General features: G+C 34.4%; 5 protein-coding genes across 5 annotated transcripts; 3 read left to right on the top strand and 2 right to left on the bottom strand.

The window, feature by feature from the left end:
* Window positions 1-13633: 13633 nt before the first annotated feature.
* LOC132551254 (molybdopterin synthase catalytic subunit-like) lies at window positions 13634-19398 on the top strand. The gene is made up of 10 exons (XM_060215372.1): window positions 13634-13756; window positions 13955-14068; window positions 14701-14995; window positions 15446-15528; window positions 16429-16522; window positions 16810-16881; window positions 17105-17260; window positions 18630-18727; window positions 18906-18971; window positions 19297-19398. Exons 1-10 carry the CDS (start codon window positions 13634-13636, stop codon window positions 19396-19398), a joined length of 1203 nt encoding a protein of 400 aa, XP_060071355.1.
* A 475-nt stretch (window positions 19399-19873) lies between these two features.
* Window positions 19874-27964, bottom strand: LOC132551542 (E3 ubiquitin-protein ligase RNF8-like). Its single transcript, XM_060215697.1, has 7 exons — window positions 27875-27964; window positions 26161-26277; window positions 25194-25850; window positions 23660-24040; window positions 23109-23313; window positions 22504-22815; window positions 19874-21964 (listed from the first exon to the last, which is right to left on the bottom strand). The coding sequence occupies exons 1-7, from the start codon at window positions 27962-27964 to the stop codon at window positions 21924-21926; spliced, it is 1803 nt and encodes a 600-aa protein (XP_060071680.1). The 3' UTR covers window positions 19874-21923.
* Window positions 27965-28150: 186 nt separating this feature from the next.
* On the top strand, window positions 28151-31359 carry LOC132551531 (ubiquitin-like FUBI-ribosomal protein eS30 fusion protein). Its single transcript, XM_060215686.1, has 5 exons — window positions 28151-28212; window positions 29217-29297; window positions 29676-29814; window positions 30698-30753; window positions 31075-31359. Exons 2-5 carry the CDS (start codon window positions 29223-29225, stop codon window positions 31198-31200), a joined length of 396 nt encoding a protein of 131 aa, XP_060071669.1. The 5' UTR covers window positions 28151-28212; window positions 29217-29222; the 3' UTR covers window positions 31201-31359.
* A 1498-nt stretch (window positions 31360-32857) lies between these two features.
* LOC132551563 (uncharacterized) lies at window positions 32858-39829 on the bottom strand. Its single transcript, XM_060215719.1, has 11 exons — window positions 39761-39829; window positions 38602-38721; window positions 37453-37537; window positions 36949-37002; window positions 36596-36641; window positions 36035-36268; window positions 35597-35719; window positions 35137-35175; window positions 34406-34504; window positions 33927-34034; window positions 32858-33243 (listed from the first exon to the last, which is right to left on the bottom strand). Exons 2-11 carry the CDS (start codon window positions 38705-38707, stop codon window positions 33223-33225), a joined length of 915 nt encoding a protein of 304 aa, XP_060071702.1. The 5' UTR covers window positions 38708-38721; window positions 39761-39829; the 3' UTR covers window positions 32858-33222.
* Window positions 39830-39998: 169 nt separating this feature from the next.
* On the top strand, window positions 39999-42965 carry LOC132551757 (uncharacterized). Its single transcript, XM_060215896.1, has 5 exons — window positions 39999-40075; window positions 41105-41405; window positions 41816-41840; window positions 42172-42270; window positions 42488-42965. The coding sequence occupies exons 2-5, from the start codon at window positions 41130-41132 to the stop codon at window positions 42724-42726; spliced, it is 639 nt and encodes a 212-aa protein (XP_060071879.1). The 5' UTR covers window positions 39999-40075; window positions 41105-41129; the 3' UTR covers window positions 42727-42965.
* Window positions 42966-72089: the final 29124 nt, after the last annotated feature.

The raw sequence follows: 72089 nt of genomic DNA, 5'->3' as shown, positions 1-72089 counted from the left end.
CAAGAGACCTAGTGGCCTGGATGATCACCTGAGATAAGCAATATTGAAATGAAAGGTTACAGAATAGTTATCAAGCATCATGAAATAGAAATTGTGACACTGAATATAAACAATGTCAAAACAAACATTCCATCAAAACTGTCATCCTATACTGAAAATTCTTATAAAGCTATTTTCAGTGGGAAAAAACGTTATGCTAAAGAAAAAAAAATTTCTATGAAAATTACAGAAAAGCCTTAAAAAAATTGTCTTTCTCAGGAAGAAACATGAGACTCATTTTGGTTCTTGAAGAGTGTTTGATTCTACCATATCTAGGTCTTGAGAAGAAGGCTTAAAATTTAAGTCAGCTTCGCCAATCAGCCTCTGGGGGTCAGTCAGGATCAAAATGGGCATACCATGAAGTTGTCATCCTTCACTCATAATTCTAAGCAAGTCTGGAATATTTCCAATGGAAAGTCAACAAGTTATGCTCAAAAATCTAGTTTTCCTATATTAACTATGGTAAACCTTATCCACTCCCCACGGGGAAATATTGGACCCTGGGGTCATGGAATTCACAATTTTGGTAAAGCACCTAAAGATGCTTCCCTTTCATGAATAGTATTAGTATTTGATTCTACCATATCTGGGTCTTGAGAAGAAGATTTTTGAAATTTGAGTCAATTTGACCCCTGTTGGTTCACCCCTCAGGCCCCAGGGGGGGGGCGGGGGAAAAAGCATAATTCACAATGTTGTTAGATAAAACAATGATGGGCACCAAGATCCCTTTGGAATCTCTTGTTAACACTGAAAGACGCTGTGCATTATGACAAGGTTTCAAGGTCAGAGATTAAATAAGTACTAAATTTCTGATCTCTGATCAAATACTGTCTCCAGAATACCGGTATCAAATAAAGACTGGTTAAGAAAGAAATGTATGAACTAGGAGATATTTTTTATATATTTTATCAACATCAACTGTAATGATGTTAGGTCAACAATATCATTATAACAAATCTATCACAGATATTTCCTTTTGGAACATACTTGTATTCAATGATTGAGATTTATCTATTTTGGTTTTAGTTCTTGAACTAAAATTCGTCCAGCCATTGTTGTACATTTACCAGCACGTCGTCAAAGGAATTGCCTGCGCTATTTTCATGATCAAGTCCACCATAGTCATTCCCCTGTTAGAAAGAAATTGGTGATACATGGCAACATTACAAGGGATACCAGTTATGATTAAAGCACAGCAATCAATAATTTCCACTTCCAGGTGGGACAGTTACCATATAACTGCTTAAACACAATGTTTAAATTCATACCTTTTGGCATTCTAAACAACAAAAAAATCTTTCAGAATAATATTTAGTGAAATCCAATTCTAGTCCAAATAGCACACATGTATATTTGCCACCGGATGACAAAATGTCTTTTAGATTCGAATGTCCGAAACATGATATAAGATGGTCATTTCTGAACAAGATCTTGTCCTATCAGGTCATACTGATGATCTGTCGAAAACAGTGACCACATTCGCTTATGATTTCAGTATCTCCTACAGCTGAAATACCTAGCGTGATCACAGAAATTAGCTTATTTGACAAGTTTTTTCATCAAAATTTTTAAAGACTTGACAAAATAATACAAGTACTTACCTTGATAGAATAATTTTTACCATCCTGACATGTAAGATTGTTTAAATGATCTAATACTTCTGTCTTGCCACTATCATGTACAGGTAAATAATCTGTGTCTGCTGCAGACTGGTTTTGAGATGCCACTCCAGTGTTACAACTGTTATTTATGTTGTATGAATGATAATTGTAATAGTTAAATACATCTCCAGCTGGCCCAATACCAGTATAAGGGACAGGAGACACCACAGATTTCTGCCTGCTCTTGTCGTTACAACAGCTCCAGTAATCATCATATACCCTTCCTGGTGTACTTCTTGTAGAGACTTGACTGGAAGGGAGAAGAGGATAGTTCAAGCTGTTACAAGTGTTTGCCTGTTGAATGGATTCTCCAGTGATTTCTGTCCATGACGAGTTGTCTGATGGGTGTAAACACAGCTGTTATTAAAAGTAAATAGAAAGTATTTCAAACATTGATATACAGGCTAACATTAAAATTCCTGCTTCATGTTGTGCAACTCTTACGGATGTGGTTACTTTTAATATCACACAGGAATTGCATGAATTATCTCCATAGCACCAAAAGACCTTGAAAGCAGGATATCACACAGAAGGTACTTTATATAAGTAAATTAAAAGTTTCCTAGAAACATCTCGAAGGCAAATTGAATATTAAAGTAATCTAATTCTGGGCTATTATCTGGTATTGCTACACCAGGCAAAGAGTTAAAAAACAGATGTGATTTCTACTAGAAGTTTTACGTAAATCACTTCTTTCATCAGAATTAGCAATACGTACTGACTGAGTTATAAAATCACTCTCTGTAGTGCTGCTGAATTCTGGTAAAACACTATCTGCTGAGTTTTCTTCTGGGCCTTCAATACAGCTCCCTGCAGGAGCGACTAGCTTTTGATCAACAGTGAAATCATATCCAGCAGTTATGTCAAATGTATTCTTTCTAGATCCACACTCAGTAGGATGACCTTGACCTATGACTGTGAATCCACTACAATTGATGTTTTCCACAAAAGAGTCCTGCTCTCTACAAGTGTCGACGTCTTGTCTTCTGTTTGTGAAATCACTCACTATACAGACTTTATTTTCAAAGTCTGCAAAACTGCTCATCGAAATAGTTTCTTGTTCTTTATCTGGGAACTTTAGCTCTGTAGAGGATGACTTCTGATCTTGTGCCATGAAATGACTTTTAAACAATTCTTCCCCAAGGTCCTTATAACTACTTCTTGTAATCGTTTCATGCTGAGTCTCAGCGAAACTCTCCATATCATGCCTTTCTTCCGTGAAACAAGCATCGTCAATAAAAGTTTCCTCCATTTTAATGTCTGTTGATTCTGAAGAAGTTTGTTTTCCTAGGTCTGTTAAACTGATTCCTGTTGAGACTTTATGGTTGGATGGGTTCGTCTCTCCATAGGGCCCTCCTGCTTCGGTATGACCCCTGACTCCACACTTCTTGCTGGCTATGTCCCACAACCTGTTGGTGACCTCTGACTCCACAATTTGACTGTTGTTGATCTTAGAAAATAAAACTGTCATTTTCAATTCCTTTCACAATAACAAGCAAAAACATAATGACCTTAAGCCTTATTACATCCCCTTTTTATTCAGTCTAATTATCTCATTAATCTGAATTGCAATGGACCGCAAAAGTCCTACAGCTAGGGACCACATTCCTTTTCATGATTCAAACTCGCACAATCACCTGACAAATAATTTACTTTATGAAAGATTCATTTAGAACTTTGTAACAAAAACAGGGGCTGACATAGACATACCTCTCTAGTCCCTAATTTTTTGTTTGTGTCAAAAGTTGTGAAGTTTGACATTGGTGTGACATTTGAACTTTTAACCGTGAATGAGGACCACCAAAATCAAATCTGGTGTAGATCTTGGTGTATTGATACAATGATTTGAATACCAGATAATTCTGTTAGGGGGTTCATAATATTACACAATTTAAGCTCTGTGATGCAAGGACATATGTATTAAGCGATTACTACTGCAAATCATGTAATGTAATGGGTCACTTTCTTTCATGGTTTAAACCTAGCTATAGCTATGACTTCATTTAAAGGGTAAAAATTTTTGGTGGTACTCCGTAATTATACACATCATAAGAAGTTATTTCATGAATTTAAAGAAGAACAAAAGTTTCTACACCAAAAATGTTTTGTGTTGTACAGTGTATACAACTGTACCTATCCACCCCTTTACTAAGTGGGTGTTCTACCTATTCGTAGTAACAGAAATGATTTGGTTGTAGGTTTCATTTTAATATACACTTTTTCGAATTAGATATGCTTTTTTCAGTTTACCGAGAGAAGGCTGAGGCAGTGTTGACGGAACCTCTCATTGCTGCTGTGGGACAGGATATAGCCTATGGACTTGACCATGTACGGGATTGCCTTGGTGTAACAGTCCGACTATGGTAACAGAAAACGCAATATATACCTTATATCTTATATAGTTTAGTTAGCTGTTCACTGTGTATAAAATAACAGTATAGAAATCAAAACTACATTTTAAAACTAAAATTGCTTCTAGTGGTATTTGAGTAACTCACTGTTTTCAGATATCGCCCTGACATGTCGCTATAACATTTCTGGATTAGTCAGGTGTCATTACGACATTCTTTGTTTAGTCAGGTGCCGTAATGACATTTCTGGTTTTCTCAGGCATTGCTAGGTCATTCCAGGTCTAGTCAGTTGTAGCTGTAACATTTCAGGTTTTGTCAGGTGTCTCTATGACATTCTTTATGTAATCACATGTAACTATAACATTCCTGGTTCAACCAGGAGTTGATATGACATTCCTATTTAATCAGGTGTCAGTATGACATTCCTAGTTAATCAGGTGTCAGTATGACATTCCTAGTTAATCAGGTATCAGTATGACATTCCTAGTTAATCAGGTGTCAGTATGACATTCCTAGTTAATCAGGTATCAGTATGACATTCCTAGTTAATCAGGTGTCAGTATGACATTCCTAGTTAATCAGGTGTCAGTATGACATTCCTAGTTAATCAGGTGTCAGTATGACATTCCTAGTTAATCAGGTGTCAGTATGACATTCTTAGGTAATCTGGTGTCAGTATGACATTCCTATTTTAATCAGGTGTCAGTATGACATTCTTAGGTAATCTGGTGTCAGTATGACATTCCTATTTTAATCAGGTGTCAGTATGACATTCCTATTTAATCAGGTGTCAGTATGACATTCCTAGTTAATCAGGTGTCAGTATGACATTCCTAGGTAATCTGGTGTCAGTATGACATTCCTAGGTAATCTGGTATCAGTATGACATTCCTAGGTAATCTGGTGTCAGTATGACATTCCTAGGTAATCTGGTGTCAGTATGACATTCCTAGGTAATCTGGTGTCAGTATGACATTCCTAGTTAATCAGGTGTCAGTATGACATTCTTAGGTAATCTGGTGTCAGTATGACATTCCTATTTTAATCAGGTGTCAGTATGACATTCCTATTTTAATCAGGTGTCAGTATGACATTCCTAGTTAATCTGGTGTCTGTATGACATTCCTAGTTAATCTGGTGTCAGTATGACATTCCTAGTTAATCAGGTGTCAGTATGACATTCCTAGTTAATCTGGTGTCAGTATGACATTCCTAGTTAATCAGGTATCAGTATGACATTCCTAGTTCATCTGGTATCAGTATGACATTCCTAGTTAATCAGGTGTCAGTATGACATTCCTAGTTCATCTGGTATCAGTATGACATTCCTAGTTAATCAGGTGTCAGTATGACATTCCTAGTTAATCAGGTATCAGTATGACATTCCTAGTTAATCAGGTGTCAGTATGACATTCCTAGGTAATCTGGTATCAGTATGACATTCCTAGTAAATCAGGTGTCAGTATGACATTCCTAGTTCATCTGGTGTCAGTATGCCATTCTTGGATTAGTAAGGTGTCAGATTACATTGGTGGATTAGTCAAATGTCACTATATGTTCCTGGTTTAGTTAGGTCCCTATTACATTCCTATTTTAAATCTGGTCACCAGGACACATATATAGAACCCTACATGAGAAAAAGATATTTCTACGTCAAACTTGAAGTCATGTCTGCTTTACAACTATGGTCTCCATTGCTACGTCACAATGCCATCTGTGAATGTGTGTTGTCATTTGAGTATCTAAGGTGATGTCACAATAAGCTTTATTACACATGTAATACGCAAGCATATGACATAGGTATATTTACTGAATGACAAGTCATGTGATAAAAATGTTCACATTTATCATCTTTATCTAATCAATGGTAATCAAAGTAGAAAGAAATCGGTCTTTAGATAAGTTTCAGTATTGAAAATATATAGCCTGAAAATAGCATTATTAGTATGTTGTACCTTTTTGTCTGTTTCCCTGGTTGGTTTTAGAAGGCAGGCCATTACTTGTGAAATACATTTCTCTAGTTCCATTTGATGGTCTTTTAAAATACTGGGATACTTCTTGCGCAACCATGCACACAATTCTGGAATTTTAATTGCATACATACAGCACAAAAGTTGTTATTAAAATTTACATGCAATATCTTGTTTCATTTTACTGTTTTTCCTAAGCCAATGGTTCAGGTTTTATACTTACTTAACTTTATCTCTGTTGTCTGACTTTTAGCACCAAAATGTACATGGATGAAGAGAATAAACTTGCTGCCCTCCCTTTGTTGTTGAGTCACAGTAGATTCCAGCAGTGCAGAATAATGGCTTGAAAACCTGTCTGGTATCAATCAGAGTTAAATAATCTTCATGAACATAGCTACTAATGAAGTCAAGACCTACTGTTTATACAAAATTGTGTCCCCTTACCTAAGAATGCTTGAGACCAAATCTACTGAACAAGAAGGATTTTCAAAATTTGCTAAACTTCCCCTTTTTAGTTCTGTCCCTCAGTTTTCAGGGGGTCAGATTTAACATTAATGCCACACTGAGCTCCCTTTTCTAAAGTATGCCTCTGACCAGATTTGATCTAAATCCTCTCAGCCATTCATGATGAGTAGTGTTCCAAAGAAATTGTTGATGGATGACAAATGACAGACACCAAGGTACATAATAATTTGGACCAGGTGAGCTAAAAATTGGTCAAAACACATTTACCTAAACAGAAGAAGGGTTTAAAAATTTCAGTACAATACAACTATATGTATACTCTTGACCAAATTTAGTAAAAACTAATATGCAAAATATCCAAACCACATGTATATATATATGTCTACTATTGACCTCTTCCTGCCTAATAGTGAGCTTGATGCTCAATTCATATAAAATTTAACCTCCTTGTAAAAATTCACACGTACTGGCAAGAGACAGATGAATGCTGTGTCAGGATCTAAGTTAATAGTAAACTAATCATAATTAATGGATCATATTTAATTGCTATTTATTTCATTTTCCAATAGTAATAAATTTATTTTCCATTTTCCATTTTTGTGACTTGACTGTCTTAGAACAAGCACTGCTGAGGGGATTTTACAATGAAGTATGCATGTTCAAAGGAATTTAAAAAAATATGCTAATTAAGTGACAAACATGAACAGAATCCAGAATGTCGTAAATGTATTCATGTTCAAGGAATAAACAAATACCCACAAATTCTAACAAATTAAGATATGTACACCTACTGTCAATAGAAGTACTACTGGGATGAAATTTCAGGCCATAGATGTTCCATGGAATTTGTTCCAGAGGATTATACTGAACATCTGTATCTTCTATCACAGGGAATACAGGGACAGCTCCTGGGCCAAATAGGTACAGCTGTGAAGAAAAAAAAATCTTCCAATGTATAATTGTGCTCAAGGTGAACCAATCTAAGAATTTGTGATTTTATCCTGTCAAATAATCTTGTTCATAATATTTGACCATGATCAACAAAACTTGTATAACTTTGACCATCACCAGTAACCTTATCTAACCTTTGACCATGGCCACTTACCATCAGTAAATATTAACCATTACCAATAGTCTTGTTAGTTTTCACCATGATCAATACAATAACCTTGTTTAACTTTTGACCATGGCAGTAATCTTGTGTAAGCTTTGACCTTGGTCAGTAACCTTGTGTAAGCTTTGACCTTAGCCAGTAATCTTGTGTAAGCTTTGACCTTGGTCAGTAGTCTTGTGTAAGCTTTGACCTTAGCCAGTAGTCTTGTGTAAGCTTTGACCTTGGCCAGTAGTCTTGTGTAAGCTTTGACCTTAGCCAGTAATCTTGTGTAAGTTTGACCTTGGCCAGTTATCTTAAACAACATTTTACTACTGCCAGTATTCTTTGGTAGTATTAAACTATGACCAATAACCTTATGTAACCTTTGACCTTTGGTCAATAACCTTGAATAACACTCGATCACTGCCAATAATATTGTGTAACCTTTGACTTTATCAAATTATCAATGTGATCTTTGAATCAAACGTAAGACCATGTGAAATGAAAGCTATTCAATAGTAAATAAAAAAGGTTTTGCTTGAAAATGACTGACTTTTATTAGTCCCTGTGTGGTGGAATTTCTACACTTGCCACCTCCTCCTCTTTGTATGAAATCCATATGAGCTACAACTTGAAGTGAGACAGAGGTAGGGTAGGAGGAATCACCTGTCCTCTCACACAGAGGTAGTAGTGCTATCTCACTACAGACAGGTGCCAAACATGGAGCAGTGCATTCATAGGATGTGTTTCTGAAATTAAGAAAAACAGCCAGACACTTACTAAAATGAAAAGTTCTAGGACATGTTTTATAAATACCTTTCAAAATGAAACGGAACTCATTATATGTCTTTTCTTTTTAATAAACAAAAACAATACACACATGTGCAGATTTTTTATTAACTTACAGGGACTAAATGAATACTTAAAATTAGACTACTCACAAAATCATACCACCTTTTGAGAAAAACTGACAAAGATTATCAGATTCAGACTATTGCTGGTTTTACCTATCACCATTCATTGTTTTGATCAGAGACATCAGAGACATCACATCACATGATGGAACTTGAAATATTTTTTTCTGTGTATAGCAAAAACTATCAGGACAATGTGTCTATGTACACATAATGATATGGATATGGATTTTGAAAGCCGTTCCTGCCTGCATTTATTGTTAAATGCTGTATACTTATTTAATCTGACACAATCAAATTTTAGTATATGATAATTTTTCTGGTTAATTAGTGCAGCGATAAAATTGCACAGCCAAACCATTTACCACATAATCAGCATAAGGAATCTGCAATTACCACTTAAATAGAATTACTGCTTAAATGTGAAAATGGTAAAAGTATTTCTTCTAATATTCTTCATTAAATGCAAATTTACCTTAGAAAGTAGGAGGTGTCTCCACACATTTCTAAAGAAACGCCTGTTAAATCAATGGGTCTGCAACTGTAATAAAATCACGTCAATTATAATCCTTCTTAGATTTTACTTAGTTCAATGTTTCTTTTCAGATGTTCGGCATCCTTTTTAAGATTTTGAAAATGTTCAACGATCAGATAATAAATAACAATATACTTTGTTGCTGTACATAAAACGTTAAAACAATATTACTTTTATCCTAACATTTATTTGATTACAAAATGAAAACAAAAAGAAACAACATATTTGATTTGGTTTTACTTGACAACCTATAAATAAATCAAAATGATTATAAAAATTTAAATTCCTTATTGGAAATCAAATGCATAAAACTAGAAGTTTTTCCAATTAAACACCTGTACATATGTGATTATTTCTAACATACCTCAAAACATCTATGTTATATGCTTTACATAAACTGAACAAACCATTTACAAACCTAAAATCAGATTCACATAAATTCTCAAATATTTTCATGTTAAACTCCACTTGTACCTAAATGCAGAAACAAAAAAACATTTGTTAATCGAAAGAATTCAATCATATATTTCTGATTATGATCTTTCTTGTTTTTGTTTTAATCATATGCTTATCATCATTGGTTTTATAAAGAGGAAAACAAGAATGATTTAAACAGTTCACACAATCTTCAGATGAGAAGTGCTGTTAAATATGAAGTTGTGTCTTTGTTATTTACCTTTGGGTTGAATATCTTGAATAACCAAAGATACCTGTACATTTTCTGACATTCAAGCATCATCCTGTGTTTTGGATTGAGTATCTGTAATGTAATGAACAGAAACAGGAAATATCTGTGACAACAATTTAAATTGTCATTAAACATTTTCATCCGGCAATAAGCCAGGGCATAGAAATAAGCTTGCCATATTTATATATGTATATTGCAGTTCAATAGAATTATTAAAAAATTGTTTTTACATCATTGAGTAATAAGCCCATCCCCCGTCTTTGTGTCAGAGGTAATGTGTTAAACCCCTGGGCTTATTGTCCTGTAATTATAGATAATAATATATACTGACGTTGGTTGTTGATTCTGAACATTGTATAAGGTCAAGGAAGAAATCGAACATCAATGATAATTATTATTGTAATATTTTCACCTGGTGTTGTATACAGTGAGTGGTTCTCAGTGGTTTGTGTAATGAGCTAGTGTAACCTGACCATCTGATTTATAAATTGACTTACACGAAGATGTAGAGTGACTCCCCTTGTCTTTTTTGACGATTTTGTGGATGTGCTGATGCATTGGAGGATAAGTTGAGACTGATCTTCACTATGTTGGACCTGGAAACTTTGCTGTGTGATCACACCAGGGGACATGATGTACTGGATACTCAAATGACTCTCATCCTCAGTGACCTGCATGGCACTCAGAACACAGAGCAATGCACTATCTTGTGTCTGTGTCACTGGTGTTTAGAAAATCAAGGTGAACAATTTATTGTGTTGACAGATAAACCAACAGATGACTTCAGTAGGAGGCTTGTACATCAGTGTATACTGAGCTTCATCAAGATTTTGTATTGCTTTACCTCATAAAGGTAATTGCCATTGTTGATACAATTTAGAATATTATCATATTCACTGCACAATCAATTATACGATATTTATTTTTTCTTGTATGGGAAGAAAATAAACAAATGGTTAAATTTGCCTTTTAGTGTCAAAGTCAGAATACTTTATGCCAAGTCATATTTTTGCCATTGAAGAGCAAGAAGTAAAAGTATATTATGCAGCTGTTTCTTGATTAAAATGTGTTATTTCAATATTCACCTTGCAATCTTATAGCAAAAATTGTGAAATTAAACATATACGAAAATATCCTACATATAAGCAGCACAGACTTAGATATATCCAAGACCAAGAGTGATCATGGTAATATAATTCAACTCGCCTGTCACCTGTAGGAGTGAATGATACCAGAAACATATAAAACAGATTATGTTATACTCACAGTAAGGCAGGAATTCTTCTGGACTGGTTAAACTGGAGTGTACTAAAAATAGAAACAATTTTGTTTTCTGTAAATTATTTTATTTTGCAAAGTACTTTTCAGAGCACCTAGGATTAAATAAAATTTATACTGTCAGTAACATATATAGTGTTTTGAAACCTTGTGATAAACTGACTCAGAAAAAATGATTTTATTCATACATTCTTTCGATCACAAGTAGTTTACTAAAGAATCTTGATCAAGTTAGGTGTTCTAAACATCATGACTGACTACTCAAAACCAATATAAAAACTACAGGTGCAGAAGGGTCACCAATGAGTATAATTAATATTTGTTTAAAACTACAATCACCAACATTTTAAATGAAATAAACATTTTTCATTTTCCTCCTCAATTCCAACGGTTTTGATATGTAGTTTCAGACTACTGTAGGTGGTATCCATTTCTTTGTCTGAGGCAAAATGCAACATTTCAATTATCTGAAATATAAAAGGAAAAACATTAACACTATTACCAAATGATAAAGTATAAAGTTCTTACAGTTATTTTACATGAGAGGGCAAATACAACTGAACATGATTTGTCACCAACAGTCCAAAGCTTATTTTTTGGTTTGTTTTGTTTTTTATCCAGCATTTTCAAACTGATTTTTAAAACGTTTATCTGTTCCGGAAGTGTACAGCATGCATTTGACCTTTATATTGACACATTTCTTAGCTACTCGTTAGATAGAAGTGCATTTCGTTATCCATTACTATTCGGAATTTGCGCAGAATTATATAAAAGATAAAATTATGACACAATGTACTATACTCTATACAAAGAAACCACGTATGTGCTACATAGCTCCTGCTTTGTTATACTTGATATGGAGTGGTAGAGAGCATTTATACATAATTTGAAAAGTCATTTGTCATTAAATTTCGTATTATCCTACCTCTTGCACAGCTCTGTGAATGTCTAGGTCTGCATTGGCAGTCATTGCTAAAGGTTGTAAACTAGATATAAAATTTGTAAAAAGACCTCTATTTTTGATTTCTTTGTTCTAATACAGTATGTATACATGCATTAAATCGTAAAGTATGAATAATGCTAGTTTTATAAATAAACATTTTGTGATAAACTCATACTTCCATCCTGACCAACTTTATAAACACACTAGCAGCGCGCAAACGTTTGAGTGTCTCGTACAACTTAAGCTTATTGATGATCAAGATTATTCAAAACAAATGGCTGCCCCCATGACTTGAACGAAGCGGGATAAACATTCATTTTGCTTTGAGGAAAATTCTTACTTTTGAGAAATATCTATTGTTTTATCAAAATGGCCCACGCGCAGTCTTTCATTTCGTGGTTGAATATGACATTGTCAAAGGCAAGATTTCTTTTGTTAATTTGTTGATACCGAATTAGTTTAATATCGACTGTGTTGTCTGATGGTCTTTCGTTGAATGGTCAATGGCTATTTTCGTCTCTATGTAATTCTTAAAGAAGTAATATCGATTATTAATCAGATAATTATGTGTATTTCATCATACGTTTGGGCTCCTAGGTGTTTGATATGTTATGATTACTATCATGTTGGGCACAACCCTGCATTTGGAGAATACTACTTGAGTAAGTTTTCTCAAATGTTGGATCATTTGAACAAAAGAACTCCTTTACAACAAAAAAAGCGTCGTTTTTATAACTAGACCAAATAATCTATATAATGTTGTATGTATCAGCATTAGAAATATTAATTTCTGTTCTCTATCTTCGTGCTAAACTGGCAGTTTATTTCGCCGACTTAATCCTCCATTGACTAGTGTTTAGCCGTTGAGAGCCTTTATTGCAAATGTCATAGGTGAGCGTGAGTTTACCTGTGTTCTATATTTAACCACACTATAAGCAATTGAGGTGATATAGTTTGACTTTTATGAAAAGCGAAACAACTTGTCAAGAATATGACACTTTTGTTGTAAACGCTTCTAAAAACTTTTATGAGTTTCTATTTCAAATGATCCTACATTTGATCAACTGATTACTACTATTATTCAATTGTAGGACTATTACTCATATGCAGAGTTGTGCCTATTCTGTTTATTCCAACTATCATATAGCTTACATTTTATTTTTGTTGGCAGTAGCTTCATCTGTCAATACATCCAAATTATCAATAATGAAAAGATGAATTAAGTCTATATGATTAATAACTGTTGTTTGTACAAATGATTTATTCTTACCAGATGTTTTGAAATATATTTAACACCCTCCTCTTAAGGAGAAGAATGAATGCATGTCATCAGTCAAAAGAAAACATACCTCTAGTTGATTGTTATATTTATACAGGACCAGGCTCCTGCAAAGTTCATGTGTTACACTGGCAGCTTATACACAAACAGAATTATGTGTTTTTGACTTTGACAATAGAGTCAATTACTGAAGGGAAACAAATCTTTTTACGTTACGTGAAGCTATTTTGCATAAAACCTTTATCTATTTGACATTCATTATGATTGTTAACTTTTTCCCCCACCATTTGGTATGACGAGCCATCCTGTGTATAAATCAGATCTTATTGGCTTTAGTTGTAGTTCCACTAGATAGCATGTACAAGAGAGTTATAATCCAATTAAGATCCATCAGCATTGCAGAATATAATTAAAACAATGGGAAACTCTGCTGAACTACAGATCTGCTATGAGGACAAACTGGAGATCTTGAATTTAATAGAAATGATGTTCACAAAAATGCAATGTGCAACTGCTAATTTGATCAGAAAACCTGTTGTTGTTTGTTTTATGTTGTGTTTGTAAAGGACAAACAAACCAGGAAAACATCCTTATATGAATTGGTTTTTCTAACTGAAAGCTTCTTACACTTTAAATCAGGCCATAGACCTTCAGCCAGATATAGGTAGTTGGGTCAGTTCTAGTTGGAGTTCAAATATGGAAATTGTAAGGTAATGAATTATTAATAACAATTTTCAGATATTTTCAACAAGAGAAGAAAGAAATTTTTTGGATGAAGATATGCTTAAGGTTGATGATATAGAGGCATCAAAACTACTTGAACTGCTGGGACTTCTCATCACCAACCTCCAGGTATTACAAAAATATGTATATCTTTGTCCCCTTATAATGTGATGTGATGAGAAAAGGTTATATTTGCCTGGTAATAAGAATTTTCATAAACGAAACTTGAACATCCCCCACACCCCCTTCCAATTGAAATAAATGATTCACAAACTGAGTATATTGATTTCCAGTTAATCCATTTTGAAGTTGACACAAGTTTTCCAAACTGAAAGTTCTTGCTTTGGTTGATTCTCAGTTCTGAAGATCAAATGTTAAGGTCTTTGTTTCTAAGAACAGAATTTCAGCTGAAACCTTTTATGGAAGAAACTATTGCTTATTTTGTTGAAAGGAACCTTGGGCGAAGAACGTAATTTACACTTGTTCCAATAAGTAAAACAAATTGCTGCATGTCGTTTTTCAAAAGGGATCTGCTGAAAGAACATACCAATAAAAGTGTGTTTTTCAAGCTTATTTTGATATTGTATTCTTATAAGAACATTTCTATACATTTCATTATTGATTAATAAAAGACCAGGATATTTTGTTTTTGGTGAAAGTAAACCAAACAAAGAAATCCCAAAAAACCAAAACTAAAAAAAAAAAAATATATATATATATATATATATATATATATATATAGATCTGTATTTGTATTGCAGGTATATCAAGAAAACTTGAAGGAATCTTTGGAAGAAAGTCAGATTGATGTTGAAACAGTTGATGGTAACAGTGTTGATACAGGGATGGATATATCTGGGAAGGATACTGTTAGCATTACTAAAACAGATATTGGTGAACAAATGCAGACTGAACTAGCAAGTGTCTGTCAGGATGCCAGTGTTCAGACAGAAGATATACTTTCTAACTTAACTGAAAGTTTGTGTAAAAATGAAAATTCTGAGAACATAGGGATTTTTCCAGGAACTAGTAGCAGTAGTTTTCCAGTATGTAATGGTAAGTGTTCTTGTTTCCTTGACCAGTAAAATGTTGTTAATTCTTGTTGATTACATATGAGCTGAAGGGGTTGGATTGGAAAATGTGAACTTTGTCCTCAGTAGACAGACTGGTTTGGGTAGTAAAACAATCAGATTAGTGGTTGCTGCATAAAACTTGATATGAGAGATATGTAAAAAATGCTTTTAACTGTTGAAAATTTAATATTTGAGAGAGAAAAAAAAAGAGGAAAAATCAAAATTTTTCCAGGAAAATAAATATTTCAGTTTCCTCTTTTAATTTCAATATGCATCAAATGAAATTTTAAAAAGCTTTAAATATATATATATATATATTATCTCTTCCTTACATATGCATATATCTTATTATTACCACAGATATTTTTGTAAAGGATTGTTTAAATGTATGTGGCTGTGTGAAAAAGTCATCTGATGAGGATTTTTTATTAAGAAGCAGGTGATGTTATAAACAGGGGAGATAACTGCAGAGAGCTAGAAGAAAACCTGGTGCAGATACGAGCATCAAAGTGTGAGGTAAATCATTTTAGTTCCATATATACTTTAAGGGCAGACATATCGATGAATTACGTCATTGCAGATTATGTTGCTAGAGTGTGTCAAACAACACAGAGCAAAATCATTTGATTTAAATTAAAAACCTTCATCATGTATATGTGTAAGGAGGCCAAGATCAGGTGGTAGAGTGGTGGCCTATCCACCTCCAGGTGAAGATCTGTGGTACGTAGATCAATGCTCACTATATGTCAACAGTTTGTTTTTCTCATGATGGTTAGAAATGGACTGGTCTGTGCTGTTGTGGTTTTTTCCTTGACCTAGATACTTTACTCAAATTGCTCTGTAAGGCATGCAACAGACATCTTTTATGTTGAACAAGTGAAGTGGTCACCAACTGTGATAAGGAGACCAATGCTGTTTACAGGACAATAAACACAGCAATCAAATAAACAAAGTGTACATATGTAGGTACTGTATGACAGACATGGAAATTCTAACTGTGAACTCCTGATATCCTTAATAAAAATTCTGAGTAATTTTGACTCAAGATTTTTCTTCCATATTTATTAGGGTGTTTGGTTAATGTTTTGAGTAGGATAAACATACCATAGTAGTTTTTCTTGAAAAAATGCAAAGTAACATAATGCGTTTTTTTTTAAACTTAAGATGCTATAATAACAGTATATGATCAAAATCAGTGGAATATAATAATGACTGTATATTATTTTGAAAAATGTTTTTTTAAAGGACATTTGATAAATAAATAAATGAGTGTCTTAATCTGGACATGTGGGATACTCCACACAGAGCTGAAGTGATTTTGTCTCCACCAGAATTTTTCGCTGTTCAGTTTTACAGAAAAATGTCAATTTTATTTTCACTTTAAATTATGGCGGCAAAGGCGTTCCCTTTTTTCAGATTGATAGAAGAATTGCAGCATTTGTAGAAAAAAAACAATTGGAGGTTAATGAATTGAACAGACGTGAGTTCTGCAGTGCACAGGGCCCAGAAGGTTTGTTTTAATCATTTCTATAATCAGTCATTACAATAATCGGTATGTTATCAAATGATATGCATGCTTCAAAATATACATTGTTTTTTAAAACAATTTACTACAATTTTGTATAATTAATTCTTAGACCTGATAGATATTGAAGAAGCTGATACAGGTAAAAGCTCTCTTTGTATTATTGTAGTTATAAATTTCATTTTTTGTTTCAAATATGTTTCAAATAATCAGGTAAACAGATTCGGAACACCACTAACATATAACCCATCCTAAATTGTTCTCTTTGACAGAGGCAGAAAACAGCTGTGCTCGTGTTGACTCCTTATTTTTCACAAGAGCGGATGGGAAAAGTCACATCAAAGGTAAGATTTACTCTGCTGTCTGTTAGATCATAATGCTAGTACAGTATTATTTCTCTGACATGATAGTTTAACCACATTTCTTTGTACGTGTAATTCCTTTGGATTTCTTGAATACTCTATCTTGATGCGCTATTTGATCCAAGATTATTAAAGACAATTATTCATTTAAAGGCACAAACCATTATAGGAACAAGTCACTTGGTATTTTTCTGTTGCATTGAAGTGAGTCGGGTGGTGAACTTACAAGGTCCACAAACCCAGATCCCAGTCCAGACAGAGGGCACCGCAGAGCCAAAGGAAGTTGTACAGAAAAACAAGCTTCCCGAAGGGATGGAGGAACGGCTCGCAAACATGGAGAATCATCTCAACGTCAACAAAGGTACATCACAAATCCTTAATGTCCCAAGTGTCCAATTATATTGAAATCAAAGAAACATAGTTTCTTAATGAAGTTATTTGCTTCCCTACAGGAACCTTTAGATAATGACTACAAATGGTAAGTTGAAAGAGCATTATTGACAATCTGTTTTAAAGATATACAAAGAAATTATGTGAATATTATCATAATCCAGATTCAAATTCAATAAAACTAGGGCAAAATTTGAACAAAAAGAATTATTTACACACAAATTCCAGGAAAATAAGAATATAAGGGCTTGTGTTCCTGAAGAGCAAGTGTGTTCTGCTTCACTGACAAAGCCAGCCAGGTAAATCTTTGTCAATCCAAGTTAGTAATTTCATGTTCTCAAGTGAGAACAAGGTATACAACAACGGAACCAACAGGCAAATTAATGAACACCAAACATGCCCAGCTTCATATCGCACCAAGAAATAGAAGATTTCTAAATGAGATCACTATGATCACCATGTAATTTCCATATAATTTATATCAACCTACATTTTTGAAACCCTGTGTTAATCAACTCTGGACAGTGTTATCTTGTTATAGTTTTGCGGAGATCTGCAAAAAACATTACAGTTCTAAGACTTTTCTATTGATGTCTGTTCTTTATATATTCCTCAGATCTACTTCAAATAAGCATGCATAAGCTTCCAGTGCCAGCAATATGTTTGTGGCTAAGGAAAAGTAAATTTAATAAATACTAGTATGTATAGTACAGTAGTGCGGGAACAAGTAACCAAACTTTCGTTGCAGCTATCCAGATTTATTATCAGCTATCAGTAATTTTAAGGAGAAGTCCATTAAGTCATGCTGCCATACATCATATGTAAACAAAAAAGTGCTGATTTGAAAAAGCCTGAAAACTGTTTTGTTAACAGTGAAATGTTTCAAGATTTATCATGATAGCAAGACCATTATAAAATTATCTGTTGCTGAAAATACTATACCTTTGATATTTTCATGTGTATTGAATTTGAATGTATCAATGTTCATCAAACAAATGTTGTTTGTGCAGTATTTTCCTTGTTTCTATCATAACCTCCACCTGAAAACTAGAAACCTTGATTGGACATCAACTAGGTGTAACTCTACACGTGCTATTTTTAAGTACCATCATTATCAATTATACAGGTCAGATGTGTGATGCCTTTACCTACTGATAATTGTTGCTGCAGCTTTCTTCATTAAACATGGTCAAAATAAAAACACATTAGCACTATTTGTGTTAGAGGTGTATTTCCCAATTGTCTTTGTGCTTTTTCCCCGTTGTCAAAACTTCTTAATTAATTTTGATATGTAGTGCAAGTGTTAAGTTATAAGTAAGCAGCTGATTATTATGTTTCAGGTAAGATGGCTTGCAGTGATGTGTACACCAGACTAAAATACCTAGAAGAGCGCATCTTGTTTTTGGAGAGCTTGTCTCCGGAATATTTTACATTTCAGGTCAGTATTTACCAGTACTCATAAAGATTTAGACTAAAATTTTTAATTTTTGGATGAAACTTTTCTAAATACAATTTTTTTTTCTTTTTTACTGAAGTAGCAGTTTTAACATTATGACAATGTTTGTGAATAACAGTGTAGTGACTAAAACAGTTGCCTTTTTGTTATTAACTGACAGCCTCCACATCACAAACGACCAAGAAAAGAGAAACAAGATACCATTTACAGGGCACCTGAGGAAGAGGTAAATTGTACAGAAGCTGTTACAAACCCCAGAAATGGTGTTAATACTCAAATCTGATGTAATTAAATGTCAAAGATTTTGTAATATCATAATGAGTATATGTGTGTACTGGTTTCTGCATAATTCACAGTGCATTGTGAAACATTTCCTTTATCAAGAGACATTTCGTATGCAGAGTGAATGACCCTCGTCTCTTAACAAATGACAACTCCTTATACACACAAATGACTTATATCTAGCCTCTTTTTCACTAATCAAAAGATTAATACTTACATGTTGGTATTTATTTCTCATGTTTATCATAGTTTTTTTTTCTGCTTTACAGGGTATGAGTGTATCAGAAATTGACATGAAGATCAAACAGCTGAAGGAGTCACTGTCAAAGAAAGCATCCTCAAAAGCACAGACTTCATTATCCAATACATAATAAACATTTTCAAATTTACCTACATTTGTCTGTATTTATGGGCAGTCATAAAGCGAAGCTGGATAGCATTATTCTGAGCAGTTTACAACAATCACTCCAAAATACAGGATAAAAACGAGAGTTTAAGATCAGAGAATATTTTGAAATGACCTTTTCGAATATTATGACCAAAGTACAAAGGACAGTATATGATTTTGACTTTTCTTTGCCTCAAAATGTATTTACATTCAAATTTCTAATTCAAACATTTAATTTTAATTTTTTCCGATACTAGTTGGTTATCATTACTGGGTATTTTAACATTAGATTGTCAAAAAGAAAAGACAAGCCCAATTGCCATTACAAACATATTACTGTTGGACATACTTTACTGTATCCACTAGCGTGAAATGTTCAAAGTTGTTTACATTTCTTGTCTGTTATGCTGAAAATACTTAAATAACAACAGAGAGAATGAATGACAAAACACATCAACTTGATAACATTAAATATTTATTATAGTCACACAGTAAATTTCTGAATTTCAAGTTGTTACGTTTCAAACTTTTATTTAAGTAGAGAGTACTAATAATTCACTTTTAAATCTTGAGCATTAATATCATGTGGAAAGAGAACGAACACTGGGTATCAGATGTATATGTTGGCACAATCTTGTATTGAATGAAAATTTAAAAAGTCAAACTAACTTATACTAAATCATTTTCAACTCTTGTTTTTCCCAAAGTCACAAGATGCTATAAGTGCAAAGTTATAACCAGAATCTTTATTTCCCATAGGAAGCTTGATGGAAGGAAATTAGGAATATAGGGAAGAAAATTAAAAAAAAAAAACCCCAAAAAAACAAAAAAAAAAACATAGCAATGAAATACAGAAAACAAATGTGAGCCAAGAATAACAAGACGATGAAACAAATGGGATAAATTTCAAATCCCACATATTGTAACATCTTAACAATAAATCTAGCTAGAGTTATAAATTAAGAACCTTGTATTCTACAATGATGGTATGAGAACAGGAGCTCCCAGAACTTTGACTGCCTCTTAGGGATATTTCACAACAATAGTTTGAACTGGTTCAATACCAATACATGTATATTTTCAGAAAGACATTTAACGATATTTGCATGACGATATCACACAGCTATCATAAATAGATTGAAGTTCATTTTGAAGTAAATTTCAGTAGTATTCAAAAGAAAGTGTTTTGCTATTTTCTACTGAAATTTACCCATAATCCTATACGGACTATTGTACACTGCAATTTTATGATAGGATTGAACAATTACCTTAAGTTAGGTAAATTGAGATCTTGTATGTTTGTATGTTGTCAACCAATGTGGACGATACCAATGACACAGGCAAGTGTTTGTAAACAGGTGATGTAGGTAAAGAAACATGGTACCCTGCATTATTCTCAATACCCACAATAAATATGATTTGACTTCGAAGTAATGATAAATGAATACTCTGTCCTGCTCTCATTGTTGGCATTTTTGTTGGATGTTGATCAGAGAAAGATTTTTAATCATAATTTTTCTTAAATACAAGAAAATTTTACATCTATATGAAATGTATATATATTAATCACAATTTTTCCGGTCAACTTTGATATCAATGAAAGTTCATCAATTACTCGTCATGCCAGAGTTTAAAGTTTAGAGTCAAGTTTACATCTGATCAGCCTGAAACATGACTTGAATAAAAGTCTTGAGCACATCTTTGATTTCCTTGGGTACGTATCCTAAACTGAGTATGAAACACTTTCTTTTGGTACACACCTTTGTGCTTGGTATGCAACTTCCTAATGATGTGTAAGAATGCCTAATTAACAAACAGTCTGCCAAGACATAATGAGTAGACCCGTGTGTGTAACCCTAATATGTCTCAGCAGGTGGTTCATCTAGCTGCCATTAACTATACATACATCAATCATTGGGTGAAGACAACCATAAGCCAAGAGTAGACACCCATCTGTCCCATGGTACAATGTTCTGACAGTTAGAGAACAGATACATCCTTAACTGAGAGTAGACATCCATCTGTCCATTGGTACACTGTTCTGACAGAGAACAGATACATCCTTCACTGAGAGTAGACAGCCATCTGTCCCATGGTACACTGTTCTGACAGTTAGAGAACAGATACATTCTTCACTGAGAGTAGATACACACCTGTCCCATGGTACAATATTCTGACAGTTAGAAAACAGATACATTCTTCACTGAGAGTAGATACACACCTGTCCCATGTTACAACGTTCTGACAGTTAGAGAACAGATACATTCTTCACTGAGAGTAGATACACACCTGTCCCATGGTACAATGTTCGGGCAGTTAGAGAACAGATACATCCTTCACTGAGAGTAGACACCCATCTGTCCCATGGTACAATGATCGGACTGATACAGAACAGACACATCCTTCACTAACAGTAGACACCTATCTGACTCATTGTACAATGTTTGGACTGTTACAGAACAGAAACATCTGTAACTGAGAGTACACATTGACACTGTCCTACAGGTGCTATAATAATGGACAGCCATTTGCCCAATGTCCTCTAGATCCTGTAAAACATCAAAGAGAAATGAAAATTAATTACATGATTGTAAAAAGTGATACACATTATCATTACATATTAACTAGATAATATATATGCCTTTAAAAGTATTTTTTCAAATGACTTGATTGGATAGCCGTCATACCAGATTTAATATATTTGATGATCTTCAACAATGATAATGTTAAGTTAAGTTTGCTGGTTTGGAGGCATAGGTGAACACAACTGGAAGTCTTTTTAAAGTTTTAACTGATTTTGTATTGAAATTTTGATGGTATGTTACATAAATATTAAAATCACACTGTTCTGATGCATCTGTATTAATCACTTGATATGAAGAGCCAACTCAATTCTTTTATACTGGTTGATAATTCTTGAGAAGTTAATGACTTAAATGTATGCATTATGAAAAAAGATCAAAAGAAATCACAACTAAATCTTTCTACTTGCTCATTCTATATTTCCAATACAATACCACTAGACCATTGCTTATATTCTGCATAACATAAAAATTTGCTATACAAATTATGGATTTGATGTATTTACCACATCTAAAACATCTGCCATAACCACCAAAGTAGGCCCCTGGTTCGCCCCGGATATAATCAGTGCCATCATCAGAATCACTGCTGGAGAGATCGCTTGCACTTTCATAGGGATCACTATCACTGCTGCTTGAGACCACTCCTCCATCAATATCATCACTTAGTATTTCAATGGGCGGGGCTTCAGGAAGGGGTGGATCTGGATTTGCCCTGTTCCTGCCTCTGCCTCTACCTCGGCCACGCCCTCTCCCCCTCCCCCTCCCATTCCCTGATGTCCCTTGATTTTCCTGTTCTGCCTTTCTTGAAGCCTCAGCTGTAAAGTAATACAAGTTTGCACTGTAAAGTCATAATTCATTTCATTGTGATGTCCTTTTTTACCCACAAGATTTAATTATAGGAACTATACACTTCCAAAGACTGCTGTCTGAAGACCTATGAATCAAATCTTGGTTCGGCTGTTCTACCTTGATAAGACATTGACAATCCTTGTTCAATCCTGGAATTCAGCTTTTCTGAATAAATTTCTACATCTAAGAAATAGTTATTTTAATCAAAAGTCAAAATAATATAAATTTTAAGTGTCCTTCTATCAGTACAAATTCTTACCTTTGCGAGAAGCCACTAATTGTACACGTTGCTGTTTGAGTTCGTCACTGAGATGTTCCACCATTTTGTCTATATAGCTGTCTAGAACGATAGAACGCACACTGGATGTGATGGCTGTCCGACAGTTGGGGCATTCCTTCTTCACCTTCATCCACTCTTCTATACAGTAAGCACAGAATGCATGGGAACAGTTCAAAGACGTGGCCTGTAGGTAAAAATTGTACAGTGTTCACAATTTCTCATAGCTGATACTCAGCAGTGTAAACATGTACAGAGAGTGCGCATTAATATTAGGTACTTGAGGCACCTCAAATAGAGATATGTTAAATAACTTAATTTTTATCAAACTGCTTCATTCTGTGCTTTATGGTGATATATCAATTATTTTTCCTTCAACCAAGTTTGATCAAGTTTATAGTAACATGGTACAGTAGATAAAACGGACTATTTCAACAATGTGACTCCTCAAAATGGGATACCCGTATTAATGTCAATCAAAGTTGATAAAACAAAATTGGGTCTTTATCAAATAGATGTATTTCTCATGTTACCTGTACAAACAATTCATTACAGATGCTACATTGCAATTCTGTCTCCATGAGGTCAGCGAAGTTTGACAAAATGTCCTCCCTAGCCTGTAACACGGCATCCTTCTGCTGGTCCTTTTCTGCCCTAGTGTCATTCAATTGACTTTCCAGCATCCGTTGCTCTACTTCCTTCTTATTTATAATACTATCAAGTTTTTCTTTTTGTTTGACAAGTTCTTCCTGCAATTGACGATCTTTTTCCTCTATGGTCAACTTCAAATTTTCTTCAATTTTTTGTTTTTCTTTTAGCAGACGATCTTTCTCAGACTGAAGTTGTTCCAGCATCTGTGCTTCTCTATTAAGTAACTGGTTCTCAAGTTCTTCTTTCATTTTCTCTTCCTCCTCCTGAAATGTTTTTTTCCCTTTTAACATATACTGTAACAATCATCTTATCAATATACTATAAGCTGGGCTGACATCCAAAGTTTTCCCAACATTATATCAAATTTTTACAAAAGACAATGGGTATTTCGTCAGAACTAAGCCTCCTAAAGCTGAAGTGTAATTCAATGATGAAAAACAACATTGTTTGTTTTCAAGCATTCATGAAACATGTTTTCCAATATTTTTCTGAAATTAATTAAAATGAAATTTATAAACTAAGAGGCTCACAGGCCTTAACAGTCATCTGACCACAAAACCTTTCAAAAGGGAGAAGGGTTTTTTCCCTACTTTGAATGAAATCTTACTAAGAAGCTGTTTTCTATGATGCAGATGGTAGTTTTGGTGTGCAGCAGGTAACTGTAACAAGAGTTACCTATTTCTTGACAGTAAAGTTTTCAGACAAAATTCAACCCTAAATCTGTAGTCAGTTTCCATTTTGAAGGCACAGCCCTTGTGTCAATAGGGTTAATATAAGAAATGTGTCCTCCCCCTATGATATTTCAGGAGGAGTAACATTTGGGGCCCCAGCCTTCTGTCCACCTCAATTAATTCAGAAATAATTGTGTTCTCTCAATGATGTTTACAACAGTCTGTGGTCTGAACTTTGTCACTTCATTATCTGTTTAATTTTGGTTCTTCAATAACAACACTTGGTCAGGATCATTTCAGACAAGTTGGAGCTAAATTCCACTGGCGAAACTTGAGAATATGTATTGCACTGGAAAAATAGCCTCCCTGGCTGCCATATCTCAGTTTCAACATGGTCAAAAAAGAACATTTGGTTGGCTACCTTTCTTTAACATTCCCACAAATCTTTAGCTCAATGGCACCAGTGGAACTGGAGAAGTTGAATTATGTTTTTCAAGATGGTGGCCATCTTGGATTTCAGACCGAACTGAAAAATTTCAACATTTGGTCAGGACCATCACAGGATCATTTCATGCAAGTTTGAGCTCAATCCCACTGGTGGAACTTTAGACAAAGTTTAAAATGTCAAAATTTTATGCACAGCACATGACGACTGACAAAGCACAATGTCATCATGACCCTTCCTGTCAGATGACCTTAAAAGCCTACATGTAATGATTTGGTCTATACTTTATACTATACTTACTTTTTTCTTTGTTAATGCAACTTGCATTTCTTCTTCTTTCTTTTTTAGCATTACATTTAATTCTTTTTCCTGATGTTCTCGTCTCTTCTTTTCTTCTTCAAGTTCACTCTTTATCTCATTTTGTGCTGCTTCTTTTTCCTGTAAAAGTTTTTGCATTTCTGCCATCTTTGCCTCATATTCTTTTAATTTCAACTGAGCTTCACTCTCCTGTTGTTTAAGTTTTTCTTTGTAGTCCAGAAATGGTGACCAATCTTTGTCCCTGTTCACTCTGTCGTTTTTTCCAGGTGTGCCGTTGGCATCAGCTTCTTCATCAGAACATCCAAGGTCAGGCTGAGAACTTGACACTTGTGAATCACTTTCTGGTCTTTCTGTAACAGTCCTTTTAAGAATTGATCTCACTGGCTTACTTTCAGTGTCTAACTTAATTCTTTTCATTGGATATTTTCCAACACAATTTCCCTCTTGATTTTGCAAATTATCCTGTGAGGAATTCTGACGGACACGTTTCACTCTGAGATTTTTGTGGAATTTGAATATGAACTCTGCCTTTTCCTGTGATGTTTTTGGGATGCCTAGTTGTACAATGTCTCCCTCCTCAAGTGTATGTGGTTGGTTAGCCACTAGTCGTACATCATTAACATAAACCCCGTTCAGACTCTGCCAAGGAAACATTAAAAATTATAGCTATTTCATTGATGGATTGAAGCTTTTAATTTTCAAAATGAAATTGAAAGCTTTTAGCAGATTAGTAGTAAGAAAAATAATAACAAACTTCAAGTTATATCTAAAAGTTAAAACTTTCATAGAATTTAAGCTAGAAACAAACAAACAAATATAACTCTGTTTGTATGTTCCCTCTGACAAGAAAATTATGGTGTTATTTTCTTATTGAAAATAAAGAAATGATTTTTTCTATTCTTTAATTGAATTAGACATACATTGTAGCAGACTTCCTTTCTATATATACCTTATTGTCCTTGATAGACCAGGTCCCAGATTCAGACTTCTTAAGGGTTGCATGGCATCGGGAGATCATGTTGGATAACAGGCATACAGAAACATCTGGAGACCGTCCAATTGTTACCTTGAATTAACAATAGAAGAAAATGTACAAATGTACTATAGTTAGTAATGTAGACTAATAGATTAATCTAGCAAGAAAGAAAGCTCTTATATAGTGCCAGCACAAGTTCTGTAGTTTACCATACATCAGACATTCTCACAACTAGATGACTGTTATAGGATCAAAGCTTTCCAAGAAGTGATGACATGGAGTGGAAGTCACCATCAGTGTTTCTTGTCTAAAAATATACATTCACATGTACATAGAATGACAGGTCAATAGAATATATATCCCACCTATTCCAGTCTCAATGTTGTATATTTCACAGTAATTGAACCTTTCGTAAAGGTCATATGCCTAAAAAGAGACACTTTTTTTTAAATGTTCCTTTGCATGGTCTTTATAGACAGGTGACAACTACAACATCTTGACTACTAAAGCATTAGAAGAATTGCCAAGTTTAAAGCCTTGTTTTGATCATGATGACTTGGGATGCAGTCAGACTTTCTAAAGAAAGGCATCCTTGGTACTCCTGGAACATATTATCATAGCCTCTAGAATATTGAGGATGAAAGCAAGACTGTGTAATGTGTAATGCAACATAGTAGACCAAGCCTTTATATTTGCCAGGAGGATGGTAGTTTTGGAAAAGCAGACACTCAGGAGGGCTATGGAGATTTCAAAGCCAAAATTTTTACTGGCTTTTGATAACATTGATAAGATTGAGAGTATCCAACTATGAGTGTTATACACTCCTGGCACAATGCTGATGACAAACAAAGACGACACTGACAATAAACACACTTGTTTATGTGTAGATGGCAAAAATAAATTCTGTCACAGCTCGATTTTACCAGCCAAGATCATTCCTATTGAGGGGTTTGGGTATTTTAAGGAATTCTATTTGTTAAAGTTCTTTTGGTTCTTGCAAATCAAGATACTACTGTTTCATTTTTATTTTGTACATTTTTGAGGTCTTGTTTCAGGTATCTATGAAGATCTTAATATTACCTAAATTCTCACTCAGGTTCATGTGTTTCTAGATTAAAATCCACAAAATCACGTAGACCAATCATATGAGAAACACATATTTCACATCAATAACCTAAAAGTGCCAACCAACATGCCATATTGAAGTCACATAACAATAATAACTTGGTACAGGGTCATGCTAAAGCCATGCATATAGACTTTGGATATAAAACTCTTAACTACTCTTAACAACCATTTTCATTTTATCCCACGCTTTTTTTAATGTATACTTCAATTACATTTGAAGTTTTCCAGAAAGTGAGGCAAATAAACATGTTTTGTTTTGAAATGAACTGAAGAATTCTGGATACGTTGCGGGAACAATTGTTTAATTCACCGCATCCATGGTACACGCGTTTCTACCACTTTTATGAACAGCTTCTGACTGTCTCTAAAATTTAGTTGTATATCATTTAATTTTGTATTTTAACATTTTATTCGTGTAACGTCTTATGTATCAAAAACACTTCTGAAGAATTAATGTAAACAGATACGTCCCTGATGTAAACAATGAGTGCGTATTAGAATTACCAAAAGTACTTATTACTGCATAAACACAGATACCAGTCAGGTTATCAACGCATACCTCATCCTTATCTGATAACGATATTAGTCTATGTTTCTTGACATTGTCTCCCAACCGATGTAAACAAGTTTGCCCTATAGTATCTGCCATTCTGAAAAGCTCTATCGCGCGTTTCGGAGGAACTTTGTGCCTTGTTTAAAACGTCATCAAAACTGTGAACTTTATTTGGGATATCTTGGCAGTTTTCTTTGAAGAGGGATGTTTAATCGATAAAGTCAGAGGTGTTACAAATTGATGTCAAGCGCCAATTAACCAAACATTTTCAAGACCTATATAGTTTGAGACATGCGCTGTCGCTTTCTTTTTCCTTGCTGCCATTTTAGATTGCACAAGCACGTGTAAGTTGTGGATATTTAATCAAGCTATTTCAGATGATTATGATACCATATGATGTTTTGTGCACGTTGAAGTATTTGTGTATGTTATGCGTTAATATTTAGTGAAGTGACTTTTTTTCTGGACGACATTATCATTGTTTACGAAGGTCGATAAGGTAGGCTCACTGCATTTGTTCAGATTCCGGAGTGGTAACGTTTACAATTTGTGATCACTATTTACGAATGTGAATGGTAACAGTGTGTTGTTGCTGTAAATATTGGCATCTAATTTTTCAACATTGAGTATGTTTATTGTGCTAGGATACATGATCTGAAATAAGGCTGTAGTAAATTGACGGGATTTCCCAAATCAATGAAAATGTTATACACCAGTTGCTGTCAGATGAACCTGCTTCGGCCTGGTGATCCCACAATCTCGCAAAATGTCACCATATCAAACTGTCAAAACTGGGATTACTAAAATACTGACATTAATGTAGACCTAGGAAATATGACAGTTTATCGGAATTGAGATAACAAATGAGACGAAGAGAATCATCACGTATCTGTTAGCGATGGCGAATTTAAATGACAAAGCAAAAATGAAAGTTGACATTTTGAGGAATTTGCTCAGTTCCATATTGACTTTGTCAGACTTTCATCATTGAATGATGTTAAAGTATCTGTTGTTTAAGTTGACATAAAAAGGATGAAAAACTCTTGATACAGGTCTACACCTCAGGTCATGGGTTTGAGGGCTATATGAGGTACTCACTGTGTACTAGGCCAGGCTTGGAAAATTTTTATTTAAAGTGACATTTAAAATCAACTCACCCGAAGCAACTTTCTACTAGCCCAAAAATTATTTTTAGTTTAATGTTCTTATGACAGATTTTGCCTTGAACTGTTTATTTGAAATAATATGTAGTGTATCAGCAACTGCCTCTAATTCTCTCATCCGTTTAGGGGAATAGTAATACATTTTTTTCATGTGTTCAATATTTCAATTCTTTTATTTACTGTAGGTAAAAATGCAGTTGTTTGTTCGTGGAACCAAGACACACACCTTGCAAATTGCAGGTGATGAAACTGTGCAGGATGTCAAGGTAAGACAATAAAGCTAAAAAGTAATGCTATTAATCATAATAGGACAACTGGCACTTTCAGTCATATTTCACCGACAGAACATGTAACAACATCAGATGATCAATAAACTCAAAAGTAAGTTTGAACTATATTCAACAATAATACAAATACCAGTTCATACCAGTTGGTATCCTATCCATGAATTGTGTTTTTACTTGCCAAAAATTCAATATTTTGATGAACAATTTTTGTGACAATTATTCCTATATTCAAACATGTAGAGAAGCTCGGAGAGATTTTTCCAAATAAATATACACTATTGTAGTCAAAAAATTTTCAGATTTTATGAGTATTCTGAAGTAGAATTTGTCAAATTGGTGTTCAATCTTAAATTTCAGACATTTCTTAATGGTACTGAAGGATTTCCCTGTGAGGAGCAAGTCATCCTGTATGCTGGCAAGCCTCTAAGTGACAATGTCAAACTCATCAGCTTTGATGACCTTGCCACCTTGGAATGTGATGTTCGAATGCTGGGAGGTCAGTTAATTGAAAAAAATCAGCTTAGATTACCTCTTTTTTTCTGTATTTTGAGACATTTTTAATGAATAATTATGATTAATATTTAGCTCATCTGCACAAAGAAATTATCATGACCCATATTCAAGGTCACTGGTCAAATTTATAAAATCATTTCAACAACTTCTTATGAAGCCTGATATCTGACAGGTTCATGGGATGATTCCCAACAAAGTTTTTGATCAATATTCATGGCTACAGGGGTCAAATTTGTCAAAAAACTTTGATTGACTTCTTCTGATTGACCAAAATGCTTGGAAGCAGGATATTTGGTGGAAAAGTGTCAATGCCTGATAAATTTCAGAAAATAAAGAAATGACATTTACCTATAAGTTAGGTCATAACTGTCATGTTTTGAGTTGAGTGTTGGAAGTCTTTTTTGGAAATTGATGAAAATTGATTTGCTCTGCCCAGTTTGAATGTCAAGTGTGTACAAGATAAAATATTTGTAATGGACATTGATTAACGGGTTTGCAATGCAGGCCTATTGGGCATCTTTGTTATTTGATTTTTTTTCTGGTCATTAATCGATTTTTATTCATTATTAAACTGAAGGCTGATATAGCAGTAAATCAAACATTATTTTGGCAATAAAACATTTATAGTTCTGACATGAAATGCAGTAACCCAGGCATTGGATAAGATAATCATTACACCCGTTGACCACTTTTAAAATGTGTGTTGAATTAAAAAATGATCAATTTTTCTGTCAAGTCATGGAAACAATATACCTATTTGAAATCTAATCTCATCAGGAACAGTCCATTATGTAATTTTTCTATCTGATTAAGAATTCTCAAGAAATTTTGAGAATCTTTTTATCACCATGTACCTTTTTTGACAGGTAAAGTCCACGGTTCTCTGGCTCGTGCTGGTAAAGTAAAGGGACAGACACCAAAGGTAATACTAGATATTTTTCGATTATTTGTTGCTTTCCAGTAAAGCATCCCAAATCTCTTTCATAATTTCGACTCCTTGAGGTTTTTTTATGTGTAAACATAAGTATGACTGGGAATGTGTATAATCTACGAAAAGCTAATGGTTTGTCCATTCCAAGATTTAAGGCTACATTGACTTCAATTCAATCTAAAGAGCAAGGAAACATTCATATTTGAAAGATACATTTGAATGAATGATATTCCTATAAAATACAAGACTTGAATTGTGACGTACAGCAATTACAAACCATCTGTCATATTGTTCATTATTCTTGTTTTATAGGTAGACAAACAGGAGAAGAAGAAGGCCAAGACTGGCCGTGCTAAGAGAAGGATGCAATACAACAGAAGGTTTGGTGTGACCGTGGCCACATTCGGCCGAAGGAAGGGCCCCAATGCCAACTCCTAATTTATATGTCTTGACATTGAGTGGAGTCTAGTTCTATATGCAGGATGTGACATGTGGCAGCGAACATTTTGTGTGGAAACTGTGTCAACATTTATCCAGCAATCATTTTGATCCTCTTCAGCTTGTATTTCTGTAAATAAAACTAGATTCTAAAATGAATCTCTGATTTATTCTTCTTTTACTCTAATGACACAAGTAAAGGTTTATGAACTCACTTCATATTGTTTATATGATTTAGAGAGTGAGCTTTTGAAATATTTTTGGACCAATTTGAAAAATAAAATTACTGACTGTGACCATTTAGAATTTGGATACATGCAGATTAAATCCATTTCTCTATATGTACTGAAAGGAGAATTTTTCATTTACAAGTGTTTAAGTTTACCTTATTTATTTCATCTGTTATATGTGATGATCAAATATTGATAAGAGGTCAAACATACAAAAGAACCTATAAAGATCCAAACTAAAAAAAAGAACAATTCCTCAAGTCAGGTATGCCAGTACTGTATACTACTGTCTTCTGCTGGTTGCAAAGATAAAGGTCTATGTTAGCATAGAGCAAACTTAATATTACCCATAGAAATGATTTGATATTATTGAAAGTATTACAAAAATACAAGGCTCATAATGCTTAAGGAAATAGTTATCTTTTCCCTCGGAGAAAGAGATGCTTTTCGACCCATTTACCATGTTACTGGGGTTATATAGATGAAATTTGAAGTAATGATCCTTGTAGTAGCGGGAGTAAAGGACTGTTAGTTTGAACTATACCTACCCATTGATATTAATAAAATCTCCACTGATATTTCGTTTTCTTAATAGACCTGTACACATTCACTGCAACTCAACATACTGCCAACTCGAGATACATTTTTTAGCTCACTTGGCTCTGGTTTGTTGTGACCTGGCATGAATCATATGCTTTTCATCTTTTAAAATCAATATTTGTGGTCATTCATTCATTTCACTATTCTGGTTATCTTAAAATGTATTGGATGGATCTGATCAAAATTTCATAGTTAGGTTTCCCTTGGTACCAAACTGTGCATTTTTCCATCAAAAGAAATGAGACATATTGCATTTGTACGAGTTTTTTTTTGTTTGTTTACTTTCTTTTTAATATTTGAACCATAATAAGTTTTGAACCATTTGAGATGTTTCACCAAACTTGGAACATAAGGTCAATGATTTTCATTACAATGATATTCAACCTATCACTTAGGACCAGTATAGAAATATTGTGCTGGATGTTCTTCATTGCATAATTTGGTAAATGTGACCATTTGTGAACTGTGACAAAAAGAATATTCTGCAGCTGATTACTTTAAATCATAACTAAAAATCTTATGACAAACCAGTAGTGAAATGTCTGAAGGTCACAGTGATCAAATGCATTGAAAACTTCAAACCTCAGTGTTTCCATAAGTAATTTACTCTGGGTGTTTATGTAGTAGTACTTTGGAACTAGAGTTTTGCAAGATATGTATTGAAGTTAATTATCTTTTTTTCAGTACTACTGAACTGGTAAACCCAATTTGCACTGTTTTAGATAATCCTTATAAGTCCTAATTACAAATTCATGTGAAGACGTCAGATTTACTGTCAATGCAAAATTGCATTATAAACAAACACAAGTCTGAAGATGATACAATATTTAATTATTTATGCGAGCCAATGATACATGTCAATGTATCTGGTATGCATAATGAATACAGAAATGATAAATATAGGTTTATATCACAAGTATCACAGAATGCTGCAATTATTGGTATTTAACTTTTGTAACTTTATACATGTTTTTACATAAAATCACTGATAGTTGATTAAAACTGATCAGAGTACCAGCTTATAGGGGGGGTTTTCACTATGTCAAGGATCAAGTAACCGGTATTATAATATGAACACTTTTAAATACATGCTGCTGGTGTTTCCAACTCTAAAGAATTCCATCTAATCACAGGCAACGACGCAAATCGCTTTTAACTGTAATCTTCATCAATTTTTAGGTTGAATGACCAGTTATTGTGTAATCTTGTCACCCTGGAATATAAAACATAATTAAATTGTCATTTTAATTTCATATACTTTATTATGCAGAAATTACATCTTCTCCAACTTTGATCTGCGGATAAGGAAAGTACTAGATAACCTAGGTAGACTTGGTTTCATATTCTCATGCATGTCCATTAATTTGTTGTTAAGACACATCTACGATATTATCTTATGTAGAGTCTTACTCATCCGTCTCTTTCTAAAAATAGTTTAGTTAGACTGATCTTTGACCTTCATATCTATGATGTAGAATCTTTAAACTTTGTAGATACACAAGTGTATAGTTTTATCTTTCACAGTTAACATATTGCACATTAAATGTAGTCACTGTGAAATGCCATTATAATTAAAAATCTATACAAAACAAAATACTATATACAGAATACATTAGTATCTTCAAGATTTGTATATGAGTATATTTTGTCTACAAAAAGTAGGCTACTGTGACCTATGTTTTGACCTATGACCTTCATAAGGCAAAATTATGGTGTTTCTGGCATACTGGTGTATCATTTCACATAGAATCTTGAAACATTGCAGGTTTTGGTACCTCTTTGAACCACCGTGTCAAATGCCTGAAATAGGTCACTAGGGCCTTATTTGTGACGTAAGAATTTAAAAGGCCCATGTTGGTTTGTATTGCATATGTTTGTCGATGTATCAGTAATTACCTTAAGGGTCTGCAGAAGGAGGTCCACAGAAGGTCTGTCCCATGATTGCTGGCTACAGTACACAAACTGCACTTTACCCTCCTTGTCTAATATAAAGTCTCCTCCCATCTGAAAATTGTTTTTTGACAGAATCTCCTATTACTTTTCAATTTAAGAGAGTCAATATATTTTACAAAAGACAGTTGTATATTTAAACTACTGTATATACAATGAAAACATCATTTCAGGTTTTATCTCAAACATGTATGAACTTTAAAATATGTTTTTGTTTAAATTAAATTATCAGGTTTTTAAACTTTCTATAAACTCATAGATCCAACTAACAATGCATTTAGATCCCATTGCATTTTATTATTAAAAAAACAAAAACATTTTTATATTGACATTTTATGCCTATGAGCTATGGATTTTAAAATTTTAAATGAAATTATAAATAAATTAAATTGCTATAGTGATGTAGTGTTGATGTTACATCATACCTGTTGAGTGTCATCATGGACATTTTCATATGGCTTTGGTAGAGGTACACCTTGGGTCATTTTCTCTGCATAAAATAACATTGCACTGACACTCCACACCTATTACACATGGTTAGAAAAAATAAAATGGTCAAAGATTTTGCAAAACACATTTAACAAGACAGATACGAAGGAAAAAGTGCAAACTTTGTCATGTTTGTGTTTGGAATGATGATATTTTTTGTATTTGTCAAGAGTATATAAAGAGTGATAAATAAGATCTGTTGATATCATGAACACTAATAAGCTGCACAATTTTATGTCAATGGATGACATTTACAGCCCATCACATTCTATATTTTACAGGTATAAGTCGATCCATCATCATTAACCCATGTTTGATCGTACTGTTGCTGATTGTAGTAAGTGAAGAAATGCAACAAGATGTGTGTAACCACAATGAGCTGATCATGCTAGTGCGCTTATAAATGGCAAAAAGTGAGAGTGGGCATATTTCGGACTCAGCTTATATGTTAACATGGAAATTAACTATTTTGAAGTCTTTAAAAGTAAAATGTACACTTATTTTTTTGAGTTGATGAGTTGAAAGTCTTTACTCTCAAGGCTTGAAATGTATTAAAACATGAATGTAGAGTCAAAATTATTGACCATGAAAATTTCCCTTAAAATTATACTAATTACTTACTGAAAATATAATGTACGTTCTCAGAGCATAGACATCTTGTACATACCTTATAAACAGATCTTTTGAGACCAAAAGCTGAATAAATCTGAAAACATGTTTTTTGGAAAAATGAAAATTTGTGATCTGATGACGATACCATGTATCAATCTACATGCATGTAGAGAAACTAAGAAAACCAAACTTTTGTACAATGTATTGTAGTACGAATTTCAATTTCTTGTTTCTTTTATTTTTCCCCAAAGTAATTCAAGACACCTATTACCGAGTGACAACATTTCAATGATTTGTGTAACATATATTATAAAACCACTGTAGCAAGTGTTGTGTGTTAAAACTGACTGTTCTGTTATGAGATACAGAATGTTTCCATTTTCCCTATGGTTCTGAAAAACACAAACTTTTGGAAAGTTTGCAACAAAATTACATGAGTAATACTTATTGTCAATTTGCTATTAATTATCAGTTCATTTATATCTGTACTACAAAATCCTATTTTAGTACATTACCTTTCGCTCTGTATCTAACAGCATGGGATATTGACAATTTGTCTCCTTCAACCACTGGAGAGCTCCCTCCCGTACTCCAAATGAGATAAGGACAATTTTGCTGTTTTGTGCAAAAATGTCCTTCTAAAACAAATATAGTATAAAAACACATTTTACGGCAAAACTAACTGTGGTTAGGCATAGAGAAGAAAGTCATCTTTTTATGTTGTTGAACAAACAAAAAAATATAAACACAATGCATTTCATTGGTGGAGCAATCACATCTAAACCATATTGAATTCAAGAGAAAAATGTATGAACCATTTCACATTTTAACTTATTATTTATTTCTTCAATCCTTCTTAAGAATATTGGACAAAAATATTGGTGAATCACAATTGTACTTACACTATTTTAATGTGAAGAATAAAAATGATATTAGCTGTTTCCATGACTAACCTCAGCTTTTTCCAGAAGGGTGATATGCTCTCGTCATGGGAGTCAGGCAAAATGTCGCAGCAGTATAAGGATAAGATGGTTAGATGTGAGATGCTGTGATAATGTAGTTGTGGTACCTGTCCTTGCATCCTCTAAGATAACATCAGTCGGCCCGTCTTGTCCAACACACAGTGCGCTGACTCCTCCCTGCTGTAGCTGTTGGTCAAGGTCTTGGAGAAGCTCATCCCACTCTGACTGCAGAAGAGAATAGCACAAGCTTCCCTCAATAAATAATCCAGGTGTTACCCTCCACATTCTAAAAATTCCATTGGAGAAGTTGCACATGTTGGGAATCTGCAGCCCCCAGGTACATTTAAAAATCTTTTTACTACTTTTGAGATAATGTAAAAGAAGTATTTATATTATATTATTTATTTTATATTATTTTAAGTTTTGATAAGCCAATATTGTAAATATTGTTCAGAATTATTTATCTAGAATCCATCCAAAAAAGTAAAATTAGTTAACTTGTCAAACTTTATATTGTTTGTGGAAATTGGTTATAGGGGTCATTACTGTTACCTCTGTGTCATTGATGCTTTGTTCCAAGTCCTGGATGTCATGGTGCCTGTGAATTGAAAAAGTTTGAAAAATTCATTGCTTTCCTCAAATATCCCTTCATCAAATTCTAGTACAAAGTACACTTATATAAACAAGAGGCCCACATGGTCTATATATCTTGCATATTAAATACTTCATTAAACATGATGACATCACAAGAGAAATGACCTTACATATGTTTAAATAGCATTAGATTGGTATTTGTCTTGAGGATTTAAGAAGTAATACATGTACAGAGTTCCAGTGGTTAGAATGATGACATTTTGGCAATTGAACCTTGACCAACTTTCTTAAGTGATCAACAAAATATTTACCTGAAGTGTCTCTTTACAACTTGATCAAAATCTTTCTTGTTTTTAACTTTCAATCTGAATAAAGCAAAAGAATATTTTTTTAATTTAAATTTCATAAACAGTCACAAGATCATTGGTGTTTGATTTAGAGGTAATGATTATTGGAAGTTTATCAAAAAAAAATGAAACATGCAGGTATCCATGTGGTAGTTAGGCATTTTATGTCAAATACCCAGTATTGTTTTAACTTTCTGCTGATAGGATACCATATACAAGAGGAAGTTTGTGATGAAAAAGAACTCAATAAAATTTCATTTCTCTCTTTCTAATGTTTTTTACCACTGACAAATATCTTGGATACCTCGAAAAATAATTTCATTTTGAAAAATTTGATAGTGTACTAGTTATTATTTTTATTATTTCACAAACATCTTAAAATATTAATTCATGTTCTACAGTAGATAAATCTCTGTATCAGCTTATTTATATTGAAGGTTTAAAATAACAAAGTAACAGCTAACATACCTTTCAAAAGCCTTTCTGTAAGCTGAAGCAAGTCCAAATAACTTGCTGATTTTTCCATTTACAAAATCATGGGCACCATTGGTTTCTAAAGTAAGAAATGTCTGTGTACATTAGGCCAAGAAAAATACAGATGCATTGTGTACACATACTTTCAATCAAGTCATAGGTAAACCATTCTCAGACAATTATGTATATATTTTTGACACTGTTGGTTTCTATATGGGACATTATGTATAAATTTTTGACACCATTGGTTTCTTTCTGGGACATTATGTATATATTTTTGATACCGTTGGTTTCTTTCTGGGACATTATGTATATATTTTTGACACCATTGGTTTCTTTCTGGGACATTATGTATATATTTTTGACACCATTGGTTTCTTTCTTGGACATTAAGTGTATATTATCAACACCATTGGTTTCTTTCTGGGACATCATGTATATATTTTTGACACCGTTGGTTTCTATGGGACATTATGAAGATATTTTTGACACTGTCGGTTTCTTTGTGGGGCATTATGTATTTTGCAATAGGGCTATGGACACTTGAACTAAGTTATAAATGGATTTTATGAAACTTGATGTTTTGTGCAGCAACATATTGTGATATATCCTGTTTTTTAAATGAAAAATAGAAAAAACATTAATGATACTGTTTTACCTTTAATAATCTTGGAGTGTACTTACAAAAACTGGAACACTTAAAAATTTGTTTACAAAGAAAACAAAATCTGTTTTTTTTTCTTGTAAATTGTCAATTTAACATCACTTCTCATCTTCATGACAAGGCATATGATAAAAAAGTGTATTATAACATTATATTAATAGATCAGTGAAGTGGACAGCTTTTTATACACTTCAATCAAGAGCATCTTTCCTCTTACCACAAATATGAGTAACTCTGCTTAAAGCTGGGTGCTGTATAATTTAAATGGTTTAAGTGCTGCTGTCAATATCAATCCAGGCTATTTTATTCATCCCAAAACACAACCACAATACAGGTTCTTCAGCTCTAACAAAGTCTGATGCTTTCATACAGATTACATGTAACGGTGGTCAACAGCAATAACTCTAAATAAGGAGGGAGAGCTGGAAATATACCCATATTAAGTCTGAAACAAGTGATTTTGAACTCAACTATCATACCTTTAATAGCATTACGAGAAAACTTCAAGATATCTTCCTCTACATCTAGAATATTTTCCAGGCTATGTTGCAGGTCAGACAATAGTTCATCCTCATCACTTGTCATTCCAAGTATTTATCCTGAAAAGCCATAAATATGCCATACTAAATTATTAGTTATGGTTATGGTAAGCATATTTTACATTTCACACCTTTGTTTTCAAAAGAAAGTCAATGTTTCATTTTTTTAAATTGTTGGATTTCTTCCATGCCAGTCATGAATTATATATCTACCAATTTTAATTTTTTAAAAAAATATGTTTGATAATTTGTCCCATTAATTCTTCATAGTGGGCTAAAATCATTCATTTGAACACACTTTGTAGACCTTCATCCCAACAGGCAGCAGGCCCAATATCAGCATTTGAGATTCCTGCATTTTGAGGAGAAGTTGTTTAGATTCTAATATATTTGACTCAGTGACCTTGCATTTGGCATTCACTTGAACAAACTGGATAGCCTTTCATACCAACATCATATAGGACAAATATCAGTACCATTGGTTATTGCAAGGATGTCATTAAAGATAGTCAACAAGTAAATCTATCTCACTTTACCTTAGCTTTTTTGGAATGAAAATGCTTTGTTAAACTCTAGTTTGCTTTCATACAAAGAAATATCTAAGGTAATTGAGCTTCGCATCAGTTTAACTTAAATCATCAATATTGAGTCAAGTATAACTGATCGTCTGGTCATAACTAACCATTGTTACTAATGTAATGAATTACGATATATTTGTGATCTCTTGTCAACATTGTCAGACAAATGGCATTTGGGCATATACAATAACACTGTGATGAACTAATATAAACAATCCAAATTTATTGCACATTACTGTAGATTGTTTCTTTTTCTTTGTGTTTCCTGTTACCATCAAAGAACAGTTGATTATTACAAAGGAAATTGGATTTAGTGCACGAATATGGAGAGGTTATTAATAGTTTACCATAAACGAAGGATGAAACACCCCCTGGTTGCATACTGAACAGAAGTTCAGATGATAACATTCCTATGTAGGCATCAGATGTTCAAGACATTTCAAATAAAAAACAAAAATTCCTTATTTTTATTCCGAATGAAACACAACTCGTACGGAAAGCTTAAGAAAATCACAATTTACCTTGTATCCACTTAGGAAATTAATCTCCTTCTCCGCGTGACCAAAGTGAAAGTAAATCCTGGTCGATGATACCCTTCCATTAACACAATATTTAAGCGTTAGAATAGCACCGATGTAAGAGGCCATTCGGACTCTCTTGAGACTTTGTATATGATGCACAAGAAAACATCAGAGAACGAAAGTGAAGTATAAGTTCAGACAATCCTACTTTTTACTTGTGCAGCAGAGCGTTCATGTGGAACATATACACTATCAAAACAACACCGGCCACTTTGACATTTCCTCGGATTTTATCAACTTATTTTTGTGGTGCCGGTAAGTCATCGTTTAAGCTCAGTCAGGGACTTGACTGAGATTACACCCATGTTTTGCTACACCTAGCATGTAAGTGAAACTCCTATGATTTATTTACAAGCTAAAGATACCTGTTTATTTCAGCCCTAGTAATTTAGCTATCGCTTTCTTGCACCGATGCACGAATGTGTGAAGTAACTTCAGTAAAGGTCAGTTTACTTGCAACTGTGAAACGTCTCAGTTTGACACTCCTACCACAGATGTCATTGTATTAACATTATGATACATACAAGACCAGTGCTTATACAGCAGTGTTTTATGTAAAGTCCAGTACAGTTGAACAGTGTGGATACATTGGAGGTAAGATAGCATTTATCTGCCATTTGTACCAAAGTGCATTAGTAAAGGTCGGGGCCAGTCGTGTGGATCTGAGGTTGTGTATAATTCAGTTAGTTATTGTCAGTAAGCAATTTTCCTTGATTTTGTGCAGTAATTCAGTTTGCAAAAAGGTTGTTCTTTCATACCAGTTTGAAACTAAAAATATTCCAATCAAAGCTTAAATGTATATATATTCTCTTGTGAAAGATTTTCAAAATTAAAAAATTATTACTGGACAGACCTGCCTTTTTTTTTCTTGCATGTTAGTGGAAACACAATACATCTGTGTTATTTTTTCAGCCTTACCTTTACAACAATATTTCTGAGGTAATAGATGCATTGGAGCTCCAGAACATCATCTCAAATTCATGTCAGTTACAAAAGTGGTAACATAGCCCAAGTTTCCTTTGATCCTAAATTATAAATAAGAACTTGGATAGTTGGTAGTAGTGCACTAGGTTAAGACTATTAGGAAATTAGTAGTGCACAAGTTTTCAAACAGCTAATAGGAACACTGCCCCTCGTGGCATTCTGCAGTTTTATCTGCAGAAGGATAGCTCAATTTAATTAATGATGCCTCTGCCTTGGGACCTACTTTTCTCAGCAAAACCATTTTTTTATTTTCTCCAAAAATATCTGTTTTAGACTGATTTACTTTTCACCATGTTTTAGTCAGTGGTACTACTCCTTGGATTAAATGGCAGCCCTGAGAAAATGTTTTGTGTTTCTGACAAAGACTTCGCAGACAGGGAAGCATTTCATGTGTCTAAGTGGGAAAAGACTGTCTGTACAACCAAGTGCAGCACATACAACATGGTCTAGAAAACGGATGGTTACAGTCACTACTAGCAGGAAACTCTCTTTGTTTGAAGTTCCAGCTGGATCATCAGGCTTGCCTAAGACATTTACCCATGATTCTCGCAGGAAAGGAGGCGATGATACTACACCTGAAAAATTATCTGATAGTTCTCTGGTAATGATATGTTTCATTCACAAATTTTCTGTAAGAAATGTATGAATGCAGTGTTGAATGAAAGTCTTATACATGGATGTGATTGATAAAAATTGATTAGGAAAACAAATACAATTGCAGTTGATCATTTCTTTGTTGATTTATAAAACCTGGGGAAGCTAGAAGTGAAAATATCAATTCACTTTGTTTAGATTTTTATAACAAATTGCTCTTAAAAGAAAATATTAATGAAAGTGTTTTCAGGCAAACAAGGATTTTGATAAAAGCCTTTTTCTTTCCATACATTGCTCAATATTAAAATTGTTTAGAACTAATTTGAGATGCCTGGACTAATATTCTTTGTGGAATTTAAAACAGTCATACTATGACAATACTCTTTATTTATCATTTGATTCTTCATTTTATTTCAGAACTGTCGTCTAGCTGCTGAAAATGGTATGTTATTGTTTGTAGAAATATTTAAACATTTAAAAACTAGGTTAGTGTTTAAAGGTAAAATATTATAAGATTAGGTGGATAATTTCTCCAAGTATATAATTAATTTCTTGTTTGAGAGATTGCTAGAGAATCAAATGTATTTGGAGTGTTGATCAGTATAAAATCTGGTGGGTTAAATAAGATTTGATAAAGTATAAATACCTTGTAAATACATTGCCTCATTTAATCTATTAGTGGTTTGTGATGAAGGGATGGGGAGGAGGCACTGAAAATCAGACAAAGACATGATCTCTATGATTTGGTTTTAAATCTATGATTTGTTTCAAAGGATTTCTCTCTTGGGCAAGGAATGCCTACATCTCTTGCGTGGCTGGCTGTGCTCTCCTATCACATGCCCAGACAGAACCAATGGTGGATGCAGTGTTTGGTAAGTAGCGTAAGGTTAGATACATTGTAAATTGTACATTTGGAAGGATTTACATGAGGAGGTAAAAACTCAAAGAAAAACTTGGAAAACGTTCCTCTGAATATAGTAGTCAATGGAAAGCATGAAAGTATACTTGTATATAGATATAAATGATGTAATTGTCGATTAGGATGTCAAAGTTTCACGTTTCAAATTTTTTTTTTTTTTCAATTTTCAGGTATATTTTTCATATCCTGCATGAACATGGCATGTGGAACTGTTGTTTATATCAGCAACTTACTGTCGATGCAGAGGCGGGTACAGATGAGCTCTCGTCATGTTTTATTGTCCATCACCCTAACACTGATTCATGCCGTGATATATGCAAGTGCAATGTTTATTTTCCTTGAGGACTTTGACTCCAAAAAGATTAAGGGACTTGAAGATGATGAAGAACATGACATCAATCAACTTTGATGGCATGATTAGTTAATACTCTCCACATGACGTACTATATAAATGAATTTTAGACTGTGGGCTATTCAAATCATTTGTGTCCATGTCAAGTCCATTAGTTCTTAAACAATTTTCGTTATGCTCTTTCTTGAGAAATACACGATGGATGGTTTCCCAATTTCATATGTATATTCCTTCTGGTCCTTAGCAATGCATCATCTCTTTTTCAGACTGATTAGAAAAACAATGTGATCGACAGGTGGCCATTTTGGATTTTGACGTTGATAGTTTGTCATCACTATTTCTGGAGAAAGTCTAAAAGGATATCTTTCAAATTTATTATGTAGTGACCCATGGCCCCTACTTGTGCATTATCCTATTTTTGGGCTGTTCCAAAAAACTATATGGCCGACAGATGGCCATCTTTTTTTAACATAAAAGTTTGTTATTACTATTTCTGGAGAAGTACTGGATGTATCTTTTTCAACTTGCATATGTAGGGACCCCTTGGTCACAAAAAAACAAAACAAAACAGCCAGCAGGCAACCATCTTGGATTTTGACAATTAAAATTTGTTATCATTATTTCTTGGGAAGTACTGGGTGGATCTGTGACAAATTTTATATGTAGATTCTTCTCTGTCCTTGTTGTGACAATTCTATTTTTAAACTGATCAGAAAAACAAAATTGCTAACAGGGGACCATCTTGGATTTTGACATTGAATGTTTGTTATATCGCTATTTCTTGATAAGTACGGGATGGTTCTTCTTAATTTTTTTATGTAGTTTTCCCTGGGTCCTTAGTGCTCTTTTGATTTTAGGACTGTTAGAAAAAACAAAATATTGACAGGCGACAATCACTTTTTTAACATTTGAAGATTATTATTTCTTGAGAGGAACTTTCAAATTTCATATAATAAAAAGGATACGAGAAAAGAAGAGAAAAAAAGGGAAAAGATATGACTTGTAAAGAACCAATGAAGATCAAACAGTAATGGGTGCCGAGATCCTAGTGGGATCTCTGTCTAAGGTACCAGTAATAATGGAGAACAAGAGCTTATTTAACTTTGAATTACTGCTGATATATGTAATGTCTTTGATGATTTTTCAGACTGATTCATCTAGATGAAATGGTGCTTTTTCGAAAAGATATTTATAAACCTCATTTAGCTGATGATATTTTTTTTCCTTTTCTCCAATTTCATCCCCCATTTTTTCCAGTTTTAGTGTGATAAATTCTAAAACTTTGTTTCTAACTTTGGTTATTAATACTGAAAATTGTCTTAGTCATGAATATAAAATTCAAAATGAATGTTACCATTTTCACTTTAAAAGACTGCAAGTGTCTGTCACAATATTACAGTGCTAAGCCATTTGTAATTTCCAATGCAATGAAAAAGTGAAAACTGACAATTCATCCTAGAAAAATGCTACATTTCCATGTTTTTTCCTGGCAAATCAAAAGAAAAAAGGAGATTTAAAAAGTTGCCTTTAGTAAATCATTGTTGACGTTGTGTTTTATTCTATAACCTTGTTAATGCTTGTAATAATCTTTTTATCTAATTAATTATATAGAGCTGTTTGTAATCAGAAAATGTTTTGATTTGAAGGCAATTACCGGTAATTTTCAGATAAAACAAAATAGTCCTCATTGTTAATATTATGTTTGTGTTTGTGTTCAAATTATACTATGTATGTTTTTAATTTGTAAAAATTGTAATTCTTTTATTTTGAATATATATATAATGAGTATCAAGCATGAATTTTCATTTCATTGGATATTTATAAAACAAGCAAATTTTCGCCCAGTTTATCATTCTTCTTGCAAGCTGAAAATGAGGAATTTACGATCAGTTTCCAATACCTCTATCGAAAAAGAAACCAATATTGTATATTTTTCATCAAGTAACAAATATTTATATCACATATTTGTAAAAGTACCTTTTGTTAAGATGACATGACATATAAATTGTTGGCGTTTTGACTCCAACTCCTGTCTTTATGTTTTGGTGTTGAAATGCTGTTGGAATTCATTTATGACATTAATGCTGAGATATTATGACATCATATCTTATCTTAATTATATGATATGACTCTAATAACAGGGTAAATATTATATTTGTGCATATATGATCAAGATTTAAAACTATTATTTTATGCTAAATTGTAATGTACAGGACCACTTCAAATAGAAAATTATATCTGTCATACTTGGCTAGACTTTGCCTAGTTGAGTCAACTACTGCTTTCTTTTACTGGTTCTTTTGGATCAAACTTTGATGTTGTAGAGTTAAGCTGTGAAATAGATTAGAATTATTTCAGACTTGTTCTAGACATAAAACAATGACAGAGGTTGTTATTAGCTGTGTAAACTGAGAGTCATGATCGGACAGAATTGACGTTTAACTGTAGACCTGTGATAAATGAAGTCTGTGTTGATATGAATATGATTAAATGTTGCATCGTTGGTCCTTGAGATTGATCATTAAACAATATAGAAATTTCTATCATTACAACATGACAAAATCTTATTGTTGTATGGAAATCTCTATAAATATATCTGCATGGTTCACCTGCTGCAGTTTTTTGTTGAGGAAATTATAACTCAAGTCCTACTTTAGTGTGTGCAATTTTACTTGCAGTTAGAGTATATCAAACGGCTACTAAAACACTTGATACCAATGGGAAACAATGTTGTAAGGACAGTTGTCTTTTGGGCACAGGTAGGTCACTGTTCTCAGCATCAGCTAAACTGTCAGGTGATATGCTACTGCTACTAAAACAGACTGGAGCAAGCTTAATACTTACCAAAATACATGTAGGTGGTTTCGAGATAAATATACAATATACCTGTTAACTAAATTTCTATAACATATCCTTAAACTGTTGCTTCATATAACATTTGATGAATGGCTATAACCCTGAATACTTAGTATGTTAGTAATGTACATACTTACCTTTGTTATTATTATTATTGATGTTTTTTCTGTTATGTATTTTATTATGAAAGTATACAATATCAGTTTGATTCATTGTAGCATAATTGCCACTGCAAATGGGTTCTGGTACAGAATATTTCAAAGAGATGTAATTATTATCAACCAATGAGCAAGGGGTCATGATAGCTCAGAGGGTTAGCATATTGGCCTATGTCACTTCAGGGGAAGATCCTAGGTGTGTGGTTTGAAACTTCCTACTTATGACAGTTTTGTGTTCCTCAAAAAGTTGAGAGATGGAGCAGTCCGTACTGAAGTAGTTATGTCCTTGAGCAAGACATTTTACCTTAGTTGCTGTAGATTCCATGTGTTCATTTAGGTAGTCACCAGCTAGTACAAGGAGGCCCTGCCTCAAGATATCCTGGCTGTTCACCTCATGATAAAGCCAGCAAAGAAAGAAAGAAACGTAATTAAATAACAGAACACAACAAACTTTTTAAGAAAAAATATTTGTGTGATCATGTAGGGTTAAAATTGTACAGTTGGCATCATTTTTGTACCTTTGTACTGATATCCTATTGATGTCATGCAATAAGCCATAATGGGTAGGGTTATTGCTAGGCAGAGTTGATTGCTAGTATGCGATTATACATGTATGATCATTGTTTTTTTTTTCAATTTTTTTTACATGCAATGTATAATTTACACTTCTGAAAATATTTTGATCTCCCTACCATTGTCGTTTAGTGAATACACTGATACAAAGAATGTTTCATCGGTGAATTTAAGGATATGAATATTAACACTTTTGCAATATTTTTGTTTTGAGTATTTACAGGTATTAATACAAGTAGTAAAAGTCTCTACAATTTTCATCTCTGATTGTACACCAGTTTTTTTTTACATACAGAAAATCTAGAGAAACTATCATGGATCTTTTTTAAAAAAAAATATGTCAATATTTACAACATATTTGCAATTTGTACACACTGTCACTTTTTATGATAAGAAATTTTGAGATATTTTATTTCCATGTACAATGTATGAAATGTTATTGATGTGACCAGTAAATCACCACCATTGCTTACTGACTTCTATATCAGTGTAAGCTTACCTGGCAGTAAACACTCTCATTGATACAGCCAACATACCTTTCACATAGCTCAGTTCCATACAACAAAACGTCTATCTCAGAACACATGGCTTGTCAATAAGGATTTACCTAGTGAAAATTACTTTTATTCTAGTAATGTTGTCAAACTAGCTGATGTACTCCTGCATCAAAGATTTTTTTCATTGGAAAATAAACTTAGAAGCAGTCAGGAAAAATCGAGTGTATTGTATGTAATCCATATGTACCTCATTTTTTTCATGACCTTTGCATGTGCTTATTTTTCATTACAAAATGAAGTGTTGCGCTAGAATATTTGTTAGGTCAGTTTGTTAAAGAAATGATTAGAGTATAGGTTATTTTCATTGAGGTAGCCCCTTGTGGGTAGGTCTTGGTTAAGGGACCAGATTGAGCATTGAAACGATAAGAGTGATATTACTTTTCTGTACTTATCATTTCTGAGAGAATGTAAAACGAACAGTCATTTTTTGCTTTTATGAATAATGTTCAATGAAATAAGCTTCTATTCTTGCATAATATTGGCATATATATACATGTTCCAGTTTTACTGATCTAGGAATATATCTCTATTGAAAAAAAGTATTTAGAAATAACACATATCACTGCTTGTACTATCCTTTCTTAGAGAATAATTTAAAATATATGTGCTCTGTTTTTCTATCATGAATTACATTAAGTATAATAATTTTCTATTCTGATATATAGGATTGCACTGTCGCTACCGAAGCAGTTAACATTCTAGTATTGTAGATAACTTCTTGTAATACACACACTATGTGTGCCATATTGAAATGAAGTTTGAACTTTGATAATTTGCTCAGCAAAAATTTTATAATCTTGCCCATTGTTAAGACATAGAGTTATTATACACATGCCCATGCAGTCTTAGTCTGAATTATTGTGACATTCTGTGGATTTTTTATATCAGGTCTGGAGTCATGGACTAATGCAACTGACACAATTACATAAATTGCTTCACTAGAAATCTTTAATTTTTGTTATTGTGTGGATGTTTTTATACGCATACCAAAGTAGTCTACGCAAATTACATCATATTTTGTTCTTCTGAGCTCTCGATGATTTCAATTACATTTAGGTATTTTTACATTTAAATAAGAAAATGTTTGGAATAGTAATACAGTGACAATCAGGTTAAACTTTTCATTTCTTTGTGAAAAGCAACTGATATCTCTCAAAGATATTTATTGTATTCTGCCTCTTATATTTATATCTGATGTTGATTAAAGCTGACAATGCAAGCTAAAAAAAGTACTTGTTGAGATGAAGAAAAAAAATCAGAATGATTCTGAGACCTCCCCCATAAGCTAATGATATCTTCTGGTCATTGTATCTAAGGAAGTGGCAGACATTTTAGTCCAAGCCTTGCATGGAAAAATATATGGGCATCATAGGGTTCATCTCAAAAGCATTTTTTGGAAAGAGGAACTTTTTTTTTTATCTCAAATTGAATTCTTTTTTAACTTGCATTGTCAGCTTTAGGTTTGTTTACATGTAGAAATAAACACGGAAAACGAAGAAAGAGTTCCTTGTTTCTTCTATGTATGTTAATTGGTTCTCATTGAGATACTGAGTTAAACCTCTACAGTTCATGGTGTTTAAGATGCAATGTTTTATCAAAATATATTGTCATACATGGATATTCATTAACAGAACAGCAATTATTGGTGTGAATCGGCCATTGCAGCTGGGAATCCTGTAGAAGTGATTTCAGCATCGTAAACAATATTATATATATACTACCTGTAGTTTATTAGCTCACAAGCCTGGACTTGCAAAATTTACATGAAAAGTTGATTTAGATGATCTAAATTTGTATTTTTAAACAGTTACTAAAACAACGAATTATACAGAAGCCATAATCCTTCAATGTTTGTTTAGAGTTAAGCAGTGGTTTGTGAAGAATTTGGAAAAACGAAGGACATTCAAAGCAAAATTGACACTCCATAAATATTAATTTGACCTGTCTCAACAAATCTACCGCTGTGAAATGAAATATACTAAACAAAAATAGAAAGGTAACACTACTTTATTCTGTGATTAATAAATTAACCCCTTCATAAATTCTTACCAATCATGTATGAATAAAGTAATTGATCAATTCTGATAAAACTGCAGTCATGGTTCACTATAAAACTTTGCGTTCAGTTGATTTTATTCCACTGTAAAGGACGTTGGGTCAATTTCAAAGGTAACACCATTAGGCACGGGTATGGCCACCGTTTGCGAAGTAAACAGCATTGCAGCGTCGTCGCATGGAACTCGTAAACCAGCGGATAATTCGAGGAGAGATGTTGTTCCATTCAGCGATCAAGGCTTGGGCCAGCTCCTGCAAGTTTGACGGCTGATTTTGACGTTCTCACGCGTCGCCCAAGAACGTCCCAGATTTGCTCAATCGGTGACAAATCAGGGGATTTAGATGGCCAATCTAACACCTGTACGTTATTCTGCTGCAAGAAAGTCCTGCTGACGCGACTGGTGTGCGCTGGTGCGCCAACGCCATTTCGTCTTAAGAATGGCAGAACCACTGGTCTTAAAATTTCGTCCCGATATCGAATGCCGGTTAAATTGCCATTTAACACAACAAGCCTGGTACGAGTCCCCCACCAATACCACCCCAAACCATTACACTTCCGCCGTTCGCAAAACGCTCCCCTCGTCGCCTCCACACTCTGCGCCTTCCGTCACCGTGTTGCAGACAAAACCTGGACTCATCTAAAAAAACAGAACATTGTTCCATTGTCGTAAGGCCCAAAGACGGTGAACACGGGTCCAGTTACGCCAATTATTACGGTGACGTCGCAACAAATTGGGTCCAGTGTAGGGACGCCGCGCTTTCAATTGGTGGGACCTCAACCTGTTGCGGACTGTTTGGGGAGACACACGACGCCCAAACAATGTCCTTGTAGTCTGTACTACGGTCTTCCTTGGCGGTCGTTTTACGGGGTCGGCCGCTTCGGGGACGATCGGATGTTGACCCAGCTTGGTTTAAACGACTTACCAACTGGCAAATTGTCTTAACACTGCAACCAAAATGCCGTGCAACTCGACGGCAAGACTCCCTAGCCTGGATCATGCCTACAGCCCTTTCTCTCTGTACTTGTGACAGCCGGGGCATAATGATAAAGTTGATAGATAGCAAGATTCGGTGATTTCTAAGTCCTAAGGATCTAAGGAACAGTTGTCAGTTTGAATGTTTATGAAATTCAAGCGAAGATACAAGTTACTCGGAGAAAACCTCGTACAGCTCTTTCGCGCTTGAATGATTTTGGTAACCCCCTTGGATTTTATAATGTAAAACATTACCATTTTCTAATATTGCACAAACGTCATTTTGTTTTCATTCATTTACAGGTATTCGCCAAGGAAACATGTTAACCTTTCTTTTTTTGTTGAGTATATAATGTTCAAAAAATTTGTTTAATTCATATTTGTAAATTTTCACTGATATAATATCTCTAACCAAGCTTTGAGTAAGTTAGGGCAGAGTTTGAGTAACTTTGAGCACAGCTTTGAGTAATTTGGGACAGAACTTTGAGTAACTTAGGCGGAGCTTTGAGTAACTTAGGACAGAATTTTGAGTAACTTTAGGGCAGAGCTTTGAGTAACTTAGGACAGAGCTTTCGGAGTAACTTAGAACAGAATTTTGAGTAACTTAGGGCGAAGCTCTGAGTGACAAGGCGCAGAGCTTTGAGTAACTTTGAGCAAAGGTTTCAGTGTAACCAAGGGCAGAGCTTTGAATAACTTTGGGCGAAGCTTTGAGTAACTTTGAGTAGAGCTTTCGGAGTAACCTAGGACAGAGCTTTGAATAACTTTGGGCGAAGCTTTGAGTAACTTTGAGCAGAGCTTTCGGAGTAACCTAGGACAGAGCTTTGAATAACTTTGGGCGAAGCTTTGAGTAACTTTGAGCAGAGCTTTCGGAGTAACCTAGGACAGAGCTTTGAATAACTTTGGGCGAAGCTTTGAGTAATTTTGAGCAGAGCTTTCGGAGTAACCTAGGACAGAGCTTTGAATAACTTTGGGCGAAGCTTTGAGTAACTTTGAGCAGAGCTTTCGGAGTGACTTAGGACAGAGCTTTGAGTAACTTTGAGCAGAGCTTTCGGAGTAACCTAGGACAGAGCTTTGAATAACTGTGGGCGAAGCTTTGAGTAATTTTGAGCAGAGCTTTCGGAGTAACCTAGGACAGAGCTTTCAATAACTTTGGGCGAAGCTTTGAGTAACTTTGAGCAGAGCTTTCGGAGTGACCTAGGACAGAGCTTTGAATAACTTTGGGCGAAGCTTTGAGCAGAGCTTTCGGAGTGACTTAGGACAGAGCTTTGAATAACTTTGGGCGAAGCTTTGAGTAACTTTGAGCAGAGCTTTCGGAGTGACCTAGGACAGAGCTTTGAATAACTTTGGGCGAAGCTTTGAGTAACTTTGAGCAGAGCTTTCGGAGTGACTTAGGACAGAGCTTTGAGTAACTTTGGGCAAAACTTTGAGTAACAAGTGGAAGAGTTTGAGTAACTTTGGACAGAGCTTTCGCAGTAACTTAGAACAAGCTTTGAGTAACTCAGGACAGATGTTAGGAAACAGTAAGCATCTTCTGCTATATCTCTGACACTCACACTTTATATCAAAGCAAAAATGTTTTGAAAAGTGAGAACCATATAGAAAAAATAACTCTGGTCTCCTCCACAAATTTGTATCTCACGATGCCACGTGTTGTTTTTCCGACATCTTTAATGAAAAACGTGATGTTTTGAACAAGCCCTTCTAGTAAATATCGAAGCAACTTAATACAAAAAAATCAGAACGTTATCTAAAAATCACCACTTTATTTTTGATATAGTATAAAATAGTCCACGGGGACAAAATATAAGTACATGAAAAGGACATAGAACTTGGCAAGGACTCTGTTATCTGTTCTGCTAAAAACTTTTGGATAAATTTAGCAATATTGATAAAAAAAATCAAACAAAATTGTTTCGTGATATGTGACTATTTCGATATTATTTCAATTAAAAAAAATACGTTCATAAACACGACATTTAGTCAAAGATCAATTTGGGAATACGTGTAAAAATATCCCACTGAACACGACGTATCACATCTAGAACGACCTTTTTTTTTTACAACGAAACACATTCTTTGACATATATAGTAAACAAATCGTGTCAACCAAACAGTACAGCACTTATCACTGCAAACAAATGCATAACTTTATTTTATATGCAGCGATTTGTGTGACAAAAAAAATCTTGATTTCAATCCGGTTAAACTGTCAGAAAAAAAAACATTAAGTCGACATTGCAGGTTGCAGGACATTCGACGCCAATACAATACAAAAGGGAAAAATCATTCAAATGATAAAACACATAGAAGGGTTGTACTGTTTGTGGTCATGTGTAAACAAACAAGACAATCTCTCTTGCATTAAAAAAATAATTCCCATAAAATAATTGAATAAAACTCCGTTTTAAAGCAAATGTCAACAAAGTGTAAATAATATTGATAATGAAATAGGAAGGTTCGTTAGAGGTTCGCTTGACTTTTACGAGGGTCGCTAAGCTTAATTCGTGACAAACGTAATTGATTTGTAGTGCCAGACGTAACGAGGCTGGTTGAATCATTTGATGCTAGAGTTAACATGACAGATTATTTCTTATTTTATAGCTAGGTTGCACTTATATATTTTATGGTACCCATTACTGTTTTCACCTTTCACCAGAAAAAATGATAAGTACAATATTTATGTTGACAAGCCAAACGAGTCGTTTCTCTGAGAGTTAGCTCCCTTACTACAGTCGCGACTCCGTAGCTTCAGGTGCTTGGAACAAAAAATAAAAAAGTAGTATCGGGACCAGTTTTTAAACCACAAATCAATTCAGTAATCTTAAATATTGAAATGGAAGAGTATTAAAGGGAAACAAATAGTCCCCACTGTCTTGTTTGAGAACAGCGAAGGGAATTTTATATTTTCAATGTCCCAAAAACTTTAATACAAATTTACAAATCAGATACTGCTGAAGGGTTCATACTAGACACCTCTTAGTTCATACTATACTAAATTTAAACGAGTTTGGAGTTATGCTCGGAACAGAACGCAGTTAAATGTGTGCTCATACCTTGAACAGGCAACAGTGGGCCCCTTGTCGGATGACACCATAAAGACAGAGAAAAGTACTACCGACTTGATTCACCATGATCCAAATAATTATTGTATTACATTTTTGCTGGATTAAATCAGATTTATTAAATCAGACCAGTAACGATGTTTGATGTGTCTTATATATGTATGCATTAAGGTAATATATATATATTTTTTAAATTACTTAGAAACGATAGGAAATTTTGTCGATAGTCATCTCAAACACACTTTACTAAGGAAGAAGGACAATTTGGGTTGTTTCATACATTTGAGATATTTGCACATCTGTTACCATCACCACAACCAGACGTTGATAGATAAAACAAGGTGAGGAAGTCAGCTGTTTGTTATACATCATCAGGAGAGATTGTCGTCCGCTATTGATCTGGAACATGTGTGATAATCCGAACAAAAAGACAACAAACGAAGACGACCAAGTGCTGCGTTGTGTTTTTCTAACAAAACATTTCACCAGAGAACTGTGTCACCGATTGCTGGTGGCTTGTCGCGTTCTCTTCCTGGTTCCGTTTAACCGGATATTTGTCTCGTAATTTTATTGTTTCTGACACCAATATTGCTACTTCACGAAAAAGGAGTGCGCATGTCTGGTAAGATTATTGTGTATCCTAATTAAACATGCTGTCACGTGTGTTATTAGCGTGTTTCTACATCCGGTGAATTCCTTACAGATCCTAAAGAGAAACCGACTTAGAGGAATGAATGACCAAATTATTGTTCAAATACATTGACTATTGTTGGTAACATCGATATAAATTCACTAAAATACATATTGTGTCGTTTTCTTTTTGGGCTAGTAGGATTATTTTAGACAACATCAATTGCATGATGGATCTACAGCAGTTGTTGGAACGAAACAGAATACGTTTTTTTTAATTTTTTTTTTGTAAGTGACTGATGTTATACACCAATAAAATTCATCTTACGATTTTATTCTAGAAAGGTTTTCATGTGGGGGACAGCTCAAGTGAAGATCCGAGGTGTCTGGTTCAGCGCAACCTACTGGGATGGTTTATGTATCTCAGGAAGCAGACAATCGGACCGATCGGCTGTATACATGGCAGAGACACTTTTCCCTTATCGCTGGGGATGGACCTTCTGTTTGTTATGCAGTAAGGTGACCACCAACAAAGCCAGTGCAAGGAGATCCCGCCTTAAAATAACCCTCGCTGATTGTTCAACGATGTCTATTTTCTTGAAGCTAAGTTCTACCAATAAGCAAATATCAGTACACAACGTTTGTAGAATGCTAACAGGAAAGGCCAATTTCTGTAGTGGCATAGTGTTGGTGTCTGCAATGCCTGCCAAACAAAAGATATAGAAGAAGAGGTATTGATTCTCCAACGCCCCCGCGATAGTTTTTTCAGACAATAAGACACTGCTGGTCCATTATTTCTTCTCTAACATATGGGCGTTGTTTTGATATTCGGTAAGTCACAGGTCAGTGACCTAATCGTAGCTTCCGTATAACGGTATTGAGTAATTAACATTGATTTTAAAGACACGAGATAAAGATAACCAGACTTCTTTTCTTCCGTTCATTGCATATATACGAAATTGATTTAACAAAACGTCAATGCCCCGAAAGTTCTCGTATCAATAGCTTTTGGTAAGTAATGTATTAGAACTGATTTTTTCTTTTTTTTTCTTTTCTTTTTTTCTTTTTTTTTTCATTTCTTAAAACTCCGTTTTCCGCAATGAGTAAAATTAAAACGACGGTGTAAAGACGCCGGGATTTCATGAGCGGAAATTACAAGTCTAATTTTGATTGAATTGAATTTTACGACGTAATAACATGTCATCACTATACCACATACTAATCTGCCAAACAAGGTTAGCATGTTATAAGCAGAACTGGAATGAAATCTTTAATGTCTTTGTGCCATTTTTTGTTTAATTATTCCTACAACGTAATCATTGAACATGATTTGCATAGAGTTTAGATTGATTAACAAACCTTGATGGTCTGGTAGCATATTGGCAGTACAACAGGTTCAGAATGCAGTCGGTGTCATTAAAAGCGACCACCTTACACTTTCGACCTTTGGTTGTAATTGTGTAACACACATATTATTAAGTCAGCTATTTACAGAGTTAATGCCCTTTGTGTTCCGATAAAACTTCGTTTTTATAATATCATCATTTGTATATTTTTACAAATATTTTATATTTTCTTTCGGGAAGTTTCATATGAGTTGTCTGTTTATGTAAATTTAGCGTTACAAAACACATTCGGAATTATGCTCCAAATCGCTCTCTTTCATCGATTACAAACTTCCCTTTCCACGTCGCCCTATTCACGAATTCGTATGAATATTCACGTGATCAGGATTCTTATCACGGAATCCTGATCACGTTACTACCCAGAAAACTGCCCCACAACACAAATCTTATTCTATGGTCTATCAACTACTTAATTGTTCCGACATATTCATGATTATCAAGAGATTTTGATAATAATGAAAAGTCGATTTGATGTGCATAACCACATCCCCATGGTGATGATTATGACATCTGTATTGAGAAAGATTCTATACGTGACCGTTCTGTCAAGTCCATGCCAACTCAAGGGACATACGGGGCACTGTGAGAGCTGCACGCAGAGCTGTTGATTGATAACACTTGTCTAATTGTACCAGGCCTTAGAGTAATTACATTTCTGATTAAGTAGTTTTATCTCTCGTTATCTCGATCTGAACAAACTATCTGAACGACCTGTTGTAATTGACTTACTTTAATTTCGCCATAACAACATATATCTTGAGGCCGGCACTACTGGACAATCATTTCCGCTGTCATTAATGAAGAAATGTAATCCCTAACTAATGCCGAGTTAGTATAACGGATGTGTATTTGTCACATCCATACCGTTCTGTAAGCGGAATATAGCACTCTAACCGGCAGACTGCCAAAATAACCGATGTATTTGGATGTGAAGGGAACATTCCAAAGGCCACAGCACCAAATAACATCATTCATTCGTTAAATAAATAATTGCGTTGTCTTACATATAACAATCCATCACGATACAATGACAATAAACGTCCATTTTCTCCAAATATTCTTTCGTCTTGGATATTTTTGGACTATTAAAGTTTGTTGGTATTGTGATGATATCAATAAAATACTGTCATCATCATAGTTCGAGTGTTTGATGGCATTTTAATTTCGATGTACATGTGAACGTTAACACCTGTCTCAGGATTGAAATAACTCCTATGTTACCGTATTTGAATTTAAAGATGTCTGCATGAACTGGTCGTAAATGAATAGCATTAAGTCGTCAACTGACGGACAAACTCTTAACACAGGGTTTCAGGTTGATGAAAATTAAGGGGACATTTTTGCGGTCGTCATAGTGATTTCATTGTGAAACATTCTATTTGTGTGATATGAAGCTGGGCGTGTTTAATGCTCCTTTGTTTGCATTTTTGGTTCGGTTGTTATAAGTATTACTTACCTGGGTTGATTAAGATTTACATGGCGGGTGTCGCCAATAAAGCAGAAGACGCTTGCTCTTCCAGAGTACATGGTCTTATTCTCCGTTGTAATTTTTCAGGATTCTCATTGTAGTATTTGAGGTTTGAGTTTGAATTATGATTCTGTTCACATGTTGGTGGTTTAATGAAAAATAGCCATGACACAACTAGTCTGTTTTCAAAATTCAAGAATCTTTAATTTCTCCTCAAACCAACGTAATGATATAGAAAATACAATATATATTCATAACATGTGGTACAGTTCAAAACATAAAGATGTAGTCATTACACAGAACATAATCATACATAAATACGATAATCTTACCTTTATAGGTTTCTCGACTTTCTTTCATGTTTACAATATAGAAGACAATTTCAAAATATCAAGTCTTTCACAATATAATTCACAAAAGACTTTTTCGTTGGGTAACGTTTTCATACCCTTTCAGCTCTAGCTATGTTATTCCCACCTGCCAGTGTCGATTGTCAGTGTTATAACACCCGTTACATTTACTTTTGTTATAACACGTGTTATATGACCATGTGGGATTGTGATTGGCTGAAGGTTCCCGTTATTTTCATTATGACGGAATGACTTGTGGTGTCATATGTACGGTTACCAAAGAAAGGAATGATGGAAAGTGGAGATGGAGTCAAATGAACGATCTGTACTAAATACTTACACGTGAGTAGTACCTTTTAATACAAATACAGTAGAGTCACACAGTGACTGCAACTGCATCATGAAATTGCGTTCAAGGGCTCGTCATGGATGTTAAGGACATCAATTGTGAAACCTAAGAGGCGACTGAGAAAAATCCAAAGTGATCGTAAGGAAAGTCAAAATCTAGACGGGTAGGTGCACTTTTCCCCATAATTCATCAAATGTCGTAATTTTTATAAATTAGATCGTTTTAGAACAATGTCAATTGCATGTGCATATTCTGAACCGTGTCACAATTATTCGAACGTATTAAAACGTCGCGTTGCAGGTTACGACAAACTTTGGGGACTTCAAGTCCACCAACAGTGTCTACCACCACTACTAATCATAGGTGTGTTTAGTCGAAAAGAAATGAATATTTGTTAGAGAAACTACACACTTAAAAAAGGGAGTAGGGAGTGTGTAAGTGATGATTTTGCTTCTAAATTTGTTAATCTTACTACTTCATGATCAATCGATGTATATACTTCTATTCGAACAGTTATAGGTATGAGAGGTTTTCATTTCTTCATTCTCGCTAGACTAGGTCCTCATTTTCTGAAGGAGACCATAACATTGCTTTAGTCATGAAGCATATGACGCTTAGCCATGACGCCTAGGTCTTAATCCAATCTTCGTGTAAATCTTTCTTTCTGTTATTTTACGGGTTTCTTAAAAAAACCCATCAAAAACACACGAAAATTCCGACATGAAAAGGTCCAAGGGGAATAAGACCAGGTGTTCCGGAAGAGTTAGCGTCGTTTGCTTCATCGACGACGCCCGCCATGTAAATCTTAGTAAATCCAAATAAGTAATGTCGCGTTCTCAAATGAGAACAAGTTAATGAGCAATTAGACCAACAGACAAACTTACAAGCATCAAACAAGCCCAGCTTCATGTCGAAAAATAATACAATGTTTCTCAATGAGATCACTATGACGACCTTAAAACTTCCCCATAATTTTAATCAACCTGCATCTTTTGAAACCTGGTGTTACGAGTTTGTCCGTCAGTCGACGACTTATTGCACGAAAATCGCAATATTGCGAATAGGCCCTTGAATCAATTGTGACATGATTACACCATAGACTGCGGAAATTTTCGAGTGTTTCTTCAGATGAAGAAGTAAATGACGATTGAAAGTTTAAAAAAAAAATGAAACTCAATAAATAAATAAAAAATAAAAATTGCAAAATTTTGCTGTATTATCAAAGATTTGTATAGAAACCAAAAGACCTGTAATTTTGATATTTAAACACTGAGGTGTTTATACAATAGAATATTTATGAGGAATAAATGACTGATTTTCATTGATAATCACAATTTCCTATGGTACTAAAATAGTTTTCCTTATAATGAAGGTGAAGATACAGGAATGAAAACGAAAACCTAGTACAAATAATGTAATGGTGTCGATACTTTAATCTTTTCCTATGTATCTACAGTAAAATTTGTCTCTTTTATTTTATTGGGCTGCTGCACCTCCCAATCTTGATTTTGACTTTTTATTTCGATCACTTCGGATTTTCCTTCGTCGTCTTCTAGCTTCAAAATTTAGGCGCCTAGCATCACCAGCAAGTCGTAGAAGGATGAAACGGCTGTATGATGCAGTTTATTTTATTGTTTGACTCTACTGTATCTAACTCTATATTATGAAAAGGTGCTATTCACTTGTGTGTCTTTTGTACAATCTTTGTAATTAACCAACAAGAATGCAAAATATGTTCTATACAGTATTACATTTTAAGTTTTACTGCATATCTTAACATTGGCTAATTTCAGGTAGTGTTAAAGTATAAAATTGAAGTACTAAACTTTTAAATGTATGACTTTTGTTTTTTTATTTGCGTTGTGTTTAAAGCAACAAGAGAAAACAATTAGTAATTTCATGTGTATATAGATACATTTTACGTGTTAAGAAATTGAACAATGTCTATATTGTGCAAATGAAGATGCATATAATAGGATATATACGGTTGCCTCGTTTTTCCAAATTTGTAACATATTTTCATGTGTTTTTTAACTTATAAAATGCATAATCCGGTTTGAAACACGATTTGCATGCATTCAATATCAAAATTTCTGCATACATTTTACTCCTATTTTTTTCTGATACCGTCATTATGATTAATTACGTCTCTGTTTTTGTAACTCTTTCTTAACTCACCTTAAGTATTATAACAAAGTATCGAACACAGGATTATTTGGTTGACCATTTAGAGTCAAAAGACAATTGAGCCGGCGCCATCATGTGAAGACACTTCGTCGTGTAGACTCATATATCTCCTTACAATATCTTTGTCGACACAAATCCATTCTTTTAGGTAACCAAGATATGCCAATAAGTGACAGTCAAGCAATCTGCGCTTGATACAGTGTCATCATCTAGCGAGATATTAGGACGAAATCGTATATTGCCTCTCTGGAATCATTCGATTATGATGTCGACAATACCCTGGACGGACGTGGTGAAGGCAGGGTCAGACGAATCTTTGTACTGAACTATTAGCACATTTGATAACAACCCGTGGGACTTGTCTCAAGGATTTTATTGTATCATATTACTTAGGTCCCGAGCTTGCCACAAAACCCGCAATGAATTTACGTTGCTCGCATATTTCGGATATTAATGGGAAATTTTTTAAGTGGATATTTGTGTTTTTTTCCCCCAAGAACGTTCGTAAAAATCAATCGGTTATCTCAGACGCGTGCGAGAGTACCAATGTTTCCGCTTCCGGTGATCTATACATGACTCATATTGCTGTCATTTCATTGCATGCGTGTAATATCCCTGTCTCTTACGATATGAACTTTACACACCCAATTCAATTAAAATTTCAATGCAATATCGCCATCTAGCTATACAATGTTTACAACACATGCAAAGAAGCTAGCATTTGTCAAAATGTTAATTGCAAACCAGAACTATGTCAGATTATTTCCATATCCAAAAAATCAAACATTTTGTCCAAAATGTACTGATTCGTAGTGAAAGCTAATTCAAACTTCGTATAGATTTATAGAATGTACATAGATTCGGAAGATACGTATTTTCGTATAAAGTTAAACTCTCCATCGTCGCCATCTTGATTATTTTTCCATTATCATCAACACAAAATCTCAGCGTCAACGACCTAAATCTATATTGTATACCAATACAGTTTAAGCACCATTAGGCGTAATGATAGTGATTTGTGTATATCTTTCTCTTCAGACGACAATTAAAAATACAGACGACTTCCATTGACGACTTACAGAACCAATGACTCCTACCTCCACCTGTTTCCCTTCAAAGTCCTTGCAGTACCCACATATTTCAGCATTACTCGGGTTGGCAATCTTTTGTCTCGTTTACCTATGTGAAAGTGTAAGGTATTTCAGAGGACTGAATGCATCAATGTGATCGTCATGATGAAACTTGTTCTAGCTATTCTCGGCCGAATTTCTAGTTTAACAGAATACCATGTCTATCTAGGGGTAATTTGCGTTAGATACTCATAAAATGCATTAACCAAATTAAATCTCTATGTGGGACATGTAAAATAATAATGCGAAACGAAAACATATAAATACATCTTACCACAAAAATTGAAAAAAAAACCCAAAACGGGCCATTAAGTAGTTTAACACGTCATACATCAACATCATACTGTTTTATCTTCAAATATTATTAGATTATCAAAATGTACTATGGTATTGTGGTGTATGTTTATTTTATACAAACGGAAAGAATTCGAACACAATTGTGAATAAAGTGTTTGATTTCGTTATAACCAGATTAGTAAAAAACATACGGATCTTTTCACAGCTCTGTGTAAACACACCCCTAAAAGATGCAGTAAAGCGGATTATACTGGGATGAAATGGTACGGCAGGGAATCATGGAAGAAATATTTCGATCTCTATCCATCTGTCTTCATAGTCCACGAAGAAATTAAAACGCACTTTTCACATGTTGTAAAGATAAATTTATTACTAGAAACATGAGAATTGGTGGGAACAAGTCCATCTATAGACACGTTAACAAATGACATTGAAAACAGACCTACCGTATGAAAACGGCGTGACGCCCGGTCATGTTTTCAAACAGATTGTTATTAAAGAGCGGTTTGTATGGTATCTACAATACTGTACTAATTAAACATCTCCCTCGACACGTGTAGAAAATTACTCGTCTGTGAGAATGTATCAATATTTACTTGAATGTGTTTATTCTTCATGTCCACGAAAATTATCGTGATATTAAATGGGTGTTCGTGACGTATCGTTTATCTTTCAAACACGATGTTGTTTACACTCTGGTGATAACGCGTGGTACTGACAGCAACCATCAACAATTCTGTAAGGAAGGCCCTCTATTTCTGTGGCATGTCTCATTTAACGTTTTTATACACCTAGTGCATCGCAGTTTTTTTTAATCATACACATCGTTTAGCCATTAATTAATTAATTAGTTGTTGACGTTGTACTGACAAAACAGAGTATTTTTTTATAGAAATATCGGACTACATCTGTTCGTCTCGTCTGTCAACATTCTTATCAACTAGTTCACATGGTAGGTTCGTCTATCAACACACCAACAATGTTCGTCTCTAATTGTACCGGAATCTTAATAGCGCATTAGGGGCCTCGATCAATTGGTCACTCCAATTTCCAACTAAATGGAATCTGACCATTTTACGATAGAGTCTGGGGACAATTTATACAACATAAAATACTAACATGGCGACGTTATCATAATCCAAACTCCAATTCCATAAAACTAGGGCAATCATGAACAAAAAAAAATTACCAGGAGAATCCTGCAAATAAGTACAAGGAGAATAAGACCAGGTGTTCCGGAACAGTAAGCATCTTCTGCAAATCCCGCCTTGTAAACCTTGATCAATCCAAGTATGTCATGTTCTCAAATGAGAACAAGATATAATACAACGAACCAATAGGAAACCTGACGAGCATCAAACTCTTCCAGCATTATATCACACAAAGAAATAGAATATTTCTCAATAAGATCACTATTTTCACCAATCTGTGTTACGATTTTTTTATTCAGGTGACGAGTTCTTGCACGAAAATGGTGACGATGGGAGCAGATCCTTAGTATCGAATCAAATGTGACATGTAAATACCCAAGATTGGGAATGCAGGGGATTGCTATCCAGAAATGGAAAATTCACACTAGGGAAATTGAATCATCACGTTTATCATACAGCTTGGTGGAAGACTGTCCATGTTGGTCATCAATATATCTGAATGTGAAATTTGATAAGCTCTTCAATAAATTCAGCCTCATATGAGAACAAAATTAAGCCAGCCAACAGAGGGACGCAATTAGTTCTCATAGATATGACAATGGTCTGCTGGAAGATCTTAACTCCAAACTCGACAAAGCTGTTGTCACCAAAATCATTTTTATGATTTCTTCATCCGGATATTTCTTCTTTGATTAGGACGTATTTTGTACGAAATACGCTTCAGTATAGTTCACAACCATATATCTATACCACCGTACACCTCTCTTTGAGAAGAAAGGTCTTACAACAAGAAAATGGAGGCGGTCCTTCAGTTTAGAATGAGGCAGGGTGGAGTACAGAGTGGAAAAATCAAACGTTCTTAGAGAAGAAATGATTTTAGAAGAGGACATTGAAGATTAGTCAAAAGCTCTGGAGTTCCTCAAAATCCACATACTATTTATTCAACTTCTTGAGTAAACACTATCACAATAAGACTGTAACCCAGATTTGATAGTACTTAGAATGGTGGTTAGCAGGTTTGGAAAGGCTTGGTTGGATAGCTAGACGAGCCAGCATCAATACGTTGTTTATATGGATTCTTATAAAATTCAGGGATTATTACCAAAGTAAGACTACATAACGACATTTCGAGCAAGACCATTTTCAGTGTGAATTCCAGCATGACGTCACCGCAGTCACAAGTTTTTTTGAAATTCGTCTGTTTCTTCGTTTCATTTGATCTCTTTGGTTACTAGCTTAATTTATATAGTGGATCTTTAAACGACAAGGGTCAGTACTTGTGACCGATTAAGTCATATAACATAGTCACATCGATTATATTGTGACGTATTGGCAAAGTTTACGGATTATGAGAGTATCTCGATGGTAGATTACATACCACCTTACAAGTTATTCCCCTGTCAGTAGCTTGGTTACAGGTTTAAAAAGGGAATGTATCGCCCAACTTCCGCTTACAATATGATCTCTAAGCATCAATCCCAGAATTCGTCTACATGTATCCATTAATCACACAACTTCTTACAGCTTTGCCGATGTTGCTGCCGTTACTATCGATGTTAACTGCTTCCACAGCTCAGATGCTCCCTACAATACCATGCCGTGCATGGCGGAAGCGAGATACATATTTTCTCTTCTAATGCATAAGAGCTCTATTTTGAAATGTATTGGAAGCAAACGAGTGACGACGTCATATCAATAATAATGATTTTTATAATGGTATTAAGTCATTTACTAATGAAACATTACCTATTAACACCAAGGTGATGTAACAGCGCCTACGAAGTCTGTGTACCTTCAGGTTGGACCCTGTTACACTGTGCAGTAAAATGTTTCTATCCATCTCGGTGGGTTTCTTTCCCATCACGGTCGGAGAAGCGGATTGTCGGAAATTAAATGGGATGGTTGATTTGGGAATGATAATCATTGAACACTAGGTTTCGGTGATTTCCCTTGAGGGGAATGACCGAGGGAAAAGTCGTATTACCTGGTTCTACATCCACACAGACCGGTATCAATGATAAGTTGGGATAATTATATTCTACTGATTACTTGCAAGGGGTCAGAAGGAGACAGGAGACTTGTATATTGATGGTCATGAGGTGTCAGTTTCCTTAAAAGGAGCTTAACGGACAGATATATAAAGTTCTTTGAACACGTGATTTAATCGGTTTGGTATGGACGTCACACTAGTACGAGGAATTATGAGGATAAAATATTGGATCTTGTAAAAAAAACATCGAATTTGTATATGAGATGAGTATGGTCCAGTAAAATTATGAATAACAATCTTAGATTGATTTTACAAAATTCATGAATATGAAATTGAAACTAATGTAAGTTTTCGTTTAAACATAACTTTTAGTGATAATTTGTAAGCACTCATGAAAACTGAATATCGGTTGTTCTATGGCATTGCAGAGATCTCGGGAACTTTCAGCCAATCTTAGCTCTGCTAGGTGTTATAAAACATGAGGTAATTACAGAACTAATGTGCTTGATGATATCACACCAATAACTGTGCTTTCATGTGATGCATTTCATTCATACCCGTTATATATTATTCAGTAAAAACTCGTTTTTACCATGCTTAACAACTACGAATTTGTACGACCTGTTTCTACCACTGTGAAATTAAAAAAAAAACTTTTCTGCGTATGAAAACCTGTATTATTTAAACATGTGCTTTGGTCTACGACATTTGTTGTGATGTGGTGATATGGCTTTTGGTGAAACGCAAAATTGACAATATCAGACATACTTTCATAGCATGCCATAGAAATTTGTATCAAAACATTAAAAAAAAAAAACCCCGTTAACTACGTATTGCGCAATTAAAGGGTCAAAATTGGAAGGTTATTTCTGCCACAATAGGTGAGTGTTATTCACCTCCAAGGACATGGATTAATCATTAAGGCAGGGATGAACCTTTCCAACTGTTGTATAAACATACACATGTGGTATAACAAGTAGGCGTGTTTCGATTGGCTGAGAGGATGGATTTGATCGAAAGGGCGCTTCACGCACTCACGGAAGTTAGATCGCGCCATAACTTGTTCACAATTGTTTTTGCAATTATTTGACTTGTGTTTGGATTTTTATCTCCCCCTTTCGTCAGACATTTTCCCAAAGTTACAAAACCATTCGCTAATGCTCGTGCTCTATATTAACTGTAGGAAAACAGGTTACTCAAGTGAAAAAATATCATTTACCACATCCACTAGTTGTGAAACCTCTTTTTATCCAACCGACATCACATTTACACAATGATCGAATGAAAGTGATAAGACAAAATATACTGTGGTGGCAAGCTGTTTACAAAGAAACTAAAGCAAGTGACCTTGTTGTTATGATTCTGCGCTCTTATCCAGGCGGTCGAGGTTCGAACCCCCGCTTGGGAACGAGTGTTCTTATTTTCACCTCAGTATTTTTTTTATCTCTCGTGATTTCATATTGATTTCGTAAACAGTCTAAACAAGGATGTCACTCTAGCGACATTTTGATACAGCGTTTAAATAAAGAATTCATACAATATGAGTTTTTGGTTCCTTTTATTCTGGCACTGCACGTATAACTTTCAAATTCCAAGTAACTCTGTAAATATTGTAAAACGAACTGAATTTTAACAGGAAAACAACTTGGTGTGACCCTCTATCTTGATTCTTTGCGATAGAGTTGATATATCTTAAAAATATGACATCTAACAATAAGCTATTAAGTCTAGCCGAGTAAACGATATTCGAACTTACGAAATAAAAAATGATATTAAAAAAAAAAAAGAAAAAAATAATAAAAAAAATCTTAAACTAAAAAAAAAATTGTGTCACGTGCTCAGTTTTTATTTCACGAGTATCACCCATGCCTTTATCAGATATCATTATGTAATTCAATGCGTCCACTAGATTTGAACTGGGAATTCTAACTTACTTGTATTAGGCTCATCCTGTCTAGTTAAAAGATCTCTCTCCATCAGATCGGTATATTGCGGCTAGAACGCTACCAGTGTTACAAGTATATGAATTCGTTTAACGATGAGATTATATAGTTAATACGCACTTTACAAATTATTTATCACATTTATGTAGTAGCGAAAATACATAATAATTTATCTATTGATGGCTGTTGGATCAGATACCTATACCCAAAATCAATAAATTCGCGAGATATTGATAAAAACAATTAGCGAGAATTTCATATTTCGCCTGTAATAAATTATACATGAAAGACATCGAAGTTTCTCTTAACACCTACAAAGCACGTGCTGGGAAGAGTGTAAATCAATGCCAGGAACTGAGAGGAGATATATCAGTTTTATTGCTTGTATATTAAATATGAATATGCCTGACAATTTAAGAAAGTACGGGATGCTAAATCAAAATGTTGTATTTGTTCCAAGTTTATAATCTACACATGTATGATGTTTACCTGACAAGTCGACTTTGTCAATGTATTATCTAATTACGGTGATTGAAAGGGAAATATATCTCCATCAAATAATTATATTGAAATAATGCTAGCCGATGCAAAGACATGAATAATGACAGGATTACGGAAACGAAAAAAAAACAAAAAAACCCACCTTCCTTGTCTGATTCAAAGCCGGTGACTAGTACGTATGATCAGTTATACTGACAATGTTTATCGTAATGGCGATCTATGCTGTAGCGACTCCATATTTCAGTCCACCAATTAAAAAGTCGAACGAAGAAATTTCGATTTTTCCAAAAGAACAATTGTTCTCCCATTTATTACGTTCCGTAGTCGGCTTTCTGATGCACAGTATAGATTAATTACGACTCCCGGTTTGCTTTCACCACACTTTATTTTTCATTCTTCATTAAAACACTGCCGGTCTTGAGAGCATATTTTTTTAGAGAGTGCTTTCATATGCTTTAATTTTTTTTCGTATCCACGAAGGAAACATCGGTACATTTGTAATAACAAAGAACAATCAAAATATGTACACATCCATGTTGTTACATTCGTTTATGGATAATTTTTGTTTTGTTCGCTAATCATCTTACCCAGCAAGGCCAATATTTATGTATAGTTGAAATATGTATCACAGGAGAGAGTGTTAACAGTGTTGTACTAACTTGTACCTTATCCTATTGCCTTTTCCTTGGCAATAGAATATATTTAGACTTAAATATGAACAGTTAGCGAAATATTACGAATAGAAAGAAATGCTGGATTCAAAGTGGATTCACGACGAAAAAAGATTCATGGAGGTCAATGAGTTTCATTATCTATTGCCAAGGAATCAGAATTTCGTGCGCGCACGTGCATAAAAAGGCACGTTATTTCTCGAAGATTACATTAAAAACTCTATGAATACCTCAAAGTTCCCGTCGATAATTACATACAAACACAAAGGGAGTCATAAAAGTGCCTTAAACCTAGTTGATTAGAAGACTTATGATAACGTCGATGCGTTTGATTACAAATTGTTTTTTATCATAAAAAAACTCCCAAAAGGGACACCCTTTTAGAAAACACCAGACACGAGAAAAGGAAAGAAATCGTGTCATGTGATTTCGAATTCATTGCTTTTGGCTTTTAAAATGGTTATTTCTTCTAAAAAAAAGGAAAAAAAAAACCAAAAAAACAAAAAGAAAAAAAAAAGAAGAAAAGAATTAAGATCGATATAATGTGATTGCTGAAGAGAAATGTCCTTTGTACAATCCCTAGATGATCTGATGGAACTGGAATACAGCCGTTACTTGTGGGCACCACATCAAGTAATTCATTTCATAATATAGACGTTATATAGCGTGTTATGACACGCACATACATGTGTAAAGCTTCATCTGACATGACAAGGTCGCGCCATTGTGAATTCACACAAGCAGGAGTTGGGTTCACAGTGTTTAATTTAAAACTTTATAAAACACCACGCAGTATGTAATTAGTTTTATCCGCTTTACATCACGTCATGATAACAGTTCGTAATTTTTTTATGACAAATTTATCAAAAATAAATATGTTCTACTTATTACCATCTATTTCATTTTGAATTACATAATTACATATTTCAATTACATCTAACTGATTTTCTACCTTGATGTTATATATTTATCAATAAAAACGAATCTTAACTCTGATCGCAAATGAACATGTTATAAACACGTGCAGTAATGAGAAATTAAGTTTTTTTGAAGTAGTCAATTTTTGATATGTCTGCGCAAATATCAGCTTGTACTCGTTCAACCTACATAGCTAGTCTAGTAGAATGAATAGTTTGACTTCAAAACATAAGAAGCATGGCCTAGATGAGAAAATTTGAATGAGGCCAGACATCATATTTTTGCATTGCCGTAACTTATTAGAATATGTAGGACACTACAACCGTTCGTGTTTTAACGCCGAGGAACGCTGGCGACTAAATAACTGGCACCTTCTAGGAAAATTGTTAATATATTGTACTTAACGTGTCCCAAATGAAATTCATTTATGGACTGCATGCAATGTTTTAGCGGCCGCTGACTGACTACTAATTAAAACGATGTATATGGATAACAGACACGTAGCCTACGTCATACACATTGGTTCAGACTCTGTGTAGGAAATAAACACTTTCCTTCCTTTTATGGAATTACTCATTAATATCTACTTCTCACGCACGAAGGGCTGTGTCAAAGCTGTAATTTGCAGGTTCGTCTGTTCTGTTTACAAACGACCTGTCATGACGAAAAGCACCTTTGTTTTTAGGCACCAACGGAAATTTGAAAGAGAAAGGAAATACATCTTAGCATTCTTAGAATTCTAGAGTTCTTTACAACGAGGTTCGACTGTGTTAGCCTAAGCAAAAACACTTCAAGTGGCATGGTTCGATAATTCCTAAGGGCGGTTTGTGATTCGCAGGAAGCTGAGGAATTACACGTTCCTGTGCTTTCATGGACGTGTCTTTACTCCAATTTGCTTTAGATGATATGTGACTGATCTCCCGTATGTTGTTCTATGAGGTAGCAACCAGTTATTTGAAAGAAATCCTTCCCTAAATTGCACATGACTGCTGACGGAGGCGATTAGTAATCTACTCAAGACAGAAACAAATTGTTTAACACTAAACGAATGTACGTCGCACGTGACTGTTTCGACGACGTAAATACAAAAAAATATAAGTATTCTTAAACACAACCAAACAAATAAAGTAGGAGCGATCGGGATGACATTAAAAGCAAAACACACATTCAAATGCTGAGAAGAATATCACACAGAACAAACGTAGCCTAGGTTCGAACTGAAGTTAAGGTCTTTGTTTTTGCATCACGTAATAGTGGTATCCATCTCCAGACACGGAGAACCTTTCAGCTGACTCCGGGCAGTCGGAAAGTCTGTTTCCGATATAATGTAACTGTATACCCTTGGGTCACCCAACAAAATTATGACTTCTAATGTAAATTGCACTTTTTATCCTGTTTGAGTGTCCAGGGATTTATGTCAACATAACCCAGACGACAATGATGCATGACAGTCTGGCGAAAATTCAATGTCAACCCCTCAGTGTGGTCGTACCTTACATTTACCATTTCTCAAATGGCCTTAAAACAGTCCATGTTCATAACGTAATGACAGTCTGACATCCCACATCAGCGATGGGGTTCTAGCTCTTGGAAAACGTTGGATACAAAGAAGTGTTTCACATCTGTCATCGTGTTGGTCGTCCCTTGGCGACATCTGTAGAACATACCCTAAACCCATAATAGGTCTTTGTTGTCCTACGTCTGCAGTCCCTAGACCATAATAGGTCTTTGTTGTCTTACGTCTGCAGTCCCTAGACCATAATAGGTCTTTGTTGTCTTACGTCCGTACTTTAAAATCTGATAAAAAAGTGAGTAATTTTAGCAATGGTTAGTAATTGACTAAGCGCGTGATAGACGTGTAGTACTTGTTCTCGGTACACCAATGCTTAACGTAATGTGGAAGCTTGGAAGTAGGAATGTCCGGGTTACTGTAGCCTTACAAGTACACAGACTTTGTCTTTGTGTCATAAGATTGCCAATGAGAGGTCAAAAGTCGTGAATCTAATGAGCAAAATGCATCACTTTTCAAAACTGTATATACGGGTCGTGTTTCTGGTGTGTTTATAATTTGCTTGCCTTGATTATTCGATAATCGATGATGATTTAAAACAAAGACAACTCTATTGAGTGATTGAGTGCATGATGAACCTAACTTTCTACAATACCTTAGTGATACGTTTGTAATGTATGTCTCTGGTACCATTCCTCCAGGAGTATTTTCTAATCAACCATGATGTGCACAGTTGATCACATATCGATATTAAGCGCGCCACGGGAAGCTTTTTCGGGAATAACTAATAATGGTCTGGAGTTGATAATACTGTATACCCACTGATTCCTATGGCATCACACCAATGGGTTCAAATGGAGGGGAAACAACCGTTCAATACCACATCCAATCGGTATATTTCCATCTCAATCCAGTTCATTTTCATCGGGTGCCACATGTTCCCAGCTACTATATGATATCTATATACACCATCAATATGTACAAAAGATACGCTGATGTGTTCGATTGGTGTGCGCCTTAATTGTGTAAACTAAATGATAGTATCCAATGCGTTTTACGTGTTCGATACATCCTCGGCTAATGTTCTAAATCCATGTAGATCGATCATAACCACGCGCAGTGTCGTCGTGTGAGTGAATGAGAGAATAAATGTGTCATCTTAGAGTGCATTTTGGCTCTATAATGAAACGAGTGTTGAACAAGGAATCTGGTGTGTTCTCTGATGAAGGTAGAGAGGGAGGTCATCTGTCGTTGGGAGTAATATGTACAATCTATCTCGTTTGTATCGTGTTTTTCTTTATTTTGGCCTTTTTGTATGTTGTTATGTCAGTATATTGTCTGATTGGGGTAATGATTTGTGTCGTGAAGTCAGTGTGTAGTGTGATTTAGTCAATGATTTGTGTCGTGAAGTCAGTGTGTAGTGTGATTTAGTCAATGATTTGTGTCGTGAAGTCAGTGTGTAGTGTGATTTAGTCAATGATTTGTGTCGTGAAGTCAGTGTGTAGTGTGATTTAGTCAATGATTTGTGTCGTGAAGTCAGTGTGTAGTGTGATTTAGTCAATGATTTGTGTCGTGAAGTCAGTGTGCAGTCTGATTTAGTCATTTCTTGATATTGTTTAATTGGGTCGTTGTTCTGTATCGGGAAAGTCAGTGTATTGGTTTATTGAAATAGAATACCATTATATTGCCTGACTGAGTCCATGTTTTGTATCGGATGTTCAATATATTGTTGGACTGGAACAGAGTTTTGTCTACCGGGATGTAAATACATTTCTGGATTGAGTCCGTGTATTGTGTTGGATGGTCAACATATTGGCTGACTGGGTCAGTATTTTGTGTCGGGTTGTCAATACTTTACTGGAGTCTGTGTATTGTGTCGGGTGCTCACTACATATTGTCTGATTAAGTCAGTATTGTGTGATGTGATGTCAATGCTTTGCCTGATTGAGTCAATGAGTTATGTTGTAAAGTCACTATATTGTCTATTTGGGTCAGTGTTTTGAACCACATCCTCGATACTCCAGGGATTACCACCACCTTTGCTCTCTCCGTCTCTGGAAAATATCATGTGGAAAACTCGAAGACGCTAGAAATAGTTTGATTGGTTCAAGGAGAAAAAACCTGACCAATCGCAACTGATACACTCCTTTTGAAAATTACAAAAGAGAAACACCAAACTTCAAAGCCATCTCAATATACCATTTTGCGACCTCGACATTCGTTTGATATGAATCAAAATATCAAACTAGTCTCCTTGTCTTATCCCCAAGATGTCGCACATGGTACCTTCCATTTTTAAGATGACATTGTGAAGTGATTGTAACACCCGGAGGAATCCATTGTTGTGTAAATGACGAAAGTGATGACGGTGTCTGGTAGTTAATTTCTTATCGTGATAAGGTAATAGTGTATTTTCTGCAAGAACGACCACAGTATCGTCTTAAGGAGAAACATTGAGTGTAGGATTCCAGGTTGGCACTAGAAGCTTATGTATTGTCTGACGTTGAGAGAGTCGAGCATATACGAACTAGTTTGTTCTCGTGTTTTTCTCTCCTTCAGCCTAAAAAAATCTGAAAAACGACCGTTGGTGCATATTTATCTAAATTCTGGTTGACATAAAAAGTACAAATGACATCTAATAGTACTGATGCAACTGATGTATCCGCAACCACCTCGACAACTTA

The sequence above is a fragment of the Ylistrum balloti genome, unplaced genomic scaffold (assembly GCF_031769215.1).
Source record: "Ylistrum balloti isolate Yb309-2 unplaced genomic scaffold, AGI_CSIRO_Ybal_v1 Utg369626, whole genome shotgun sequence".
Lineage (NCBI taxonomy): Eukaryota > Metazoa > Mollusca > Bivalvia > Pectinida > Pectinidae > Ylistrum > Ylistrum balloti.
This window is presented reverse-complemented; position numbering and strand designations above follow the sequence as displayed.

What these genes read in the sequence shown, in the direction of transcription:
- LOC132551542 (XM_060215697.1), bottom strand. Translation starts at nt 27,964, where the DNA reads ATGGCAGATACTATAGGGCAAACTTGTTTACATCGGTTGGGAGACAAT. An exon ending in GTAATGAATTGTTTGTACAG is followed by an intron (nt 23,314 to 23,659) that starts GTAACATGAGAA and finishes TTTTACCTACAG; the next exon opens with GCCACGTCTTTGAACTGTTC. An exon ending in ATTAGTGGCTTCTCGCAAAG is followed by an intron (nt 22,816 to 23,108) that starts GTAAGAATTTGT and finishes ATTACTTTACAG; the next exon opens with CTGAGGCTTCAAGAAAGGCA.
- LOC132551254 (XM_060215372.1), top strand. Translation starts at nt 13,634, where the DNA reads ATGGGAAACTCTGCTGAACTACAGATCTGCTATGAGGACAAACTGGAG. An exon ending in TGATCAGAAAACCTGTTGTT is followed by an intron (nt 13,757 to 13,954) that starts GTTTGTTTTATG and finishes AACAATTTTCAG; the next exon opens with ATATTTTCAACAAGAGAAGA. An exon ending in ACAGGGCACCTGAGGAAGAG is followed by an intron (nt 18,972 to 19,296) that starts GTAAATTGTACA and finishes TCTGCTTTACAG; the next exon opens with GGTATGAGTGTATCAGAAAT.
- LOC132551757 (XM_060215896.1), top strand. Translation starts at nt 41,130, where the DNA reads ATGGCAGCCCTGAGAAAATGTTTTGTGTTTCTGACAAAGACTTCGCAG. An exon ending in AATTATCTGATAGTTCTCTG is followed by an intron (nt 41,406 to 41,815) that starts GTAATGATATGT and finishes ATTTTATTTCAG; the next exon opens with AACTGTCGTCTAGCTGCTGA. An exon ending in AATGGTGGATGCAGTGTTTG is followed by an intron (nt 42,271 to 42,487) that starts GTAAGTAGCGTA and finishes TTCAATTTTCAG; the next exon opens with GTATATTTTTCATATCCTGC.
- LOC132551531 (XM_060215686.1), top strand. Translation starts at nt 29,223, where the DNA reads ATGCAGTTGTTTGTTCGTGGAACCAAGACACACACCTTGCAAATTGCA. An exon ending in AAACTGTGCAGGATGTCAAG is followed by an intron (nt 29,298 to 29,675) that starts GTAAGACAATAA and finishes CTTAAATTTCAG; the next exon opens with ACATTTCTTAATGGTACTGA. An exon ending in TAAAGGGACAGACACCAAAG is followed by an intron (nt 30,754 to 31,074) that starts GTAATACTAGAT and finishes CTTGTTTTATAG; the next exon opens with GTAGACAAACAGGAGAAGAA.